The 72,089-nt window shown below is 37.6% G+C and overlaps 4 protein-coding genes and 2 non-coding genes across 9 annotated transcripts in view; 3 read left to right on the top strand and 3 right to left on the bottom strand.

Annotated features, from left to right (window-relative positions):
• The window catches only part of LOC116116295 (V-type proton ATPase catalytic subunit A), a 7,594-nt gene extending 6,199 nt beyond the window's left edge, over positions 1-1,395 (top strand). Inside the window, exons 17-20 of the mRNA XM_031402393.1 lie at positions 34-131; positions 276-354; positions 743-831; positions 941-1,395. Coding sequence (XP_031258253.1) covers positions 34-131; positions 276-354; positions 743-831; positions 941-1,055 — 381 coding nt within the window. The 3' untranslated portion in view covers positions 1,056-1,395. The remainder of the gene's footprint in view (positions 1-33; positions 132-275; positions 355-742; positions 832-940) is intronic.
• Positions 1,396-3,239: 1,844 nt separating this feature from the next.
• LOC116116376 (AAA-ATPase At3g50940-like) lies at positions 3,240-4,881 on the bottom strand. The gene is made up of 2 exons (XM_031402460.1): positions 3,879-4,881; positions 3,240-3,772 (listed from the first exon to the last, which is right to left on the bottom strand). The coding sequence occupies exons 1-2, from the start codon at positions 4,857-4,859 to the stop codon at positions 3,383-3,385; spliced, it is 1,371 nt and encodes a 456-aa protein (XP_031258320.1). The 5' UTR covers positions 4,860-4,881; the 3' UTR covers positions 3,240-3,382.
• A 1,822-nt stretch (positions 4,882-6,703) lies between these two features.
• On the bottom strand, positions 6,704-9,973 carry LOC116116358 (AAA-ATPase At3g50940-like). Of its 4 annotated transcripts, none has more exons than XM_031402446.1 (3): positions 9,113-9,973; positions 7,484-7,717; positions 6,704-7,371 (listed from the first exon to the last, which is right to left on the bottom strand). In XM_031402446.1, the coding sequence occupies exons 1-3, from the start codon at positions 9,863-9,865 to the stop codon at positions 6,994-6,996; spliced, it is 1,365 nt and encodes a 454-aa protein (XP_031258306.1). In that variant the 5' UTR covers positions 9,866-9,973; the 3' UTR covers positions 6,704-6,993. The 4 variants fall into 4 exon arrangements, with proteins under 4 accessions (XP_031258306.1, XP_031258304.1, XP_031258305.1 ...); XM_031402444.1 differs by having other exon boundaries at positions 6,704-7,374; XM_031402445.1 differs by lacking the exons at positions 6,704-7,371; positions 7,484-7,717 and adding an exon at positions 8,383-8,766 and having other exon boundaries at positions 8,879-9,973.
• Positions 9,974-10,657: 684 nt separating this feature from the next.
• On the bottom strand, positions 10,658-14,234 carry LOC116116309 (protein FAM32A). Its single transcript, XM_031402404.1, has 3 exons — positions 14,120-14,234; positions 13,624-13,791; positions 10,658-11,242 (listed from the first exon to the last, which is right to left on the bottom strand). The coding sequence occupies exons 1-3, from the start codon at positions 14,169-14,171 to the stop codon at positions 10,980-10,982; spliced, it is 483 nt and encodes a 160-aa protein (XP_031258264.1). The 5' UTR covers positions 14,172-14,234; the 3' UTR covers positions 10,658-10,979.
• A 17,036-nt stretch (positions 14,235-31,270) lies between these two features.
• Positions 31,271-31,377, top strand: LOC116116388. The gene has a single exon (XR_004125804.1). It is a non-coding gene; the product is annotated as a small nucleolar RNA R71 (small nucleolar RNA).
• A 29,331-nt stretch (positions 31,378-60,708) lies between these two features.
• LOC116116386 lies at positions 60,709-60,813 on the top strand. The gene has a single exon (XR_004125802.1). It is a non-coding gene; the product is annotated as a small nucleolar RNA R71 (small nucleolar RNA).
• The last annotated feature ends 11,276 nt before the right edge of the window (positions 60,814-72,089 follow it).

The following is a 72,089-nucleotide window of genomic DNA, read 5'->3' on the forward strand; positions in this document are numbered from 1 at the left end:
CTCTGATATCAATTGATGTTTTGATTGCTGCAGCTTGTAGGAAAGGATGCTTTGGCTGAAGGAGATAAAATTACCCTAGAGACTGCTAAGCTTTTGAGGGAGGATTATCTTGCTCAAAATGCATTTACTCCGTAAGTCCTGCAGTATTTAAGCTTTGTAGATCTGTCCTGGTGATCATTTCATTGTTACTAACATGTTGGTGTTAACTGATTATAATAACTCTTGCATATAATCTTATTCTTTTCTTTTCTTCTTTTCCTTTTTGACTGCAACAGATATGATAAATTCTGCCCTTTCTACAAGTCTGTTTGGATGATGCGCAACATAATCCATTTCTATAATTTGGCCAATCAGGTAGAGTATCCACGTGCTGTTTCTTAACTTCTGATCTACTGTTTTTCCTTCATGGATCTCGATCCTCCATGTAATCCTGATAGATTGGATTTTTAGCGGATTGAAATTTCTTTTTCCTGGTTCATTATCACCCTTTTGGTCATTCGAAGGAATTTAGTGAGAGGACGGAAATGTGAATGCTCCTTAATCTATTAAGCGTACTGTTTATTTCTCTTTTTGTGCTTGTATTTAATGGAATGAGATGAATAGGTTGAGTGTTCTCCATTCTTTTTCATTAGGTTCAGTAGCTTTAGCTAATCTTTGATGCAATAGCTGTCAAACTGATTGACAAAGAGCTTTTTAACTTGGTCATGGCTTTTTATGTTGTTGAAATTGAATTTATTTATAGGCTGTAGAGAAAGGAGCTGGTATGGATGGTCAGAAGATAACTTACAGCCTTATCAAGCACCGGCTGGGGGATCTATTTTACCGATTAGTGTAAGTAATTCGTACTGATAATAGTGTAAATATAAATACATGAAAAAACATTATTCGATGCTGGTTTAAGGATAATATGTCTTAATCTGCGGAAATATTGAAATTGCAGGTCCCAGAAGTTTGAGGACCCAGCAGAAGGAGAAGCAGCCCTTGTGGAAAAATTCAGCAAGCTGCATGAGGATCTGACTGCTGGTTTCCGTGCCCTAGAGGATGAAACTCGATGATTTGATGTTTCAAATTCAATTTTTCATAATCCCAGTGGCAGCTCCGACCCTGCAACTACAATACTTGGTTTCCCGAAATTTCACCATACACCAAACCAAAATTTGGCAAGTCCAGGTCTGGGTCTGGGTCCATATATGTCACTTTCCGGTACTTGTTTGGTCTTTTAGTTGCAGTGTGGCTACCTTTGATTTAGTATGTATTCCTGTCATTCCCGTTAGTTCTTTTTTTGACAACCAATTAAATCAAATCGTTATTTATGTATTTATACAATAAGGTGTCTATTGAGTTGTGCTCATCTGTATGGTTTTTGGTTTTACCGATGCTTGGGAAAATTGCTTTCTTATTCCCTCACTTCATCTCCTTTTCCCGAATGGAATAAAAGCAGAATAGACAGAAGCTGCAAATTGTTTCATAGAAATATAAGGTGTATCTTGTCATTGCTTTCAGTGCTGAGTTTGCTCACAACAATTTTTGCTTTCTGGCCCTTTCCATACCATTCAATTGATGCATTTACCTGTCTAATTGCTGCCATTGGTGGTTTAGAAATTCGAAAATATTGATGTGCATGTACAAGACCTGCTCCTTTCTTTTGTTTGTGTTGTAAATATTAAAAAACCAAACTGCGAAATTTCCTTGCCAAATGGGTCCTCCATTACACACCTTCTAGCTTTGATTTTATCCTTTCATGTCACGGCAAAATGCAAATTATGGAATGTTTGCTCTTCTTCTTCAAGATTTGTAAGGCTCTTAATTATGCACCTCCCACCACCCACCCACTCAACACCCCCTCCCCGTCTCAAAGGCAACTATAGGTGGCCATAGGCAATGTTTTAATAACCAATCCGAGGATTGAAACTCCGCGACCGGGACCTGACAATTTTTTAAATCAAGCAAGTACACTCTTGAAAATCACAATGTAGTCTATATAAGTTTGAAATTTAGCAAATATACGCCAAATACAAATTGACCGGTGACTGGTTGGTGGCAACGACTACAACACCCCAAATGCAATCTAGTCATCCCTTGAGTCCATTCCCCAGAAAATCTATTCAAGATCTGGCTGAAATCGGTTGGCTAGATCTCATTGACGCTAACATCTACATTCCAGGCTGGATTTCATCGACGTCGACAACCCTCCCTATCACCCTGAAAATACTTATCTCTTCCTCCTAACCAAAACCCATTTCACCCCACCCTCGTTAGCCTAGCCAATCACCGGCAAAAGCCGGCTGTTCTCATCGCAAGTTTTTTCAATTTTCGGTTAATTTACTCACCGGATATCAACTTCGGCACCACCATTGTACTTACTGACACTCTTTCTTTAAAAGCCTCAACATCCCGACATTCAATTGTTTGCCGATCATCATCCCAAATTTTAGAGTTTTGGATGAATGGGGAAAATGTTAATCCGGCCTGGTGAAGCTCCCGAGTCCCGGTTAAACTGGCTGAGCCGGGCTAGGTTTTAAAACAATGGCCATAGAATTTTAGAAGGTGACACTAAAGTATTGTATTTGAAAATTAATATGAAAATAAGAAATAAAAAAATTGATTTTGTATTCTTAAAATGTAGAAATGGGTTCATATTAGAAATTAACGTAAAAGCTTATGTGAGTTCCAAATTGTGATATTAATATTTGTAATTGTGAGTCTGCCCAATTAGGACTCCTGTGATCTTTGAACATCTCCTAATTGTGGGATTAATGCAAAGTGCTGTTTTAATTTTGACTTTTTACAGTATAGAAATAAAATTCCCACTTAATGAAGAGCCGTGAGATGAGATCTGTTGGCAAATTGGAGTCTTTATCAAACTGTTCAGTGTGACATTTGATAGTATGAACCATAATGCATGGTAAGTGTCATGAAATCATTTTTCAGAAACCCATAATTTTCATTATTTTTTTATTCTTATAATTTTAATAAATTTTTGACTTGATTATATTAGAGAAAATAAAAAGATCTTTAAAAATTCACTTGTTATTAAATTTTTTGACTTGATTATATTACAAATTGATGGGATAACATAACATATTTAAGTACGGCGTTGGTTAAGCAAAGGGTATATATTTTCATAGAAAATTACACACGATGAGCTACTGGATGAAGTTTCTTGTGTTGATAAAGCTTTACCCAATTGAAATTGATGATGTGAATTTTTTATTGGTGAGTTCAGGAGAAAAAGTCCTCCATTGATTGTGCATCAGCAAACAGGAGTGTGATGGGAATGAAACCTGGTTGATTGAGTCCTCAACATAGGGTGGTAATTGTATTGTTTGTTTCAGATCCTCTACATAATATTGTGTTTTTCATAACTTCATTGTTGTCTAGTCTAAAGTTCTATTTTATTTTGGGTTTTTGCTTTTTCTTGTTCGGCCATCTTCGCATGAAAAAACTTGACAAGGGCTTGAAGGGAGATGTCAGCGTCAGTACTCTTCATCAGCTCCCCTGCTACTTCTGCAGGCGTAACCTCCACCTCCATTATCAGCTCTTCAATTTGCTCAAAAAGATGATGGTGGCTTATTCCCAGATAACTAAAGGCAAGTTGCTTGAATACTGAAGCAGTGCAGTATGACATGTTGATATGCATGTCCATGCGACCGGGTCTCAGCAATGCAGGGTCTAGTCTTTCTTTATGATTCGTTGTGAAAATAATGATGCGCTCATCGCCACAGCATGACCATAGGCCGTCAATAAAATTGAGAAGTCCTGAGAGTGTAACCTGTCAAAAATGTCAAGACCAAATACTAGTCCTCAAATTGGTTTATGAATATAACAAAAGGTTATTATAACATTTATGCTTTGAATATTATTTTAATGCTACTAACCTTATTCTCTCCTTGATTTCCGGATAGATCCTCTGATTCACGATTTTTCAGATTGATAGAGCAGTCAATGTCCTCTATGACAAGTATAGATCTGCTTGGCATGCTAAGCAACAAAAATCGAAGACTTGAATTGCATTGGACATCTGTTAAATCCAAGTCATAGATGTCAAATTTCAAGTGATTAGCCATGGCTGCTATCAAGCTTGACTTGCCTGTGCCTGGAGGTCCATATAGTAAGTATCCACGTTTCCAGGTTTTTCCAATTCTTCTGTAGTATTCCTTCCCATTCGTGAAGTTGTCCAGATCTTCTATGAGAGTCTTCTTCAGCTCTGGATCCAGAGCAAGCGTCTTGAAGGTCATTGGGTGTTTAAGCACGACCTGATTTACATCCCAACGATTATAAACAACTGTGTGAAGCTTAACCATATTGCTTTCCTTTTTTATTGCCTTTGCCTTCTCTAAAACGTGAGGCAAGTACAAATTCAATACCATATCTTTGTGTTTCTTGTGAAAACTTAACTCGTATTGTCTAACTTCTGATCGCAGAGAGGTGTTATAGTCCCCCAGTTTTGGATTCCGATAATCTGATGATGATGCCGGAGGAACTTGTGTACAGGCTAATCTCCATTTCAGCTTTACATTTTCATAAAAATCCAAAATCTCTTCATTTCTGTCCAGGGTTATTTCTATAGTGTTGTCTTTCTCAGTTTTGCCCACCCTTAGTCTCTTAGTTGAGGTAGTTGTTGTTCTGACACCCAAGTACAAATGAGCAGCCTCAAACAGTTGGTTGGTTGAGAGCCCTTGGAATTCTTCAATAACAATGGTGAGTTGAGAAGACATATAATGAGAGACACTATGTAGGCTTGAATAGAAGTAGTGTTGAACTTCAATGGGTAAAAAATCATTAGCAATGCTCCGAACAAGCATTGCCGATGCAGCAAGCGAGGCTGCTGTCGACAAAACTTTCTCAGCTTGGGACATTTTATTTTGATTTTGATCTGTGGATTTGGTGTACAAGTTTTGGATGTTTGCTTTTTTCTTTTTCTAGGATGCCTAATGAGATTTATAGTTGGTTATGAAGAATAAAATATAGGGCGTTTGGAAGAAGTCATTGTAAAAAAATTTGACACCATGACTATTCTTTTCCTTCTTCACCGAGGGCTTGCCTGACCTGACTTTTCTGAACACCTTTAAAGAATGGGGTAAGTAAACTTTAGATGGCGGCTTTTGTCATATTACTAGCCCAATACTAAAACTAATATAAAAAATTATAATATAAAACGTTATATATTTTAGGTTTAGAATTTAGGGTAATGTTATATGTTCTAATTGTTATAAGTAAAAAGTATTCAACTAATCTTCAGGTCTTAAAATTGACAACCGGATAAATTTGTGACCACCTTTATTAGCAATTTAGGTGAATCGAACTCAATACTTCTTGAGTAATAGTTGACCGCTGAGCCACCTAATGGTGGTTGATGTTCAATGTCATTGTTATATTATTTAATTTAATTTTTTATTTTCTCTAACACCTTTCTTGTTAAGTCAATTTGTAAAATGTAAGGGGAATTTCAGTTATATAATATTATTTATATATTACACTAGAAAGACTCAGCACATAATTGTCAAGCCATGAATTTCGAGGAAGCTCCTTTTGTCTCTGTGGGTTCAAAGTCAGAAATTAGGTTCTGGACAGCAATAAATAATTGAAGTCTAGGAGGAAATTCGTTGGAAGCTCCCGAAAAGCAGAAGACATAAATGACATTTTCTTTTCCATATTTGCACAGTTCTTACAAATACTTTGTGCCTATTTTTGTAATTTACTTACAGAACGAATACAAATAAACATTCATGTTATTGAATGAGTAGTTTCAAATATTTGTTACTAAATTTGAGTTCATCTTAGTCAGGAATTTGAATTTTTACGTACTGAGCAGCATATTTTTAAATCTATATTATTAGATAAAATAGATCATAGTTACCTCTCTCCTTGTGACTGGATGAAAAACCTTTTAGTCACTAAGATTAGTTATATCTAACAAATCGGGTTTGTAGGGTGTTCTGTGGCCCTGAGGACCTTGCTGTCCATTGGGTTCAATTTTCACTTTTTCTAACTTAAATTGAATTAGCTCAATTATTAGATTCTGTTAATGGTTAATTTATTGTTTACTTTTATTTATTGGCCTATCCTTGTCAAATCTATATATAATTCAATTCAAGGTTTTGATGATATACTATTAAGTTTCATTTAAAGTGTTATTCTCTGTCAATAATCAGATAAAACTATCGACCCAGAAATTTTGGCAAGTTTCAAGCAATGCAATGATTTTCTATTTATCTTTTTCACAGACATTGCTCAATTTCTTTAACCGGCTCAAGTTAGGACCAAATTTTTTATGATTATATAAAGGTTATTTTTATATAAAGTATCACTATAGAGAAGTTCTATTGTATTTCATTCACCTTCCAATTTATTTTTATTTCCTTCATAGAATATTATTTTATTGTTGTATTATTTGTCTCTTTTCTTATACTAGTTCCCAAATTCAGTAGCAACCCTGCCTTCCCTCTCCTTAAAGCTCTGCTTTGTTGTTATGGAAGTGGATGTAGGAATTGAGATGCTCCTGGATGTCTTGTTGCTTCTCATTTATAAAGTGTTTTTATTAAGCAGGAGTCGATTTCTGCTCGTAGAGATAGTAGATGATGATGATGATTCACATGTGAATCCAGTGATTTCAGAACAAGAACCCCTTTTTGCATCACATTAAAACAGAAGACATGCCTCAATTCAAGAAGTTAATAATGTTGAACGGTGAATGGTTCTGATTGTCAATGGAGAATGAGAAACAATACAATATAGGGTTGTTTTAAGTTACAGTCAAGTGATATGCATTCTGGGAGTAGCTAAATATAATGCAAATTCGAAGAAGCTAAATATTGCGCATGGTTGAGAAGCTAAATCTCAGAAGAAGCTCCATTCTTTACATATTCTTTATGCTTAGACATCATATTTGATCTAAACCTTATACCTTTCATTCATGTTGTTATATAACTTTATTGTCAGTAATCTTGTGAATTTTTCTTCTATTGCGCTGCTAAACTCATCCATTTCATGTTAGTTTTTCGCTTTATCTTTTTCAGTCTTCTTTGCTTGAAGAAACTTGCTAAGGCCTTGGAGGGAAATGTCAGCACCACCGCACTTCCTCTTCATCAACTCCCCTGCTACTTCTGCTGGTGTAACCTCTACCTCCATAATGAGCTCTTGAATTTGCTCCAAAAGATGATGATGGCTAATCCCTAGATAGTTGAAGACAAGTTGCTCGAATACAGAAGTGTTGCAGTATGACATTGGAATATGCATGTCCATGCGTCCAGGTCTCAACAGTGCGGGGTCTAGTTTCTCTTTGTGATTGGTTGTGAAAATAATTATACGTTTTTCACCGCAACATGACCACAGCCCATCAATAAAATTGAGGAGGCCTGAGAGTGTAACCTGCTAAAAATGCCAAGACAAAATGTTCATCAGCAAACTAGTTCACAACTAGAACACATCATATGCACACTTTTGAGTTTCTTTCTATCTTTGTGACTCGAATAGCACTAACCTTGTCATCTCGTTGATTCTCTGATTGATTTTTTGATGAATCCTCTGATTCCCGATTTTGTAGCTTGATAGAGCAGTCGATATCCTCTATGACAAGTATTGATTGGCTCGGCATGCTAAGCAGCAAAACTCGAAGATCTGAATTGGATTGGATGTCTGTTAAATCCAAGTCATAGATGTCAAACTTTAAGTGATTAGCCATGGCTGCAATCAAGCTTGACTTCCCCGTGCCCGGNTGTATTTCATTCACCTTCCAATTTATTTTTATTTCCTTCATAGAATATTATTTTATTGTTGTATTATTTGTCTCTTTTCTTATACTAGTTCCCAAATTCAGTAGCAACCCTGCCTTCCCTCTCCTTATAAGGAGCTCTGCTTTGTTGTTACGGAAGTGGATGTAGGAATTGAGTTACTCCTGGATGTCTTGTTGCTTCTCATTTATAAAGTGTTTTTATTAAGCAGGAGTCGATTTCTGCTCGTAGAGATAGTAGATGATGATGATGATTCACATGTGAATCCAGTGATTTCAGAACAAGAACCCCTTTTTGCATCACATTAAAACAGAAGACATGCCTCAATTCAAGAAGTTAATAATGTTGAACGGTGAATGGTTCTGATTGTCAATGGAGAATGAGAAACAATACAATATAGGGTTGTTTTAAGTTACAGTCAAGTGATATGCATTCTGGGAGTAGCTAAATATAATGCAAATTCGAAGAAGCTAAATATTGCGCATGGTTGAGAAGCTAAATCTCAGAAGAAGCTCCATTCTTTACATATTCTTTATGCTTAGACATCATATTTGATCTAAACCTTATACCCTTCATTCATGTTGTTATGTAACTTTGTTGTCAGTAATCTTGTGAATTTTTCTTCTATTGCGCTGCTAAATTCATCCATTTCATGTTAGTTTTTCGCTTTATCTTTTTCAGTCTTCTTTGCTTGAAGAAACTTGCTAAGGCCTTGGAGGGAAATGTCAGCACCACCGCACTTCCTCTTCATCAACTCCCCTGCTACTTCTGCTGGTGTAACCTCTACCTCCATAATGAGCTCTTGAATTTGCTCCAAAAGATGATGATGGCTAATCCCTAGATAGTTGAAGACAAGTTGCTCGAATACAGAAGTGTTGCAGTATGACATTGGAATATGCATGTCCATGCGTCCAGGTCTCAACAGTGCGGGGTCTAGTTTCTCTTTGTGATTGGTTGTGAAAATAATTATACGTTTTTCACCGCAACATGACCACAGCCCATCAATAAAATTGAGGAGGCCTGAGAGTGTAACCTGCTAAAAATGCCAAGACAAAATGTTCATCAGCAAACTAGTTCACAACTAGAACACATCATATGCACACTTTTGAGTTTCTTTCTATCTTTGTGACTCAAATAGCACTAACCTTGTCATCTCGTTGATTCTCTGATTGATTTTTTGATGAATCCTCTGATTCCCGATTTTGTAGCTTGATAGAGCAGTCGATATCCTCTATGACAAGTATTGATTGGCTCGGCATGCTAAGCAGCAAAACTCGAAGATCTGAATTGGATTGGATGTCTGTTAAATCCAAGTCATAGATGTCAAACTTTAAGTGATTAGCCATGGCTGCAATCAAGCTTGACTTCCCCGTGCCTGGAGGTCCATATAGTAAGTATCCACGTTTCCAGGATCTCCCAATTCTTTCATAGTATTCCTTCCCATTCATGAAGTTGTCTAGATCCTCTATGAGGTCCTTCTTCAGCTCTGCATCCAGAGCAAGGCTCTTGAAGGTCATTGGGTGCTTAAAAATGGTGTCATTTGCATCCCATCGATCATAGTTAACTGTGTGAAGCTTAATCACATTGCCCTCTTTCTTTATTGCATTAGCCTTCTCTAAAATGTGTGGCAAGTACACATTTAGCACCGTATCTTTGTGTTTCTTGTGAAAACTTAACTCATATTGTCTAACTTCTGATCGCAGGGACGCATTATAATCCCCCATGTTTCCATTTCTAAACGCTGCAGGTGCTTGAACTTGTAAACAGACAAATCGCCATTTCAGCTTTACATTTTCATAAACATCGAAAAATTCTTCGTTTCTGTCTAGGGTGATCTCTAAGGTCTTCTCATTCTCAGTCTTGCCGACTCTAAGTCTCTGAGTTGAAGTGGCGTTCGTTCTCACACCCAAGTACAAATGAGCTGCCTCAAATACTTGGTTAATGGAGAGTCCTTTGAACTCCTCTATAACAATGGTGAGTTGCGAAGACATACAGCGCGAAACCCTGTGCAGGCCGGAACAGAAGTAGTCTTGAATTCCCGAGGGTAAAATCTCATTCGCAATACTCCGAATTAGCATTGCAGATGCAGCAATTGAGGCTGCTGTTGACAAAGCTATCTTCGCTTTAGACATTTTCTGATAAGCAGCAGCGGAAGGCTTGGCTCTAACCTTACGACTCCGACTCAAAGATTTTTATTAAAAAACCCTAAGCATAACATCCCTATTTAATAAAATCCTAATATTACTAAACCAATGAAATATAAAATAAGAAATCAAGTTTCGTTTAGGAAAAGAGATATTCCAGACTCCCTCTCTTAAAAGTAACTCATCCTCGAGTATTCTGAATGTTTGAGGATAAAAAGATGTACAGTCTCTGTGTGAATATCTGACTCTACTTTTCTTTTGCTTCTTCTCCAAGGGTCAAGGCAGTGGTAAACTGATGACTTTTTCTAGCATGTGAAAGTGAAAGAGAGAAGAATCTGGATCAACCCAATCAAATTTTTTTAATAGTTTTTTTCACAATATAAAAAGATTAATTAAGTATGCTTTTACGAAGGGCTGGGACTTTTAACTTAAATATTCAACTATTGACTTGTTAATATCAAGGACTGCCAATAATATGATGTGACTTTTTTACTTCTAATTTTAACCATTCGATTATCTGTATAAATTATTTAATTAAAAGATTTAATTGTTTAACTAAATATTGAACAAGATGATAAATTCTTTATACAATTATTTTTTATTTTACATTACAAACAATTGATATTACATTATAAACCAATCTACTTAGTATTAGTAATGTGAAATTCCAATAAAATCCACCTTCTTGCTCACTTTTGCCCTATAATTTCATCACTCTTGGTTCAACAAGAAACCAATAAGTGAAAAAATTGACATAATAATTGGTATAATAAGGTCTACTGAGAATAAATACAAATTCTTACCCCATAAATTGGTTTTGCATCATTTCAACTGCAGCTATCAGAGTTATTTTCTTCAGATCTCATAGAGGCTATATCAAGGAGATTTCCAAGCTCACCGAAACATTAACAAAGAGCAGAAATTTTCAATTAAACATAACAAACAAATTGCATCATCTGCAATATGCCAACAAACAAACAATCCAGAGATATTACACCTGCAGTATACCAATACATCTACATTCATATAATGCTAAAACTTCAATTAGAAAAAAGTGCAGAAGGTTGATACTTTGCACATAGTACTCCAACTCTGGTCTGAATTAACCGGGGCCAACTTTAGGGATGTCGTAATGCTCACTCATGTTTGCCAAATACTGGTTGAAATCTTGGATTCTATCACGATGAGATTTGTTAGCTTCCCTTGCCAACCTATTAATGTCGAGTCTCTCTCTCTGCTCAATGTATCGTCTCTCTGCAGGTGTGAGATGGTCATCATAAGGAGCAGCTTTCTCTTCACCAGTCAGTTTGTTAGGATCATCTATCTCTTTCTCACCAGGATCAGTTGATACTTCTGTGCTTCCACCTACAGTAAATAGCACATCAATAAATTCATAGAATAGTCATGAGGAGTTACAATAATGATAGGAAGATCCTACAAATGTGCAATACTAACCAAAACGCATATATTAGGCCAATGAAGTTGCCAAGAGTTTGGTCTTCAATACTTTTATACGTCTATTATAACTGCCACAGACATAAAATATTAATGAAAAGTCACTTATATCAACCACAGTGCCAATTATTGTTTTGACAGTACTGAATGGACAGCTATAAAATTCAAGTAACAAAGCCCAATTTATAAAATAGGTTCTATAGAAAAATTGCATATCTAGTATTCTTGGTGTCTGGTTCTTGTTGATTTCTCATGTGCACTAATTATCTTTGCACAATATCCTACACTTTCAAAGAATCGAACTCACATTCACCGATATATCCCTTAATAAAAAACATAACATCTGCTACTAAATCCTTTTATTTTTTTGCGTTTTATTAAGTGTTCCATTATTTACTTCTTTAATTGGGAATCTACCACCTACCCCAATCCACCTCACACTCATACCATTTGAGCCAAAGCATAAGGATGAAGTGTTGATCTAACTTATCAAACTTCAGCAATTCCATCTTGCCACTGACATAGCAAAAATACAGACTATCCAGATTATGGAACAAGACAAAAGAGGAGTTTAACCGTAATAAGTTCAGTAAAGCCAAAATTTCAGCAAATTCTAGTCATTCACACAGTTTCAAAACTGTACATTAACAAAGAGAAGAGAAAACTGCATCAATCTGTCTAAAGATAGTAGAGTCCTTTTATACCAAAATCAGATATTATAACTTACCAACAGAGAGTCAGATGTTATGATCATGTGGTTGTTTAACACTATTACTTAATCAAGGGTCTACCAACCACAATGGTGATTGCCTGATTGGAATTGTTCTAGTTATTGGTTGCAAGGAGAATGCTGCATTACTACAAGGTTTGGTGAACACGTATCACTTGGTTTAAGGTGAACAGAGGGAAATTAGAGACAAGAATCAGATGATAACATTGCTTAATTCATTTAATAGTGTTGCTTAATTAAATTTAAAGCAGCTAAGCAACCCCAGTGATTCTTAGGGCAACTGACATCATTCTAATAGGACCGTTAGGGATCTTATGGGCGGCAGGACAGAATTCCATATGCTTTGCACAAGAAGGGCCGTGTTGGGGGAAAGAGTGATACTGCAGATAAATAAACCATTGGTATCAAGGATGAAATAGCAGGGCAATTCTCTGTCACAACAAGATGTATTATTGCTTAATCAAGGGTCTTATAACTGTATAAACAGTGATTGGGAATAGGTTTAGTTTCCTCCACCCAATTAATTAAATAAGATCTTGGCTGCAAGAAGAAGACTACATCACTTCACTTCAAAGAGTAGGAGAATGCTATATCAACCTTTTCCTAGCGTTCACAGTAAGCAGAAAGTGCTTTGATAGAAGAATCAGAAATTATGATTTTGTGGTCATTGCCACAATGCTTGATCAAATCAAAGGTCTACTGACCCCAACGCTGAATGGAACTGCTATAGTTCCATCCGGCCCATTGCAGCTAAATATTCTACTGGTTGTAGGAGACCATTACATTAACTTCACTACAAAAGGTATGTGAGCAATCACTCTGTCTAAAGCCAGCAGAAAGAGGTTTCATACAAGAATAAGACCTATGATTATGCGGAGCTTATGCTAAGAATTAGAGCAGCTTCCACTCTTATATTTTACAAGCTACATCTATCTGCAACTAAAATAACATTGGCTGCAAAAGGGGATTGTGGCACAAACACTTGCAAGCAGAATAACCATCAATTGCAACAGCACTAGAAACACTGATGCTTTCAGATTTTTTATACATTGTCTTTTATGTGATAAACAAAAAAGATTACTTGCTGCAGGAAGCATCCCACTTGTCAACTAGACCATCTACGCCATTAGATGAGCTACAAAAGACATCTTTCATATTGATGCTGGCCCAGAAAAGAAAAAATATTCAAGTAAAATGAGTTATTAATTTCTTCTCCTACAGACGGGACAAAAATCTATCCTATACCCCTTATTACCCATGAACAAAAGGGGCATCAGGGCAAGATAATCAACACAACTTGAAAAATATACAACGTGAAACTCTCTCATGGATTTTACAATCATTAAACTAGAAAATCATGCCTTCTCTACCACCTAGGTTGGCATGCGCGCAGAGAAATAGGGATACAAACCTCCTTATGAAATGAATTAGACCAATTTTGAGAGAAAGCAAAAACTCAATTTTCACAGCTTATACACAAACAATAGTACATTAAGACTTGTATTTATTGAACTACTCCCTACACAAATTACATGCCATGATAAGGGAAAAGATAACAAACCTGCTCCGACATCACCTGCTTCGATGTCATCATCTACAACTTTAGTAATTTCATCATTATTCTTCTTATGTTTCTTTTTCTTCTTCGCCCCAGCAGCCTTCACACCCAAGGCTTTTCCTTTAAGCTTCAGTTTCCCAGTTACAACATTATCATATGATGACATTTTCCCTGTCAAATTACAAAAAAAAAAAAAAAAAAATCTGATCAATCTCTAAACCTCCCAATTTTATGTCTACAATTCTCAAACTTTGCACTAAAACCCCCAATTTGACTACAAATTCAGACGATTTCTACTCAACAAATTTAAATTCAAAACCCTTTGAGCATGGACACATATCTTTTCAATTAAATCACAAACCTAGATTGAGATAATCACAAATACACAAACTTAACATAAAACAACAGCCCCAGAAAAAAAATTATCTCCAATGAATGATAACACAATCAAATCAAAACAAAACCCTAAACTGGAACGAAAAATTTCGAAACTTTGTACCTGAAACAGCGAAGACTCTCCTCGCTTCAGTTTCATGAAAACCCAAGAACATAACAGGAAATTTAACTCGCCAACCTCCCAAGTTAATTTAAAAAAATAACCTTGAAAATTTTTTATAATTTTTTTTAAAGTTAGAAAAGCTTGCGTGGCACATTTAGGATTCATTAACCATATAAAAGGGGTTAAACTAAAAAGTTTTAAACATATGTGAGTAATATTATAATTAACGGAAGTTTGTTTAAATTTTAAAAATTAAAAACGACCCCTCCCTTCAAAATCGCTTAATTGAGTAGCATACCCAAAAAACAATCGACGAAACACCTTCGATTGCTCTACGATTTCTCTACGATTTCCGGCGATACAAGTTCCCTATTTCTAACCAATATTCGATTCTAAAGCTTCGTTACACAAAATCATTACTGATATTCACAAAGAGGAGGAAAACCTAACCCCACTTCAAATCCTAGATTTCGACGGTGGTAACTGTTCAAAGGTTGTTGAAGAAGACGCTCCGGTGGATTATCTGATGAGTGAAGGTGGTCCAGAGGTAGAGGCGACAACGGCGGCACAAGAACAGAGAGAAGAATCGAAAAATGGTTCTGAAGAGGAGGATGCCGATGAGAATTCAGGCGAGGAGGAGGACGCTAGTGAAGAAAGGGTACATTTTTTGCTGGTGGTTTTGAATTTAATGAAAAATTCGATTGGTTTGTGCGAATTTGGGGGATATGTAGTTAGTTTCATTGTTACATTGGTTGTGGTGTTTTGTCGAGTAGTTGATGGGTATCGAGGGAGTGGCTTTGCTTGGGTTCCAGAGGATGGGGGAAGGCAAGGGAGGCCGTAGGGAGGTTGTTTGTGGGAGGTTAGAGGGCTGGGGATGATAGCCACCTCCTGCCATCATCTAGTCATAGAAACTACCACAACAACCTCTGCAGGGCCTGTATTCTCGGGTCATCTCGAAGCCAAAAACACCCACTCTTCGATGCCCTCAAAGCCCATATCCCCCAAATTGGCAGCCTATTGGTTCTTTTGATTTTTTTTTTTTTTTTTGATGATATTTAGTTTATATCGATTTGCAATTTTCTGAAGCATAAATTATAAAGACTATGGGTTGGACGTTGTAAGTGATAAGGTACCGTACTTCCCCGTAAGGATGACAGTTAGGTCGAGCTGGCAAGTTTTTATGAGAATAATTGAGATTTTAGAGGAACAAAAGAAGGGTATGGACTAATTCAAAGAGAGTTGTTTCGGTCATTTTGCGGACATCGGAGAAAATTGGAAAAAAGGCGTTCTGGGGGCAGGCAGTGCATTATATGTTGCTGCATTTAGTTAAAAAAAAAAAAATGAAATGTGGTTCATGGTGGATGGGAAGCCACTACGTTTTGGGATGATGAAATATGCCCCGATGACAGGCTTAAGATGTGAGGCATTTCTAGGTGCGAAAGAGCAAGAGAGAATAATGAAGAGTAGGGTGGCTGATAACTTGGCTAAAAAGGTTTTTTTGTGGGGGAAAGACGTCTATTACAGTACACGATTTAGAGGAGAGGTTAGGAGAAGGTAGGTATACCTCTTCAGAGAAGTTCAAGATGTGCTTGGTATGGTTTGTGCATTCAATCCTAAGGGCTATTGACTCAACAAAAGTCGTTAATATGGATTAGGTGAAGTTTGCAAGCAACATGAACTTCTTTAATGCTTATCCGTGGGGACGAGTATCATTTCATCTTACCATTGACTCCCTGCGTGGAAAGAACATGGCGATAAAGCATCGCCAAGCTGTCAAGATGGATAGACCGAGCACGTATAATTTCTTCGGCTTCCCATAGGCAATTCAGGTAAATATTAATAGCTTTTTGTTATATTTTTTGTATTATATGTGTTTTAATTATGATATGGACTGTTTTTTTACAATGTAGGCTTTGATGTATGAGGTTGTCCCTGTCCTGGCTAAGGTGGGGGGAGAGGGGGGGAGGGGGGGGTATGGAAGAAGACTTCAGATGAGTGATCACAATTTCTTAGGATGTTGCGGTGGCACATCGATAAGTGTACCCATTGGGATTATGAAAAAATATAAATGGAAATTCAAGCGGCTTGAGTAAGATTAAATGATTAATCTTTTGAATATACACATGCTTTTAAATGTGGCTTAAATTTGGTTTATTTTTTTCTTATTGCAGGGAGTCGTCCGTCCCTTCCTCACCCCTACTAGGGGTGAAGTGGGAGAGGAGTATGTTACATCACTCGGAGCACTGGACGATGTAGCAGATGAAGGGATAGATCGCGTAATGCAGGACCTAGAAGGGGTCATGCATGTGAGTGCAGTTGTACGACCATTGCTTGAGAATGTTGTTGAGACCGAAGATGATAAAGGTCCAATCTGCAGGAGGGAGGAGAAGGAGGAGGATGAGGAGGATGAAGAGGTTTGTATGCCTCAACCCAATTGGCAAACTAGTACAACAAGTACAACTTTGCCTAGGCGTCGGGGTTGGGAGGAGAATGAGGTGGTTGACCTCATAAACGGTCTGTTTGGTAGTTTTACAACAACAGTTTATAAGAAGTTTGAGAAGATGGAAGAGCAGATGAAAAGGGTTGAGGAGAAAATTGACAAGGTGGAGGAGAAAGTTGATAAGGTGGCAGAGAAGGTTGGTAGGGTGGAGGAGGAAGTTGGTGGGGTATTGAAAGTAGTTGAAATGCAACCTGAGCATAAAAGAGGGAGCTGAAAGAGTAAGCACATAAAATCTCCTTACATGATAGTAACGTGTGGAAAGAAGAGGAAAACGAATAAAAAAAATGAGGAAGTCCGTGAAAGTGGAAGCAAAAATGAAGGAGGGTAAGGAGGAAGGCGAAGGAAGTGGGAAAGTGAAAATGGACGAGGGTGAGATGGGACGCGAAGAAAGTGGGGAAGTGAAAATGGAGGAGGGTGAGTAGAAAGGTGGAGGAAGTGGGCAAGTGAAAATGGAGGAGAATGAGGTGGTTTGAAAAGATGTTGACAATGGGCAGGTGGCTCGACGACTCAGTGAGTTATTTTCCCTTATTTTTGCTTATGTTTTCCATGAGGTGTTGTATACTTATCGTGTTGTTTTTATTTGATACAGCACATTGATGAGGTATTGGTACTTATGAGGCTACGATAGAGCAATAATGGTGATATTTTGTATCCGTATTGTGCCATCACTGATGTGGCCTTTGGCCAAAGGCTAGTAACTACATATGACACTTTAATGAAAAAGACCAATGGTTGAGGTGCAACAAGGGGAGGCAAGTGGAAAATATTCACCATAGATGACTTTGACAGTGTCCTTGATGATTTTAAGTTTGATGAGATGATGGTGCAGTATGTATAGGGGGAAAGGCCCAAATATCGCAACAGTTGGGCAAACGTTAAAAGAGTGTATTGCATCATGAACATCAAGGATTTGCATTGGATAACCGTCGTTTGGCTACTAGAGGAGGGCTTGCTGTAGATCCTTGATTTCAACCTGAGTATTTGTCGAGAGAGGCAGTTGGAGACAGAGTTGCAGCTACTGTGTATATTGTTCCCACGGCTATTACGTAACAGCGGGATGTTTCAGCACTTGGGTGATGAACTACTGACAGGAAAGTAGCCACGCAAGCGCCTTCCCATCCCGATAAATGACTCGAGGTAAATTTTGTATAAAACTTATATAATACAATTCTTCTATAAGTTGATTCTAATGCTAATGTCTTCCTTCTATTGTAGTGCTTGCAGGGCATATGCACTAAAATTTATTGCGTTAGACATGACCAACACCTTAATGGATAGGTTGAATGACGAAACAATGAGAAACTTTTGGGAGTGCTTAGCTGTTGAGTGCTTCCATCGGCATATGGATCTCTTTTAATTGACCAGAATCCAATCCAAGTCATTGTTGATGCTGTCATCAAAGGTTATGCAAGTTGGACTTAGAGTTCTGTAGTTTATGTGAAATGCATTTCTTATTGGGTTATCTTGAATAATTGGATTGTCTTGAATTGGATCAGCTGGTGTTGTTAGGCCAAGGGTGGATAATGTTGAAAGGGGTGTTGTAGAAGAAGATGAAAAGGTTGCTAATGCTGAAGCTGTGCTGGAAAATTTTGGAGGATAGGGAAGTTGCTGAAGAGAATGATGAAGAGGGAGGATGGAGGCTTCCAGCCCTGCTTTTATTTTAGGTGTATATATGGCATTTATTTGTTGTATATTTTGTTGTAATTTAATATAATTGACACATTTTAGATTTGTACAAAAGCAATTCAGTATTTCTTCTCGTCTTTTGAGTTTGAGTTTATTTAGTATTCTTATTAAATGACATTGATGTGTTGATGCAATTAGGTTGTCAAATTCAGGAGAAAAGATGGAATTAATATGTGTTGGTGATTTTAGTTTTTCAAAATTCAGGAGAAAAGCTAGAAAAAATATGTGTTGCCTATGATCGCTTAAGTGACTATATATATCGCTTAAGTGATCAAGGGTTTTCCATACATGATTGCTTAAGTGAGACATTAAATTGCTTAAGCGATCGTGCACTTGGGATGATCGTCATTCTACCTTAAACTTGATCGCTTAGATCGCTTAAGCGATCTGAAATCGCTTAAGCGACTAATGGTAAAAGTGAAGAATCGTTTAAGCGAGACCATAAATCACTAAAGCAATCGTGTATCTGAGATGATCTTGATTCTGCCTTGCTCTTGATCGCTTAAGCAATCCTAAATCATTTAAGCGACATTGCTTAAGCGATCCTAAATCACTTAAGTGACATCGCTTAAGTGACCAAGGTTAAAAGTGAAGAATCGCTTAAGCGATACATAAATCGCTTAAGAGAACGTGCATTTGGGATGATCTTGATTCTGCCTTGCACTTGATTGCTTAAGCGATCTCAAATCGCTTAGGCAACCAAGGCTAAAAGTGAAGAATCACTTCAGCGATACGTAAATCGCTTAATCGATCGTGCATTTGTGATGATCTTGATTCTGCCTTGCACTTGATTGCTTAAGCGACCAAGGCTAAAAGTGAAAAATCACTTAAGCAATACGTAAATCGCTTAAGCAATCGTGCATCTAGGATGATCTTGATTCTGCCTTGCACTTGATCACTTAAGCAATCCTAAATCACTTAAGCGACCAAGGCTAAAAGTGAAGAATCGCTTAAGCGATATGTAAATCACTTAAGCGATCAAGCTTTTGGGATGATCTTGATTCTAACTTGCACTTGATCACTTAAGCGATCATGAATCGCTTAAGCGACCAAGGTTAAAAGTGAAGTATCGCTTAAGTGATCTTGATTTTGCCTTAGACTTGATTGCTTAAGCGACCAAGGATAAAAGTAAAGAATCGCTTAAGTGATATTGATTTTGCCTTGGACTTGATTGCTTAAGCGACTAGACGTGATCGCTTAAGCGACTAAGGGTAACTATACTGGATCGTTTAAGCGAGACCTAAAATCGCTTAAGCGATCTAGTATATTCGAATGATCTTTATTATGCCTTTCACAAGATTGCTTAAACGATTTATATTATCGCTTAAGTGATGAAGGCTTATAAACATTGGATCGCTTAAGCGATAAACCAATTACTTAAGCGTCCCCCTTTTTTTTTTGGGATATTAAGTGACATTAATGTGAACTTCGGACGTTCACAACATCACATGATTATTAATGTTAATGTTAAGGGACATTGGTTATTAACACATATTAAGGCCAATTAAGAAGGATTATTTGCAACCTAATTCCATCAACACATATTAAGGTTACAATCGTACGATATATGGATGAATGTCATAGCGCACTAGTGTGCACGTTAGTAGAAACGTACCTCATTTCACAAATATGGATGGTGTATTTGAGAATGATTAGATTGAAATAAGCTTGAATTTTGACTGTATGATTACTTCAGTGGACCATGATCTGTCTTCTGTCAATTGATTTGATTATTTATATCACTTAATCGATTTTTTTTTTAAAATTATATTTTAATTAAACTAATTTTTTTACGTGTGTATATAAACATGGAAAAATAAAATAAAATTAAAGTATAGAATGATTCTATATAATACAAATTTTAATGTTTTTTAAGTACCAAAGTAAGTTAGCCTTGATCGCTTAAGCGATATATGATTTCGCTTAAGCGATCCTGTATATTTAGCCTTAGTCGCTTAAGCGATGTATGTTATCGCTTAAGCGGTCTTATTAAAGGCATAATAAAGATCATCCGAATATACTGGATCGCTTAAGCGATTTCAGTTCTCACTTAAAGTGATCCAGTATATTTAGCCTTAGTTGCTTAAGCGATCACATACATGTTGGAGTAGGTGCCTTAGGGCCAATCAATTATTGTGGAATTGATTCTTTGTAACAAAGTTTATTAATCAATAAAAGACATTACCTACTATATCATGTAAACCATAGTTGTATGTACTGATAGATGTCCTTAGAATGGTAGAACCGTGACAAAGGTATCAAGTAATCTTGATAGTGAGAACCCTATGAGCACATATGGTGGCCATTCTAGAAATGTCAATAGCCCCAGTATTGTTCTGACCAAGGACATAGATAATATGGTAAGGCTATCACAGTGTTGAACGACCCTGTCAAAAGGTAGCGATAGATCTCACTTGTTAAGGTTGTTTGTTGACAACCTGGTGCAACACATGGGTGCTTGTTGTAGGCCAGTTCACTGGACTGACCCACTAGAGGATTCCATATAGATGGTAACCCTAGTGTTTATGGAACAAATCCTCTAACGAATGGTTGTGCATGTGATCCTTAGACTTGAGATCATCGGAGTGTCTTGTGCATCGATACGTATAGTTTGACACTAGTCCAGTGCAGTTCTATTCAGAGTTGTCAATATGGTAGTGATTGGTTGCATCAAGGAGTGTATCAAGACTATGGTGGATTGATAGAGGATTCATCACTCCCGGGTACGGGAGAAGTTATCTCACGATGCAATTTAGTTAATGACAATGATAATAAATCTAGGATCATAGTGGGATTGAGTTGTTGCTCAATCCAATTCATTATTCCGGTCATTCGTCCAGTAATTGAGTACAAATATATCGAGAGTAACTGAGGATGACACTATTTCTATGCCACAGTCTCGATGAGATAACAAATGATGAAAGGATTAGATTGTATAGTAACCATATCGTTGACAGGTAGCTGCTTCGCTGAATCCGAATCTATCGGGTGGCCATGATGCCCTGCTAGGGGCCAATTGATGCGTGTTTACTACAACATGCAATATGTAACAAGTATACTAGTCGCACAAGTAATAAAATGATGAGTGAATATCGTTCCCACGAGGATTGGTGGCTAAGCACTAAGTTTTTCTACTGTTTAAAAATAGAAAAAATGGATTTGTTTGGTTGGAAGGAGGACAATTAAACCTTAAAAATAAAACAAAATTTCTAAATGTTCAAAACTAAATGATGAAAGCAAAATTTAAGACACGGATAAAATCAATTCAAAACAAACGGGTAGGGTTTTGACTTCATTCGGACTCTCTGGGTTAACCCTAAGGATTATACTAATTCCATATTCACATGCATTGATTGTAAATCAAACTCTCTAAAGTATAAAATATACCTTCTCAGGCTATATTTCCTTACTCTTCCCTATTAAACTTCCACACCCAACAAAATGAAGACTAAAAGTTCAAAGTTCATTAAGCACAAGAATCCTAGATTGATTTCATTGATTCTTAAATCTATCTCTAGCATTTAATACTACAATGGTGATTACCCAAGAAGCTTAACATGAATTATTTCTCAATCTCATCATGTTCATCACATAAAAACAATAAATATAGAATAGTCACACAATCTAAGCAAAATCATATGAAAATAATAATCATCAATTACTTAACCCATTAGAGTCCGAACTTCATCAAAACCCTAACCCAAAATAGGTTAGGTCATGGCTAAATCAACAATACCAATAAAAGAAATGAAAAATCCGAAGTTCAACATAATGAAAAGAAGAGAAAAGACAAGAAAATCTCCCCAAATGAAGAATCCACTGGTTTAATCTCGTATCTTCACCCTTTGCAAGCAAAGTTTGCCAAAACTACTCTAAGAAAATGTAAAAAGCCGCTCTCTCTGAGAAAAAACGAACCCCCTACAAAAATGACTAAGTTCCTCTTTTATACTCAGCCAAAAACCTAAAAACAAATGCCTAAATGAAATTGTGCGTTTTTGAAATTCCCAGACTTCGCCGCGACAACGAAGTGAAATAAACCCACGTGCGCAACTCTCTTCGCCGCGGCGAACCTTCATGTGGATTTGCACTCCACTTGCTCCTTTGCTTGAATCTTCGATCTTTGACACTTTTCTCATGGAACAAGCTTCATCGTGCATCCATTTTGCTTCAGAACTTTCCCAACTTCTGAGATCCGCTCACTTCTGAATCCAAAAACTCCAATTCGCTCCTTAATTTCATTAAATGTCCATTTTAGCCTGAAACACAAAATATAAAGAATTAAGTAGCACTTCAGGTCAAAATGAACTAAAAAGTATCTGAAATCCGACTAAAAAGTCTAATCAAAACAGTATAATCCACGGATTATCAAATACCTCCAAACTGAAGACATGCTCGTCCCCGAGCATAAAGACTCAATGAAAGAAAAACAATAAACAACCAAAAACACAAAATATAGAACACAACACAACAAAACTGAAAAATGAACCAACACAACTTAGACTCAACTCAACATACTAATTGCCTCGAAATTTCATAAGTCTCAAAGGTTGTTGAAAAATTATTATCAGAAAATATTCAACACTCCAAGAAGTTATAAGCTACATCGACAGTCTTTCTCAATCGGTCCACTGAGTAGGTGATCCCCATTTCAATCCACATTTCAACTTCCCGGATTATTTTATGCAGAAATGAAAAGTTTATCAAATGGTGGCGGACTCCATAAGCCTAAATATCGAACTACTCTCCACTAATGTGGATTAGACATCGCTAAGGATTAAAAAGGTCTTTTCAAGCTTGTAACGTTAGGCTCGGGTAGTGGGTTTCAAGAAAAAAGATAGGATAAACAAAGTAAGAGAACTCGGTTTTCCTCATGCAAACACTACAAACCACATCAAACTCCACTTCTTCTCAACCACCAGTCAAAGTATCAACCATTTTACACCCCTCAAACTTATGCATTCCTTATTTTTTTGATTTTGAATCGAACTAAAGAATTTTTTTTTTTTTTTTTTTTACATCAAATTGAGGTTAGTTAACTCTCTTATTCTTATCGCCCTTCTCACAACCCCCAAACTATTCTTTTAATGATTCGCACCACTCTTCACTTTCTTTGTGTTTGCATTAGGCCCAAGATTCTCTTAAGGGTACGATAATGTGTTTAGAGTAGTTGGATTGGGAAATTTTTGGTTTGTAAGAAAATAAGACACAATGATAATCTCATACGACTCAAATGGGTGACTAGAGAAAGATTCATTCATGGGTCGGCTAGGAAGGCTCAAACGTTCCGAAAAAAAAAAATGCCTAAATCATTTCCTCAACAATGTCTAATCCTAGAATTTCGCCTCAAGCACTTCTCTACTAGGTTCTAGAGTCCACCAACATTATCAAACTTTACCTAACCACATAAGATGAATCTAAGCATGCCAAAATAAATGAAAATGGTGGATAAACCACTCAACAAACATCAATCAAAATTCAGTCAATAAACATAAACTTGAAGCAATGCTTAACATTTTTCAATAATAACATCCCAACAATCCTAGTCTCATCATGGACTTATGCAATTCATCATTGGCAACCACAATAAAAACACAACTTAACTGAAACAAAATCAAAATTTTTCAAATTTTCCTACCCCCAAACTAAAGATGACATTGTCCCCAATGTCACATTATGCATAAATTAGGAATGGAAAACAAAATAGGAAAAGGTGCGAGATAGTTCCCTGATTAATCCGTGAAGTTGAAATTCCGCTCAACATTGTGCACACTCGGTCCTTAGCTTTTTCATCACCCACATTCTGTAAAACAATTGAAAATTGTGGCTTCCACTATGTTAGAAAATTCATGGACTAATATGAAAGTATTACAACCCTAATCTCGTCTTTACATCAACTAGAATTTAAAACAAAAATGAAACAACTAAAACAACTCACACAATCCCAAACAAAAATGTCAACGGAGTTCAATGTTCAAAATAAAAGAAAAAGAAAAACAACTAAACAAATAAAAATAACGAAACTAAAACAGGTGCTCAGGTGCTCATTCTTCTGCCTCCTCTTCTTCCTCAGCGTCATCCTCTTCTGAATCGAAGCCCATCCACTCATCTGAATCCCAGTCTTCCCACTGGTGTTCTGAAGTATCAATCCCGACGTTCTCGCAGCAGCGAATTTGTAGCTCAAACGTCTTCCTGGCTTGCTCTGCCAGCCACCCATGACGTCGCTCCATTTTTTTCATCATACCCATCATTTTCTGCATCATTTCTCTTATTGGAGCTGTTGAACCAGATGCGGTGGCCGCTGCTGTGGTTCTCCTTCTCTTGGTGCCTGATCTGGGCCTTGCTTCTGTTTGAGGTGCAAGATGTTTTTGGAAGTAGGATGTGTCGAGGACTAGGGCAGCATGGATCTGTGGCTCATCGGCCTATACCTCGACCCCCGCCTTAGTGCATAAAGCTGTAATGAGTTGTGGGAACGGAAATCTGCCTCGCCGTGGTTTGGCTACAAGTTGGATACTCATCAGGATGAGGTGCCCCATGTCTATTCTATTTCCTGTGGCAATAAAATACAACAAGATTGCCTTATCATACGTCACTGTACTGTAGTGCGTCTCCGACATCATCCTAGCTGAAACAAAATACTGCCACAACCGAGCCACTGGTGTTAAACTAGTACCCTTAATGGTTTTTTTGCCCTTCTTTGAAATATCCCAAGAGGCATCTGGTTTCGCTATGGTCCTAAGAATCACCTCATCATTTTTCGGTGTCCTCCTAAACTCCTCATATTCATCTTGGGCAATCTGAGGTATGCCATAGAAATCATTGATGGCCTTTGCCGTGAAAACCACATCAGTACCCCTCACAAAGACAACCCCCTCATCACATTCAGGGAGGTTGGCATAAAACTCTCTCACCAGTGGTTCCATAGCTGTAGGTTCGGGTTCATCCAGAAAATTCTCCCATTTCCTACCTTGACTCCACTCATCAACCTCGGTTGTAGTTAGTCCATGTTCAGGGATAAATCCCTTGTCTTTCCTTTTGACTGCTAACTCATAATTTTTCCGAGCCTTTTCATTCATAAATCGCTCATCTACTTTCTTTCCTTTTCCCTTGCCCTTGGATGATACGTTGACTTTGAGCGGCATTTTCTCCTAAACTACACTTCAACTCAAAAAAATGCAACTCAACAATTCAAACCTAAGTGTCCTACAACACCCAATTCAATCCTGCAAAGACTTCCAACACTTCCAAAAATTTTCACCTCAACCCCCAAACTGCAATTTTTCCAATTTCAACCAAACACTTCAAAATTCAAAACCCACACTCCTCAATATCACACAACGCACAATCAACCCTTCCTCAAACAAAATCAACACTTATAAGCACAAAATTTCCACAACTCAACCAACAATCAAAATTTCAGATCTACAAATTAAAACTCGAAATTTTTGAGATAAAAGCTTAGAAAACGTGAAATCTTACCAACACTAAGGAGTATTCGCCACCAATTGAACAAAATAAGCCTAGATTGCAAACCCCCAAATTTCCTTGAACTCAAAAGTTTCGTGAATTTTCGCGAAATTTGTTGTTGAAATGAGTTGTTTTGGTGTTTAGGAGGGTTAAGGAGTGAGGAGATTGGTTGGAAAATCACTGGGAAGGCTCTGGATTGAAGTTTGAAATTTTTTTTTTCTGAAATGGGTTTGAAGAATCACGTGAAAAATGAAGAAGGAAAGTGAGAATTTATAGAAAGCAGACTTCGCCGCGGTGAAGTTCATCATTCGAATCTAGGGCGCGGCGAAAAAATACAAGGAGTTCTTCGCCTCGGTGAAGATCCCTTGTTCAATTTCGCTTACACTTCCCTCGTTGTGGCAAAATTTTACCGAGAGAATGGCGCCGCGGCGAGGTTTGGAACCTTTGCCTACCAAATATTTTCAAAGAAAATTCTTCGCCACGGCGAAAACTAGAAAATTCAGTTTTCTCCTTTGATTCACAATTTCACCTGAAACATCCAAAAATACACAAATTAAACTTCATAAACACAATCAAACCAAAAACTAAACAACTACAAAACAATGACAAAGATAAAGAAATGAAAACACTTCTTGGGTTGCCTCCCAAGAAGCGCTTGTTTATAGTCGAAGCTTGACTCTCTCAATTGCTCAGGTCGGAATGTCAAGCCGGATTAGGATGGACTTGCAACTCATCACCCCATAAATGTATGGCTTCAATCTCTGTTCATTGACTGTAAAAGTGCCCTTTTCTTCATGTGTAACTTCTACCGCTCCGGATGAGTGAATTCTTGTAACTGTGAATGGTCCGGACCATCGAGACTTGAGTTTTCCAGGAAAGAGCCTAAGTCTAGAGTTGAACAACAAAACTTTCTAACCCACTTCAAAGTTCTTCTTCTGGATATGCTTGTCATGCCACCTTTTTGTCTTCTCTTTGTAAATTCGAGCATTTTCATATGCTTCGAGATGGAACTCATCGAGTTCATTCAAGGTCAGCATCCTTTCTTCCCCAGCAGCTCTTAAGTCCATGTTTAGCTGCTTGACTACCCAGTATGCCTTATGCTCGAGTTCTACCAGCAAGTGACATGCTTTCCCATAGACCATTCTAAACGGAGACATACCAATTGGAGTCTTAAATGCAGTTCGGTAGGCCCATAATGCGTCATCCAATTTCCGTGACCAATCCTCCCTAGATGCATTAACTGTCTTTTCTAAAATTCCCTTAAGCTCTCTATTAGACAGTTCCACTTGTCCTCTCGTCTGTGGATGGTAAGGTGTTGCAACTCTATGCTTCACTCCATACTTTCCCAAAAGTGCATCCAATTGCCTATTATAAAAATGGGATCCTCCATCACTAATGATCGCCCGTGGTACCCCAAATCTTGAGAAAATATTATTTCTCACAAAATTAATCACTACCCTGGCATCATTAGATGACAATGCAACTGCTTCCACCCACTTCGATACGTAGTCCACCACCACCAAGATATATATTTTCCAAAAAGAATTTGGGAAGGGACCCATGAAGTCAATCCCCCACACATCAAACAGCTCAACCACAAGGACGTTGTTCAAAGACATCTCATCCCTTTTTGAAATATTACCACTCCGTTGGCATTGGTCGAACTCATGAACCATCCGGAAGGAATCCTTAAAAAGGGTTAGCCAATAAAACCCAGATTGAAGAACCTTGGCTGCTGTCCTAGCTCCTCCAAAATGGCCACCCACTTCCCTCTTGTGACAATGCCGTAGAATGCTTTCCATTTCCTCATTCGGGACACATCTACGTATCATTTGATCAGTACATTGTCTGTACAAAAATGGCTCTTCCCAAAAGTAATACTTCAAATCTGAGAAGAATTTCCTCTTTTGTTGGAAAGTCATTCCAATTGGGAGCACCCTTGATGACAAATAATTCGCAAAATCTACATACCATGGTGCTTCATCCACTCTCATCAATTTCTCATCCGGAAATGTTTCTCTAATTGGAATTTCCTCTTCATTTCCCTGGATTGGTCTCTCAATTCTTGACAAGTGATCTGCCACCGCATTTTCCGACCCCTTCTTATCTCTAATTTCTAACTCAAACTCTTGAAGCAATATGATCCATCTTATCAACCGAGGTTTCGCTTCTTGCTTTGCCAATAAGTGCTTGAGTGCTGAATGGTCTGTATAGACGATCACCTTTGCACCTAACAAATATGAACGAAATTTGTTAAAAGCAAAAACCATAGCCAACAATTCTTTTTCAGTGGTGATGTAATTCAATTGTGCATCAGTGAGTGTTTTGCTAGCATACTGAATTACATGCAACACTTTGTTTTTCCTCTATCCTAACACTACTCCTAGAGCAAAATCACTAGCATCGCACATCAATTCAAATGGTAGTCCCCAATCGGGAACTGCAATAATAGGTGCAGATACTAACAATTTTTTAAGAGTTAGAAAGGCGTGCATGCATTCATCATTAAAATCAAAAGCAACATCTTTAATTAACAAATTGCAAAGGGGTTTAGAAATCTTAGAAAAGTCCTTGATGAATCGTCTGTAAAACCCCGCATGCCCCAAGAAACTTTGAATTGCTTTAACATTCGATGGTGGTGGCAGCTTCTCAATCACTTCTGTCTTTGCTCGATCTACTTCTATTCCGTCTTTTGAAATTCTGTGACCAAGCACTATTCCCTTCTAGACCATGAAGTGACACTTCTCCCAATTGAGCACCAAGTTCGTCTCCTTACATTGCTGCAAAACAAGAGAAAGATTAGATAAGCAGTTGTCAAAAGATGAACCAAAAATTGAGAAGTCATCCATGAAGACTTGTATAAACCGTTCTACCATATCTCCAAAGATCGACATCATGCATCTTTGGAATGTGGCTAGTGCATTGCATAACCCAAAGGGCATCCTTCGATAAGCAAAGGTGCCATATGGACAAGTGAAGGTCATCTTCTCTTGATCCTCAGGAGCAATGGCAATTTGATTATATCTTGAATACCCATCCAGGAAACAGTAATAGGCATGCCCTGCCAACCTCTCCAACATCTGATCAATGAAGGGAAGTGGAAAATGATCCTTCCTTGTCGCCTCATTTAACTTCCGGTAATCAATGCACACTCTCTAGCCCGTGACCGTCCTAGTTGGTATCAATTCATTACTCTCATTCTTTATCACCGTGATACCTCCCTTCTTCGGAACCATTTGTACCAGGCTAACCCATGGACTATCGAAAATAGGATAAATTATCCCTACATCTAGGAGTTTCACCACCTCCTTTCTCACTAATTCCTTCATCGAAGGATTCAATCTTCACTGTGGTTGCACTCTAGGCTTGATATCATCCTCCATGAGTATCTTATGCATGCAGAATGATGGTGAAATGCCTCTAATGTCTGAAATAGTCCATCCAATTGCTAATCTGTGTTCTCTCAACACCCTTATCAACCGCTCTTCTTCCAATTTGCTCAAACTTGAACTAATGATTACTGGGAAGGTCTCTGATTCCCCAAGATACATATATTTGAGGTGGGAAGGTAAAGGTTTCAACTCAAGTTATGGAGGTTCTTCATTTTTTTCCTTTTCCCTTTCTTTTTCAAAATCAAATTCTTCAAATTCTCGATCTTGGCTCTCATCAATCGGTTGAAGTTCTTCCAACAATCTAGCACATTCATTACTCGCCGACTCATCTACCTCTACTGTTTTTGATTTGGCAATATAGGCTTCTAGAGGTAATTGCAGGGTGTTCTCTTCAATAGATTCTACTACTAGTTTATCCACCACATCAACACTAAAACATGAATCCAATTCGGATGGAAACTTCATAGCCTCAAAGACATTGAAAGTTACTGTTTCATCTTGAACTCTCAATAGTAACTTCCCTTCCTGCACATCTATCAGCGCTCTTCCCGTGACCAAAAATGGTCGGCCCAAAATAAGAGGAATTTCCTTATCCTCTTCCATGTCCAAAACAACAAAATCTAAAAGAAAGATTATATTATCAAATTTCACCAACACATCTTCCACTATCCCCCTCGGATGTTTTATGGACCTATCTGCAAGTTGCAACGACATGGTCGTTGGCTTCACTTCACCAATTCCCAATCTCCTGAAAACAGAAAAGTGCATTGGATTAATACTAGCACCTAAGTCACATAGAACACGATCAAAAGTAATATCTCCTATAATGCAGGGAATAGTGAAACTCCCTGGATCTTTGAGTTTCGGAGGTAGCTTCTTTTGGAGAATGGCGCTGCACTCCTCTGTGAGCATTACCGTTTCCTCATCTTCTAACTTCCTTTTGTTCGATAAAATTTCCTTAAGAAATTTCACGTAGCTCGGCATCTGTTGTAATGCATCTGCAAAAGGAATGTTAATATGCAGTTTTTTAAATATTTCAATAAATTTGGAAAACTGCTTATCCTGATTCTTTTTCTTCAATCTCTGAGGAAAAGGCACGGGTAGAGTGTGATGTGCCAACTCCGGTGGTATCTCGGGAAATGGCAATTTCTCTTTCCTTTTCTTTTTCCCCTCTTCCCGTTTCTGTTCTTTTTCCCTAGAAATAAATGGTTTCTCTTCCGCAACTATTTCTTCATCTACTTCCTCATCAGATTCTTCCTTTTCCGTTGGTGGGTTTTCTTCCTCTCTTGATTTTTCCACCTCTTCCAAAACTGTCCCACTTCTCAAAATTATTGCATTCGCTTGCTCACGTGGGTTAGTCACTGTGTTGCTTGGTAGAGCACCCTATGGTCTCTCATTTAGCTTTTTAGCCAATTGCCCCATCTGTACCTCAAGATTCCGAATGGATGCCCCTTGATTTCTGAAATTTGTCCTCGTCTCATTCATAAAACCTGTGGTTTCTTGCATGAACTTCCCAAACATGTCCTCCAATTTTGTCACTCTTAGGTCCCCTTGTTGGTTGTTCACCCCTGTTTGGTTATTTGGCAATGACCTTTGATTCCATTGACTGTTTTGCTGATTCTATTGGTTTTGATTACCCCAAGACAGGTTCGGGTGATTCCTCCAACCAGGATTAAATGTGTTGGAGTACAGATTGTTTGGTTGCCTTGGATTTCTAGCCAAGTAGTTAACCTGCTCTGATGTTGACGATGCTGAGGTAAATGTGTTCCCTACTTGACATTTGCTACTCACATGATTACCTGCACAAAAATCACAAGTTAGTTGAGGAGCTTGAATGGAATTTACCTGCATACTTCCCAACTATTTTTGAAGTGCTGTCAGTTGGGCTGAAATGGCTATATAGGCATCAACTTCATGAAGACCATAGATTTCTTCGGTAGCACCCTCTCATCAGGTCTTTGATAGTTGTTGCTTGCCAGAACCTCAAGCAACTCATGAGCTTTTTTCGGAGTCTTATTCAGTAATGCTCCTCTCGAGGCTGCATCCACTATAGTTTGCACATTTACTGTTAATCCATTATAAAATGCTTGGACTTGCATCCAAACTGGCAACCCATGATGTGGACACCTTCTTAGTAATTCTTTGTATCTCTCCCAAGCCTCATACAAAGATTCTGACTCTTCTTGAATGAATGACGTGATGTCATTTCTCAACTTTGCCAACTTTGCTGGAGGAAAGAACTTGGTCAGAAACTTCTGTGCTAAATCATTTCATGTGGTGATTGTTCCGGTTGGTAGTGCTAGTAACCATCCCTTAGCTTTATCTTTAAATGAAAATGGGAATAGTCTCAATCTGATTACATCATCTGACACTCCGTTAGACTTGAAAGTATCACAAATCTCTAAGAAATTTGCAATGTGTAGATTTGGATCTTTCTTAAAATCCCCCCTGAACTGAACCGACTGCTGGATCATCTGGATGATTGCCGGCTTTATCTCAAAAGTGTTGGCTTGGACAGTTTGTCTTGTAATGCTCGACCCATTGCCTTCAACTGATGGAACAGAGAATTCCCTCAGTGTTCTATTCTCTACCATCTCTACAACTATTACTTCTAGTTCAACTGGAGCTTCTCTTTCTCTTCTTTCTCTGTTTAGTCTTCGAGTGGTTCTTTCAATCTCAGGATCAATAGGAACCACTGGCTGACGTCTTGCTCTTTGCATAAACTGCACAGAAAATTAGCAAGAGCAAAATCACACCAAACAAAGAAAAGTAACAAAAATAAAACAAAAAACAATTAAGTAAAAATAGCACTCCAATCTAGCTGACACAAGAAAATTTTAATGTTAACTCAAAACTCAATCCCCGGCAACGGCGCCAAAAACTTGATGCGTGTTTACTACAACATGCAATATGTAGCAAGTATACTAGTCGCACAAGTAATAAAATGATGAGTGAATATCGTTCCCACGAGGATTGGTGGCTAAGCACTAAGTTTTTCTACTGTTTCAAGTTGGAGCAATCGAGTCGTTTGGATTGAAGGGAGACAAATTAAACTTAAAAACTAAAACAAAATTTCTAAATGTTCAAAACTAAATGATGAAAGCAAAATTTAAGACACGGATAAAATCAATTCAAAACAAACGGGTAGGGTTTTGACTTCATTCGGACTCTCTGGGTTAACCCTAAGGATTATACTAATTCCATATTCACATGCATTGATTGTAAATCGAACTCTCTAAAGTATAAAATATACCTTCTCAGGCTATATTTCCTTACTCTTCCCTATTAAACTTTCGCACCCAACAAAATGAAGACTAAAAGTTCAAAGTTCATTAAGCACAAGAATCCTAGATTGATTTCATTGATTCTTAAATCTATCTCTAGCATTTAATACTACAATGGTGATTACCCAAGAAGCTTAACATGAATTATTTCTCAATCTCATCATGTTCATCACATAAAAACAATAAATATAGAATAATCACACAATCTAAGCAAAATCATATGAAAATAATAATCATCAATTACTTAACCCATTAGAGTCTGAACTACATCAAAACCCTAACCCAAAATAGGTTAGGTCATGGCTAAATCAACAATACCAATAAAAGAAATGAAAAATCCGAAGTTCAACATAATGAAAAGAAGAGAAAAGACAAGAAAATCTCCCCAAATGAAGAATCCACTGGTTTAATCTCGTATCTTCACCCTTTGCAAGCAAAGTTTGCCAAAACTACTCTAAGAAAATGTAAAAAGCTGCTCTCTCTAAGAAAAAACGAACCCCCTACAAAAATGACTAAGTTCCTTTTTTATACTCAGCCAAAAACCTAAAAACAAATGCCTAAATGAAATTGTGCGTTTTTGAAATTCCCAGACTTCGCCGCGACAACGAAGTGAAATAAACCCACGTGCGCAACTCTCTTCACCGCGGCGAACCTTCATGTGGAATTCTGAAATTACAGAATTGCACTCCACTTGTCCTTTGCTTGAATCTTCGATTTTCTCATGGAACAAGCTTCATCGTGCATCCATTCTGCTTCAAAACTTTCCCAACTTCTGAGATCCGCTCACTTTTGAATCCAAAAGCTCCAATTCGCTCCTTAATTACATTAAATGTCCATTTTAGCTTGAAACCCAAAATATAAAGAATTAAGTAGCAATTTAGGTCAAAATGAACTAAAAAGTATCTGAAATCCGACTAAAAAGTCTAATCAAAGCAGTATAATCCACGGATTATCACCAATCTTGCTCTTTGTGTAGTGAGACGATTAATTGGTGTTAATCGCGATACTACACATTGTCGGTATGATGAGAAGCCTAGGGGTCACACACATAGAAGATAATTTAAGAATTAGTTTGTGCAAGGGGCGTTTTCATTTTTAGGGTGAAAAGGTATTTTGGCAATCTCATAGTGCAATTAAAATTTCTGAGGTTGTTGCCTATAGTTAATTTGATATTAAATTAAATAAGTGAGATTTTATTTAAATATATGTACACATATATTTAAAGGGATTATTATTATAAATTAAATGTTAATGTATTTCTATAAATACATTAATTGAGTTTAATTGAAAATAATAATAAGTATAATTAAAATATCATTATTGGGAGTGTTTGGACATAGGGGTTGTTTGGGTTGAAGACCAAGCCTATTCCTTAATAAAATAGGGTTTTGTGAGCACTATATAAGTGCAAGGTTTTGTGAATTAAAATGAGAGATTCATTCATTCAATATTATTGATTGAAAGGAAAAAGAAAACACATAGCCCATTCTCTCCATCTCACATCAGGCTTGTTTTCATTGAATCAAAATTTCTTGATTCTTGAAGCTAAAGAGGATCTAACAAATCCCTCTTTAGCTTTTCGGGTTATCTTTGTGTGGATTACCATTGGTTCGATCGTACTCTTGGATCGGTAGAGAACTCAGTCAGAGACAAGTTTGAAGGAGCCTCCAAACATACATATGAACTCTAAACTCTACTTTGATTGTTCATATTACTCCAGATTTTGATTTAACATATAAACTATATAATTTGTGCCATGATCTTGGCTTAAATGGATTCGATCTATGTGCTTTAATTTTTTTTTCCGCTGCCATAAGTTTGATCATTTCCTAACAGTGGTATCAGAGCCTAGGGTACCAGATTTTATAGTTTGATGTATGGTTGATTACATGTATTTGATTGATAACATGTTGCCTTGTTGAATCTGTATAAAATTTGCCTTCAAAGCACATTTTAAGAAATCAATATAATTGATTACTTTAATTTGTTGATGATCTACAAGATTGGTATATGGAGATATGGGTTTTTGTTGAGATCAGATGTTGAGATTGATTGCAAAATCCGATTGGTATTTTGTTGTTTGCTGGTTGAATTGATCTGTTACAGATTAGTGTACGCTCGCCGCGGTGATAGAACCCATCGCCACGATGATCGTTGTTTGGCGTACTCATTGATTGAAAAATCAGCGCTCACCACAGCGAATGACCTATCACTACGGCGATCATTCTTAGCGCGATCGCTGATTGAATATCAGTGCTCGCCACGGTGATATAACTCATCGCCGCAGGGATCGTAGTCTAAGGTACGTGCTGACGATAATCAGTTCTCGCTGTGGTGATATAACCCATCATCGTAGCGATCACACGTGGTGCATGTACACGACGGCTGCGGCGATCTAATCTATCACTGTAGTGAGCATACTTTCCAGTGCACAGGGGTCAAAGTGAAATGTTTCAAAACTTTTAGATCAAATGTAGATCTATAAATTGTCAGGGGGTAGTTGTAATTCACCCATCCGATTCAAAAATTGATTGTTTTTGAATGAATGCAATGTAGTTGATTGAATATTGCATGGTGCCTGGTATATGAGCCTTAGACATGTGGTGAATGTTTTAAAATATTTTTGGGTATGTATGGTTGTAAATTTTCAAAATAGGGCCTACGTGTCCTGCCTTTCTTCTCTCCTCAATGTACATTCTTTTTTCATCTCATTCCCCTCAAATGTAAATAGAGGTTTCTAAATTTATTGATGTAAAATTAGTTTGAGATTCATTTTATTGTAAATTTAGAATGATGTATTTTGTAATGTACTTGAAGACAGAGCAAGGATGAGGCAATCATACTTGAAGACTCAAGATATTTATTACAGGACCCGTAGGTGAACACCGATTCCTATAGGCTCAAGGAAATTGATTTTAGTTAGGCCATGTACCGGCACGTTAACATTTTGCTTAGATTGCATGCTAAGGTTGAATGTTCATTAACATGCCAAACAATGTCATTCTAACAAAGATAATAAAACTGGTGAGACGTAAAATAAAAACCCTCAATTAAAGTACATTAAGTCATATGTATGCCTTCCATCAACATGGGTTTAATCAAACCACTGTTCGTCGAAACCTTGTTCGCCAAAGCGACGGGTACACTTCTACCAGTGGGAGGTTAAATTTAATTGGAGTTTTCCTTAATGGTGATAGGTTGACTTAAAATGACAGTTTTGCTTGTTTGCCAAAGCGAAGGTTGATAAACACGTCATAGGCATAGTAGAGACATATTGTGTGTACGTGCCGACATGTAGTGTCCACTCTACTAATATTGAGAATCACACTTGAGGACAATGGCTAGGCCATTGAATTGTGTGATTGGCTTGCTTCACATTTGAGACTGATAGTAGGAGCTATCAACTGGTGTTGATTAAGTTTGTTGGCCTACCTAATCAACCCATTTTGGCTTGCTCGCCAAAGCGAAGGTTTGAAATGGGCTAGATGGGATCTTACTCCGCTAGGAAAGCCAATGAACTTTCCTTAGTTAATGGTGAGGGCTATTGACTTAAGGAAAATAGTGAGAGCATTTGTTTGATAAAAGGCCTTATTAAATAACAATAATAAACATTGCAATAACGGTTACTTATTCTGCACTTGTAGATTCACTTAAAATTCAGTAAAATGATCCCAACATCATTGTTACAAATCATCGAACTGGGAGAGAAATGGAATGGTGAGAATTTTGTTGACTGGTATAGAAGCATAAACAATATACTTCAGTCAAGCGATAGATTATACACCATTGAATGGGCTTTGTCACCAGAGCCTGTTGATAGTTCTATCCATGAGACTGGGTATGTATATGTGAAGCATGCACATGATGTGAAAGCAGAAATGACTAGATACATTGTGCTTGCATCAATGACACCATTACTGCAATAACAGTGCTAGAAAATGGACTTTGCTTCTATTCTTCATTTTCTTCAGAGAAATGAGAAGTATTTGGTGTCTTGATCGTTATTCAGATGTAGGATGGAAAAGGGTACCAAAATTGGTGATCATATACTCAAGTTGATTGAGTATTTGAACATGCTTGAGATTTTGGGATGTAGACTAAATGAAGGTTTAGCGATAAACCTAATATTATAGTTTTTGCCAGATTACTCTCAATTTGTCTATGACTTCATTGAGGATTATAAGAAAAATACCCTTTCCGAGCTTTTGGATATGTTGAAGGCTACTGAGTTAGGCATGAAAATGTCAGAAATGTTAACATTGGTTGAGGCCAGCTCAAGTGAAAAGGAAAGGGCTCAGAAGTCATTGGAAAGAACTATTGCAGAAAGGAAAGGCGTTTGTCCTCAATGTGGGAATCCCAACCACTGGAAGAAACATTGCAAGGCCTTCCCAGAAAAAAAGAAGAAGAATATTACTTCTTTGTCAGGTATGTTCTTGAGATTAACTTCTCCCGTCAACATCTTGGGTTATTGACATAAGATGTGGTACTCACATTTGATTGATGTGTAGGGACTATGGTAGAGTAGATTCCTCGCCGAGGGAGAGGTGGACCTACCAGTTGGAAATGAAGCACGTGGTGCTGTATTTCCTGTAGGATTTGATCATCTAATTTTGCTGATGGGCTTGTTTCTTTGAACTTGTGGATTATTATGATCTTTCTTCAGTTTCTAGAAATCATATTTTTGTGTCCACTTAGGACAAATGAGAATATTACTTTACTAATGGATTATTGTCCTTGAGTATAAATAATATTCTTCATGGAATTGTTTCTTAATAATATGTTCTTAAGATAGACAATAAGGATAATCTCAAAATGACAACTATGCTAACTGTGGCAAGTTGAGCTAAACATACTTGAAGATATGTGGGATAGTATTAAAACTTGCATCTCCGTGTACACCTAGCAAATGATGTATCTGAAAGGAGGAATAAAACCTTACTTGATATGGTTGGGTCCATGATGAGTTTTTACCCACATATAATTCTAGGGTTATGCCCTACAGATTGTGACTCATGTACCAAATCGTGTGTTGTCAAGGTCTATAGATAAGACTCCATATGATCAATGGAGTGGGTGAAGGCCCAACTCGTCTTATCTAAGGATTTGAGTTTGTGAAGCTTATGTCAAGAAATTGACTTCGAACAAGCTGGGCCCAAAATCCTATATATGTGTATTTGTGGGGTATTCTAAGAAAACCAAAGGATACTATTTCTACCATCCAGAATAGCGTAAAATTTTTGTTGCTCGTACTGGTGTCTTCTTAAAAAAATAATTTTTCTATGAAGTACTAATGGGAGAAAGGTAGAACTCGTTGAAGTTCTAGTACCACAAGATACATTAGACAAGGGAGGGGAAAATGTGCCACAAGAGGTGGTAGAACATCGTGAGGAGGTTACTCCATAATTTGTGGATCAAAGTCAACCACCTCAGGTAGCACAAGAGCTATGTAGATCTGGGAGAGTATGTCGTGAGCCCGATAGATATGGTTTTCTCATTACTCAACGTGGTGACGTACTGGTCTACCAAGACAATGAACCCAAAACCTATGATGAAGCTGTATCGGATCCAGATTCTGTTAAATGGTTTAAAGCCATAAAATTTGAGATGGACTCCATGTACCAGAACCAATCATGGTTTTTGGTGGATTCACCTGAGGGTAAAACCCGTAGGGTGTAAATGAGTTTTCAAGAAGAAGACTAACATAGATGGCAAGGTGCATACATATATAGCATGACTGGTTGCCACAAACAAATTCATGGTATTGACTATGAAGAAACCTTTTGCCGGTTGCCATGATTAGATCCATCTAGATTATGCTTACGATTGTTGCGTATTATGACTGTGAAATTTGGCAAGTGGATGTCATAACTGCTTTCCTGAATGGAAACCTTGAAGAGGATGTGTATATGACACAACCCGATGGTTTCATTCTCGATGGACAAGCTAATGACGATGAGATTTGGAAAATGAATGTCATAGCTGCTTTCCTGAATAAAAACCTTGTAGAGGATATGTATATGACACAACCCAATGGTTTCATTCTTGATGGAAGGGCTAATAAGATATGCAAGTTGCAAAGGTCCATATATGTACTCAAGCAAGCTTCAAGGAGCTGGAACATTCGTTTTGATGAAGCCATAAAAAAATTCGGTTTTATCAATAACGAAGATGAGGCATGTGTTTACAAGAAGGTAAGTGGGAGCGTAGTGCCATTCCTAGTGTTGCATGTCGATGATATACTTCTGATTGAGAATGATATACCGAATTTGCAGTTGGTAAAGACTTGGTTATCCAAGTGCTTCTCCAAGAAAGACTTAGGAAAAACAGCCTACATTTTCTGAATAAAAATCTATCCTGATAGATCGGGTTAGTTACTTAACCTAAGTCAGAGTACATAGACAAGGTACTTAACAGATTCAGTATAGAAGAATCCAAGAAGGGATTTCTTCCGATGGCACATGGTGTCTATCTCTCTAAAGATATGTGTCCTTAGTCACACAATGAGAGAGATAGAAAGAAAAGGATCCCACATGCTTTAGCAAGTGGATCTATCTTGTATGCTCAGATTGATATCTAATGTGCATCAAGCACTTATAGTGGATATCAATCAAACATAAGTGAGTAATGCCTTATTGTATGCTCGGATTGATGGCTCATGTGCACCAACCACTTGTAAGGGATATCAATAGGATCCAAGTGAGCAATGTTGTGATTGCATGCTCGGAATGATATCTTATGTACATTAAGCATTTGTGGAAGATATCAATAGGATTTAAGTGAGCAATATTTTATGTACGTAGATTGATGTCTTATGTGCATTCAGCACTTGTAGAACATTCAATCAAATCCAAGTGAGTGACACTAGATGAGTGTCAATGGATATCCTTAAGTACTTGAAAACGCTTAAGAATATGTTCTTGGATTATGGAGGGGAAGATGAGCTTATTGTAAGAGGATATAGTGATGCTATTTTCAAACAGATAAAGATGATTATAGTTTGCAATTTGGGATTGTATATTTTGTCTCAATAGAGCTACAGTGAGCTGGAAGGGCTCGAATCAGAGTACTGAGTGGATTCTACAACTGATGCTAAGTATATCGCATTATTTAATGCAGCCATGTAGGTGATTCGGATAAAAAAGTTCATTATTGAACTTGATGTGGTTCCAAGCATTGCTGATCTAGTAAAGTTCTATTGCAATAACAATGGAGTCATTGTTGTGGCTGAGGAATCACAGTCTCACCAATAATCCAAACACAGACTTAGTTGATTCAATATGATCTAAGAGATCGATTAGAAAGAGAATGTGCAGATTTACAAAATACCTAGTAACCTACTGTTGAAGTTTTTGTTGTAGCAGAAACATGATGGGCACTTGGGTCATTCGATGTTGGTTGCATGGATAATTGACTATAGTGTAAGTGGGAGATTGTTGGAGTAGATGCCCTAGAGCCAATCAATTATTGTGGAATTGACTCTTTGTAATAATGTTTATTAATCAATAAAAGGCATTATCTACTATATCATGTAAACCATAGTTGTATGTATTGATATATGTCTTTAGAATGGTAGAACCATGACGAGGGTATTAACGGTTTCAAATCTTGATAGTGAGAACCCTATGAGCACATATGGTGGCCATTCTAGAAACGTTCGTAGCCCTAATAGTGTTCTGACCAAGGACACATATAATATGGTAAGGCTATCATAGTGTTGAACGACCCTGTCAAAAGGTAGTGACAGATCTCACTTATTAAGGTTGTTTGCTGACAACCTAGTGCAACACATGGGTGCTTGCCATAGGCAAGTTTATTGGATTGGCCCGTTAGAGGATTCCGTATAGATGGGAACCCTAGCGTCTATGGAACAAATCCTCTAACGAATGGTTAAGCATGTGATCCTTAGACTTGAGATCACTGGAGCGCCTTGGGCACTGATCCGTGTAGTTTGACACTAGCCCAAAGCAGTTCTATTCAGAGTTGTCAGTACGATAGTGATTGGCTGCATCAAAGAGTGTATCAAGACTATGGTGGATCGATAGATGATTCATCACTTCCGGATATGAGAAGTTATCTCATGACGTAATTCAGTTAATGATAATGACAATAAATATGTGATTATAGTGGGATTGAGTTATTGCTCAATCCAATTCATTATTGTAGTCATTGGTCCAGTAACTGAATACAAATATATCGAGAGTAACTGAGGTTGACACTATTTCTATGCCACAATCTTGATGAGATAACAAATGATGAAATGATTAGATTGTACAGTAACTATATCATTGACAGGTAGCTGCTTCACTGAATCCGAATCTATCAGGTGGCCATGATGCCTTGCTAGGGGCCAATCTTAGTCTGTGTGTAGTGAGACAATTAATTGGTGTTAATCGCGATACTACACACTTCCAGTATGATGAGGAGCCTACGGGTCACACATATAGAAGATAATTTAAGAATCAGTTTGTGCAAGGGGCGTTTTTGTTTTTAGGGCAAAAGGGTATTTTGGTAATTTCACAATGCAATTAAATTTGTTGAGGTTGTTGCCTATATTTAATTTGATATTAAATTAAATAAGTGAGATTTTATTTAAATATATGTACACATATATTTAAAGGGATTATTATTATAAATTAAATGTTAATGTATTTCTATAAATACATTAATTGAGTTTAATTGAAAATAATAATAATTATAATTAAAATATCATGATTGGGAGTGTTTGGACATAGGGGTTGTTTGGGTTGAAGCCCAAGCCTATTCCTTAATGGAATAGGGTTTTGTGAGCACTATATAAGTGCAAGGTTTTGTGAATTAAAATGAGAGATTCATTCATTCAATATTATTGATTGAAAGGAAAAAGAAAACACATAGCCTATTCTCTCCATCTCACATCAGGCTTGTTTTCATTGAATCAAAATTTCTTGATTCTTGAAGCTAAAGAGGATCTAACAAATCCCTCTTTAGCTGTTCGGGTTATCTTCGTGTGGATTACCACTGGTTCGATCCTAGAGATCGATCCTACTCTTGGATCGGTAGTGAACCTAGTCAGAGACAAGTTTGAGGGAGCCTCCAAACGTGTGTATGGACTCTAAACTCCACTTTGATTGTTCATATTATTGCAAATTTTGATTTAACATATAAACTATATAATTTGTGCCCTGATCTTGGCTTAAATGGATTCGATCTATGTGCTTTAAATTTTTGTTTCCACTGCCATAAGTTTGGTCGTTTCCTAACAACACAATCGTTTAAGCAATCACGTACAAACCAGAATCAAGATCACTTAAGTGATTCTTTACTTTTACCCTTGGTTGCTTAAGTGATCATGTCCAAGGCAGAATCAAGGCACCCTAGGTGCACAATCACTTCAACGATTTAAGATCTCACTTAAGTGATTCTTCAGTTTTTTTACCCTTGGTCGCTTAAGCGATCATGTCCAAGGCATAATCAAGATCACTCAAGCGATTCTTCACTTTTACCCTTTGATCACTTAAGCGATCATGTCCAAAGTAGAATCAAGCCATGTCAGGTGCACGATTGCTTAAGCAATTCATCACTTTTAACCTTGGTTACTTAAGCCATCATGTCCAAGGCAGAATCAAAATCACTTAAGTGATTCTTCACTTTTAGCCTTGGTCGCTTAAGCAACTCATGATCACTTAAGCGATCAAGGCCATTTTGCTTCTTATCTCCTTGATCTTTTGATATTGTGCACACTTGAGTGAGAAATTATATTTCGTATTGTGGGTCAGCTCTATATTCAATCATAACCATCAATATTTGTGAAATAAGGTACGTTTCTACTAATGTGTCACACTCATGACTAATTTAGTAAATTGATTGATTGATTGACCTGACATGACAATTATGTTGATAATATTTATTTTGCTTGTCTTACTTCTTTGGGTGGCAATCAGTGTCGTACAGAGGTAATATGTAAAATTTTACTTACTTAAACCCTTTTTAAAATGGATGAAAATGAAAAATAATTTATTTTATTTGATATGATATAAAGGATGATTTATTCAAGGTAAATTTAAAACATAAAAAATTGAAAACAACAAGTCTTTAATGGTTGGCCTTGGCAACTCTCTTCATTTCATCCTTCTTCTTGATGACATAGCTGGAAATATAGGGACATAAAATCAGTTTAATGCACCATAAAAGAGAAACATAATAACTTTATCAGATCACTTAAGCGATCTTCGGTCACTTAAGCGATATGTTGGTTAAATCTGCATATAAGAGAAGATCGCTTAAACGACCTTCTATCACTTAAGCGATCTGGTGTTCACCAAATCTGATTTGAGCAATAGATTACTTAAGTGATCTTAGGTCACTTAAGCAATCTTCTATTCAGAGCTACAGATAAGAGCAGATCACTTAAGAGACCAATTATCACTTAAGCAATCTGCTCTTATCTACAGATCTGAAGAGCAGATTGCTTAAGCGACCTAAGATCACTTAAACGATCTGCCGTTCATATCTGTAGATAATAGTCGATCACTTAAGCGATCTTCTGTCGCTTAAGCAATATGATCTTATCTGTAGACTGTTTGCTTCCTTGCTTTTGATTGATTTAAACCTAATTTTCTAGATTTGCATGTGATCTATTCTAGTAACTGCTTCTCTTGTGGCCATGTTACTTGCAAATTGAGTACTTATTCATCCTCTGAGGAACCTCACAGGCTGATGGAATGCGTTTAACTTTTTTTCTCCCATTTTCTATCTTCTTGAATGGCAGATGGATGATAATGTCAACCAACTCTGGCGGCACCACCCACCACTCTTTTGGAGGAACTGAATATATTGTTTTCAAATAAGCCAGCATGTAAATCCTTGTTTGCCATATAGAGAGGGGAGCAAAGTTCCACGTAAATTCTTGAACCAAAATTCGTCTTTTGTTGGTGTTTCAGTGTAGTTAGTGCATGAGGACAAGGTAAGTGTTGAATGTCAATCAATTTACAGATGCAAGTTTTATTATGAAGGTTAACTAGGGCATCTGGACCATAGCCACACACGGTGAACTCTTGAGCATTGAAAGGATAGACAAATAGTGCATTTGACAGTTTAATACGTTCTCGCGATAATTTTTCAGTTGACAGAAAAAGGGTTATGGTAAAATTATCTGACTACGTATGATGCTCATGGAACCACCATGACAATGTCCCCTGGATTGCATAAAAAAGGGCAACAATTGGAAACTCTCTTTCTATTAACAACTTCAAATTTATAGACTCGGCTATGTTTGTGGTCATGACATCGAACCTTCTTCCAAGAAAGTAAGCTCTGCTCTATCGCTCGAAACCAACATCATGGTCAAGATACTTAGCAATTCTATCATCCTTAATTAGGATTTGCCGGAAGTGCTTCTCAAACTCATCAACTCGATAAGCTTTTGCTACCATGTAGTATGTCTAAAGGAGGCCAGCACACTTAAACTTTTCTTTTATGTTTTTGCCAAGGTGTCTCATACATAATCTGTGATGTGATTGAAGGTAAATAGTCGCAATCCCTTTCTTTATAGAGTTGTGCCTATCGAATATTATGCATAACTTGTCACTATCAGGCACTATCGTAAGTAATTGTTAAAAAAACCAAGTCCATGACTTGTCGTTCTTAGAGTCAGCCACACACCATGCAAAGGGATATTTGTGATTCTCGCTGTCCTATGTAGTGGCCACCAATAATGTACCTCTATACTTTCCCGTTAAAAAGCAACCATCAACAGCCAACACCTTTCTCATGTTTACAAAACCCCTTATGGTAGCATCGTAAGCAACAATAAAATATTTAAACCTCATATTCTTGTCCCACTTCAAAGGCGTCTTGCTACCTTGGTTTGTCAACTCAAGCATATAACGGTACGCTTCTAATACTACATACTCGTGCTTTGGCATGCCCCTCACAAAAGTTTGTGCATATTGTCTCCCTTTCCAGCATTTCCAGTAACTAACATCGCATCACAACTCTGTGCGTACAAGTCTCTGAATGTCCTTAGGAGATGGACCTTTCCCTTCAACAAATTGACATTTGACAAATTGTCTAATAACATCAGTGGAGGCTTGTCGATGCTCGCCTGAAATATGTCCCAACCCACATGTGTGCTCATGGGTATATGTGCAAACAATAAATTTTTCAGACTCTGCCAATCTTCTACAATAAACCCGCCGCTTGCACTTTCGGTCACGACATGCAACCGTCACTACTGATGAATTAGACTTTTTGGTGATGAACTCAAAATTACCTCTCATGGCAACAAGTTTTAGCTTCCTCACCACTTTCTCTTTGCTATCAAATAAATAACCTACATGTAATCCTATCCATAAGTAAAAACGTGAGCTAATTCACTACTACCCGCAATTGCCACCTCTGAACCTGTATAGATAACCATAGTGTTCTCTTCCTCACAAACTACACCTTTTGCATAATCTGTATCTATAGGAATCTCTACATCTATGAAAACATGTACGGGGTCCTCCTCGTCCACATATTCATTCTGCCCCACATGACCAACCTCTCATACAGTGTCTTTCTCACCACTCGAATCACCGCCCAATCTGGATTTTTCAGCAAAAAAATCAATGCCCTCGTAGTTATAATTAAAACCAACATTCTCCCCACCTAAATCACCGCTTATTTCCAAAGCTTTATCCACAATCGAAACTGCTAAATTCGGCCTCAAATCATTATCGCCCACATCAAGCATAAATTGTTAGGAAACGATCAAGTTATGGCAGTGGAAACAAAAACATAAACAACATGATCGTTCCTTAGAACCAAGATTAGGGCACAAATTTACAATTTATACAACATATTAGAATCTGCAGAAAAATCAGTTTAAAGTTAAGAAACCATACCCACGTTTGGATAACTCTGAATGGGTTTTGCTACTGATCCAAGGGTAGGATCGAACCAGCAGTAGTCCACACGAAGATAATCCCAACGAACTAAAGAGGAATTTCCTAGATCCTCTTTAGTCTTAAGAACCAAGAACAAAAACTCAAAATGAAACTTTGATTCAATCAAGTGTGAAGTCGCGTGGATGAGAGAAAGGGGGCTGGAATTTTTCAATCAATGAATATAAAAGACTTTGTGAAAAGTTATTTAATTCATGGAGCACATGCATTTATATAGTGCTTGTGAAACCCTATTCCACTTAGGAATAGGCTTAGGCACCAACCCAAACAGCCCCTATGTCCAAACAACTCCAATTAGATATTGTTTTACTATATATATATATATATATGTGTGTGTGTGTGTGTGTGTGTGTGTGTGTATTAACATTTAACAATAACAATAATTCATTTAAATATATGCGAACACATATTTAAATTTAATTTCACTTATTTAATTTTATTAACAAATTAAATAAAGGCTACGACCTTAGCAAATTTAATTGCACTGTGAAATTACCAAAATACCTTTTTGCCTAAAAAGACGAAAACGCCCTTCTTATAAACAGGTTCTTAAATTATCTTCTATGTGTGTGACCCGTAGGCTCTTTATCATACTGGCAGTGTGTAGTATCACGATTAACATCAATTAATCGTCTCACTACACATAGACCAAGATTGGCTCCTAGCAAGGCATCATGGCCATCTGATAGATTCAAATTCAGCGAAGCAGCTATCTATCAACGATATGGTTACCGTACAATACAATCATTTTATCATCCGTTATCTCGACGAGACTGAGGCATATAAATAGTGTCAACCTCAGTTACTCTCGATATTATGTATTCAGTTACTGGACCAATGACCTGAATTATAAACTGGATAGAGCAACAACTCAATCCCTGTGGCTAATGTGGTTTATTTTTTTCTTATGCAGGGTTCGTCCGTCCCTTCCTCACCCCCTACTAGGGGTGAAGTTGGAGAGGAGTAGTGTACATCCTCGGAGCACTGAACGATGTAGAGCAGATGAAGGATAAGATCGGTAATGCAGACCTAGAAGGGGTCATGCATGTGAGTGCAGTTGTACGACCATGCTTGAAATGGTTGTTTGAACGAAGATTATAAAGGTCCAATCTGCGGAGGAAGGAGAAGGAGGGAGTGAGGGATGATAGGTTTGTATGCCCAACCCAATTGCAAACGTAGTACAAACAAGTAAACTTGGCCTAGGCTCGGGGTTGGGAGGGAAATGAGGTGGTTGACCTCATAAACGGTTGTTTGGTAGTTTTACAACAACGTTTAAGAAGTTTGAGAAGATGGAAGAGCAGATGAAAGGTTTTGAGAGAAAATTGACAAGTGGAGGAGAAAGTTGATAAGGTGGCAAGAAGGTTAGGTGTGGAGGAGTTGGTGGGTATTGAAAGTGTTGAAATGCAACCTGAGCATAAAAGAGAGCTGAAGAGTAAGCACATAAATCTCCTTACATGATAGTAACGTGTGAACGAAGAGAAACGAATAAAAAAGAGAAGTCCGTGAAGTGGAAGCAAAATGAAGGAGGTAAGGAGGAAGGCGAAGGAAGTGGGAAAGTAAAATGGACGAGGGTAGATGGGACGCAAGAAATGGGGGAGTGAAATGAGAGGGTGAGTAGAAAGGGAGGAAGTGGGCAAGTGAAAATGGAGGAGAATGATGGTTTGAAAAGATGTTGACAATGGGAGGTGGCTCGATGACTCAATTTTTATTTTCCCTATTTTTGCTTATTTTTCCATGAGGTGTTGTATCCTTATCGTGTTGTTTTTATTTGATACAGCACATTGATGAGGTATTGGTACTTATGAGGCTACGATAGAGCAATAATGGTGATATTTTGTATCCGTATTGTGCCATCACTGATGTGGCCTTTGGCCAAAGGCTAGTAACTACATATGACACTTTATGAAAAAGACCAATGGTTGAGGTGCAACAAGGGGAGGCAAGCGTGAAAAGTATTCCCATAGATGACTTTGACAGTGTCCTTGATATTTTAGTTTGATGAGATGATGGTGCAGTATTGTAGGGGAAAGGCCCAAATATCGCAACAGTTGGGCAAACGTTTAAAGAGTGTATTGCATCATAACATCAAGGATTTGCATTGGATAACCGTTCGTTGAGGCTACTAGAGGAGGCTTGCTGTAGATCCTGATTTCACTTGAGTATTTGTCGAGAGAGGCAGTTGAGACAGAGTTGCAGCTACTGTGTTATTGTTCCCACGGCTATTCGTAACAGCGGATGTTTCAGCACTTGGGTGATAACTACTGACAGGAAGTAGCCACGCAACGCCTTCCCTCCCATAAATGACTCGAGGTAATTTTGTATAAACTTATATAATACAATTCTTCTATAAGTTATTCTAATGCTAATGTCTTCCTTCTATTGTAGTGCTTGCGGCATATGCACTAAATTTATTGCGTTAGACATGACCACACTTAATGGAGATGTTGAATGACAAACAATGAGAAACTTTGGAGTGCTTATGTTGATGCTTCCATCGGCATATGGATCTCTTTTAATTGACCAGAATCCAATCCAAGTCATTGTTGATGCTGTCATCAAAGGTTATGCAAGTTTGGACTTAGGTTCGTAGTTTATGTGAAATGCATTTCTATTGGGTTTCTGAATAATTGGATTGTCTTGAATTGGATCAGCTGTTGTTGTTAGGCCCAGGGTGGATAATGTTGGAAGGTTTTGTAAGAAGATGAAAGGTTGCTAATGCCTGAAGCTGTGCTGGAAAATTTTGGAGGATAGGGAAGTTGCTGAAGAGAATGATGAAGAGGAGGATGGAGGCTTCCAGCCCTGCTTTTATTTTAGGGTATATGGCATTTATTTTTTGTATATTTGTGTAATTTAAATATATTGCACATTTTAGATTTGTACAAAAGCAATTCAGTATTTTCTGCGTCTTTTGAGTTTGAGTTTATTATATTCTTATTAAATGACATTGATGTGTTGATGCAATTAGGTTGTCAATTCAGGAGAAAAGATGGAATTAATATTGTTGTATTTTAGTTTGTCAAAATTCAGGAGAAAGCTAGAAAAATATGTTTGTTCCTATGATCGCTTATGACTATATATATCGCTTAGTGATCAAGTTTTTCCATACTGATTGCTTAATGAGACATTAAATTGCTTAATCGATCGTGCACTTGGGATATCTCTCTACTTAAACTTGATCGCTTAACGCAACATCTGAATCGCTTAACGACTAAGTGTAAAAGTGAAGAATCGTTTAAGCGAGACCATAAATCACTAAAGCAATCGTTATCTGAGATGATCTTGATTCTAGCCTTGCTCTTGATCGCTTAGCATCCTAAATCATTAAGCGACATTGCTTAACGATCCTAAATCACTGAGACATCGCTTAAGTGACCGGGTTAAAATGAAGAATCGCTTAAGCGATACAATAAACGCTTAGAGAACGTGCATTTGGGATGATCTTGATTCTGCCTTGCACTTGATTGCTTAAGCGATCTCAATCGCTTAGGCACCAAGGCTAAAAGTGAAGAATCACTTCAGCGATACGTAAATCGCTTATCGATCGTGTCATTTGGATGATCTTGATTCTGCCTTGCACTTATGCTTAAGCGACCAAGGCTAAAAGTGAAAAATCACTTAGCAATACGTAAATCGCTTAAGCAATCGTGCATCTAGGATGATCTTGATTCTGCCTTGCACTTGATCACTTAAGCAATCCTAAATCACTTAAGCGACCAAGGCTAAAAGTGAAGAATCGCTTAAGCGATATGTAAATCACTTAAGCGATCAAGCTTTTGGGATGATCTTGATTCTAACTTGCACTTGACACTTAAGCGATCATGAATCGCTTAAGCGACCAAGGTTAAAAGTGAAGTATCGCTTAAGATCTTGATTTTGCCTTAGACTTGATGCTTAAGCGACCAAGGATAAAAGTAAGATCGCTTAAGTGATATGATTTTGCCTGGACTTGATGCTTACGATAGACTACGCTTAAGCGACTAAGGTAACTATACTGATCGTTTAGCGGACCTAAAATCGCTTAGCGATCTAGTATTTCGAATGATCTTTATTATGCCTTTCCACAAGATGCTTAAACGATTTATATTATCGCTTAAGTGATGAAGCTTATAAACTTGGATCGCTTAAGCGATAAACCAATTACTTGCGTCCCCCTTTTTTTTTTTGGATATTAAGTAGCATTATGTGAACTTCGGACGTTCACAACATCACATGATTAATGTTAATGTTAAGGGACATGGTTATTAACACATATTAAGGCCATTAAAGAAGGATTTTGCAACCTAATTCCATCAACACTATTAAGGTTACAATCGTACGATATATGGATGAATGTCATAGCGCACTAGTGGCACGTTAGTAGAAACGTACTCATTCACAAATATGGATGGTGTATTTGAGAATGATTAGATTAATAAGCTTGAATTTTGACTGTATGATTACTTCAGTGGACCATGATCTGTCTTCTGTCATTGATTTGATATTTTTATCACTTAATCGTTTTTTTTTTTAAATTATATTTTAATTAAACTAATTTTTTTACTGTGTATATAAACATGGAAAAATAAAATAAATTAAAGTAGAATGATTCTATATAATACAAATTTTAATGTTTTTTAAGTACCAAAGTAATTAGCCTTGATCGCTTAAGCGATATATGATTTCGCTTAGCGATCCTGTATATTAGCCTTAGTCGCTTAAGCGATGTATGTTATCGCTAAGCGTCTTATTAAAGGCAATAAAGATCATCCGAATATACTGGATCGCTAAGCGATTTCAGTTCTCACTTAAAGTGATCCAGTATATTTAGCCTTAGTTGCTTAAGCGTCACATACTGTGTATTAGGTGCCTTAGGCCAATCAATTATGTGGAATTGATCTTTGTAACAAAGTTTATTAATCAATAAGACATTACCTACTATATCATGTAAACCATAGTTGTATGTACTGATAGATGTCCTTAGAATGGTAGAACCTTGACAAAGGTATCAAGTATCTTGATAGTGAGAGACCCTATGAGCACATATGGGGCCATCTAGAAATGTCAAAGCCCCAGTATTGTTTCTTACCAAGGACATAGATAATATGGTAAGGCTATCACAGTGTTGAACGCCCTGTCAAAAGGTAGCGATAGATCTCACTTGTTAAGGTTGTTTGTTGACAACCTGGTGCACATGGGTGCTTGTTGTAGGCCAGTTCCCTGGACTGACCCACTAGGGATTCCATATAGATGGTAACCTAGTGTTTATGGAACAAATCCTCTAACGAATGGTGTGCATGTATCCTTAGACTGAGATCATCGGAGTGGTCTGTGCATCGATACGTATAGTTTGACACTAGTCCAGTGCAGTTCTATTCAAGTTGTCAATATGGTAGTGATTGGTTGCATCAAGGAGTGATCAAGACATGGTGGATTGATAGAGGATTCATCACTCCCGGTACGGAGAAGTTATCTCACATGCAATTTAGTTAATGACAAGATAATAAATCTAGGATCATAGTGGGATGAGTGTTGCTCAATCCAATTCATTATTCCGGTCATTCGTCCAGTAATTGAGTACAAATATATCGAGAGTAACTGAGGATGACACATTTCTATGCCACAGTCTCGATGAGATAACAAATGAGAAAGGATTAGATTGTATAGTAACCATATCGTTGACAGGTAGCTCTTCGCTGATCCGAATCTATCGGGGGCCTGATGCCCTGCTAGGGGCCAATTGATGCGGTTACTACAACATGCAATATGTAACAAGTATACTATGCCACAAGTAATAATGATGATTGAATATCGTTCCACGAGGATTGTGTACTAAGCACTAATTTTTTCTACTGTTTCAATTTGGAGCAATCGAGTTGTTTGGATTGAAGGGAGACAAATTAACTTAAAAAACTAAAACAAATTTCTAAATGTTTCAAACTAAATGATGAAAGCAAAATTTAAGACACGATAAAATCAATTCAAACAACGGGTAGGGTTTGACTTCATTCGGACTCTCTGGGTTAACCCTAAGTTATACAATTCCATATTCACATCATGATTGTAAATCAAACTTCTAAAGTATAAAATATACCTTCCAGGCTATATTTCCTTACTCTTCCCTATTAAACTTCCACACCCAACAAAATGAAACTAAAAGTTCAAGTTCATTAAGCACAGAATCCTAGATTGATTTCATTGATCTTAAATCTATCTCTAGCATTTAATACTACAATGGTGATTACCCAAGACGTAACATGAATTATTTCTCATCCTCATGTTCAACACAAAACCTAAATATAGAATAGTCACACAATCTAAGCAAAATCATATAAATCATAATCAATCCAATTACTTAACCCATTAGAGTCCGAACTTCATCAAAACCCAACCCAAAATAGGTTAGGTCATGGCTAATCAACAATACCAATAAGAAATGAAAATCCGAAGTTCAACATAATGAAAAGAAGAGAAAAGCCAAGAAAATCTCCCCCAAATGAAGATCCACTGGTTTAATCTCGTATCTTCACCCTTTGCAGCAAAGTTTGCCAAACTACCTAAAAAATGTAAAAGCCGCTCTCTCTGAGAAAAAACGAACCCCCTACAAAAATGACTAAGTTCCTCTTTTATACTCAGCCAAAACCTAAAAACACATGCCTAAATGAAATTGTGCGTTTTTGAATTCCAACTTCGCCGCGACAACGAAGTGAAAAAACCCCACGTGCGAACTCTCTTCGCCGCGCGAACCTTCATGTGGATTTGCACTCCACTTGCTCCTTTGCTTGAATCTTCGATCTTTGACACTTTTCTCATGGAACAAGCTCATCGTGCTTCCATTTTGCTTCAGACCTTTCCCAACTTCTGAGATCCGCTCACTTCTGAATCCAAAAACTCAATTCGCTCCTTAATTTCATTAAATGTCCATTTTGCCTGAAACACAAAATATAAGAATTAAGTAGCACTTCAGGTCAAATGAACTAAAAGTATCTGAAATCCGACTAAAAAGTCTAATCACAGTATAATCCACGGATTATCATACCTCCAAACTGAAGACATCTCGTCCCCGAGCATAAAGACTCAATGAAAGAAAAACAATAACACCCAAAACAACAAAATATAGAACACAACACAACAAAACTGAAATGAACCAACACAACTTAGACTCACCAACATACTAATTGCCCTCGAAATTCATAAGTCTCAAAGGTTGTTGAAAAATTATTATCAGAAAATATTCACACTCCAAGAAGTTATAAGCTACATCGACAGTCTTTCTCAATCGGTCCACTGAGTAGGTGATCCCCATTTCATCCACATTTCAACTTCCCGGATTATTTTAGTGCAGAAATGAAAGTTTATCAAATGGTGGCGGACTCCATAAGCCTAATATCGAACTACTCTCCACTAATGTGGATTAGACATCGCTAAGGATTAAAAAGGTCTTTTAAGCTTGTAACGTAGGCTCGGGTAGTGGGGTTTCAAGAAAAAAGATAGGAAAACAAAGTAAGGAACTCGGTTTTCCTCATGCACACACTACAAACCACATCAAACTCCACTTCTTCTCAACCACCAGTCAGTATCAACCTTTACACCCCTCAACTTATGCATCTCCTTATTTTTTTGATTTTGAATCGAACTAAAGAATTTTTTTTTTTTTTTTTTTACATCAAATTGAGGTTAGTTACTCTCTTATTCTTATCGCCCTTCTCACAACCCCCAAACTATCTTTTAATGATTCGCACCACTCTTCACTTTCTTGTGTTTGCATTAGGCCCAAGATTCTCTTAAGGGTACGATAATGTGTTTAGATTAGTTGGATTGGGAATTTTGGTTTGTAAAAAATAGACACAATGATAATCTCATACGACTCATGGGTCTAGAGAAATTCATTCATGGGTCGCTAGAAGCTCAAACGTTCCGAAAAAAAAAATGCCTAAATCATTTCCTCAACAATGTCTAATCCTAAATTTCGCCTCAAGCACTTCTCTACTAGGTTCTAGAGTCCACCAACATTATCAAACTTTACCTAACCACATAAGATGAATCTAAGCATGCCGAAATAAATAAATGTGGTTGAACCACTCACAAACCTCAATCAAAATTCAGTCAATAACATAAACTGAAGCAATGCTTAACATTTTTCAATAATACTCACCAACAATCCTAGTCTCATCATGGACTTATGCATTCATCATTTGGCAACCACAATAAAAACACACTTAACTGAAACAAATCAAAATTTTTCAAATTTTCCTACCCCCAAACTAAAGATGACATTGTCCCCAATGTCACATTATGCATAAATTAGGAATGGAAAACAAAATAGGAAAGTGCGAGATAGTTCCCTGTTATCCGTGAAGTTGAAATTCGCTCAACATTGTGCACACTCGGTCCTTAGCTTTTTCATCACCCAAATTCTGTAAAACAATTGAAAATTGTGGCTTCCACTATGTTAGAAAATTCATGGACTAATATGAAAGTATTCAACCCTAATCTCGTCTTTACAATCAAAATTTAAAACAAAAATGAACAACTAAACAACTCACACATCCCAAACAAAAAATGTCAACGGAGTTCAATGTTCAAAATAAAGAAAAAGAAAAACACTAAACAAATAAAATAACGAAACTAAAACAGGGCTCAGGTGCTCATTCTTCTGCCTCCTCTTCTTCCTCAGCGTCATCCTCTCTGAATCGAGCCCATCCACTCATCTGAACCCAGTCTTCCCACTGGTGTTCTGAAGTATCAATCCCGACGTTCTCGCAGCAGCGAATTTGTAGCTCAAACGTCTTCCTGGCTTGCTCTGCCAGCCACCCATGACGTCGCTCCATTTTTTCATCATACCCTCATTTTCTGCATCATTTCTCTTTATTGATCTGTTGAACCAGATGGGGGGCGGGCCTCTGCTGTGGTCTCCTTCTCTTGGTGCCTGATCTGGCCTTGCTTCGTTTGAGGTGCAAGATTTTTTGGAAGTAGGATGTGTCGAGGACTAGGGCAGCATGGTCTGTGGCTCATCGGCCTATACCTCGACCCCGCCTTAGTGCATAAAGCTGTAATGATGTTGTGGGAACGAAATCTGCCTCGCCGGGGTTTGCTACAAGTTGGATACTCATCAGGATGAGGTGCCCCATGTCTATTCTATTTCCGTGGCAATAAAATACAACAAGATTGCCTTATCATACGTCACTGTACTGTAGTGCTGCTCCGACAATCATCCTAGCTAAACAAAATACGCCACACAACCGACCACTGGTGTTAAACTAGTACCCTTAATGGTTTTTTTGCCCTTCTTTGAAATATCCCAAGAGGCATCTGGTTTCGCTATGGTCCTAAGAATCACCTCATCATTTTTCGGTGTCCTCCTAAACTCCTCATATTCATCTGGGCAATCTGGGTATTGCCATAGAAATCATTGATGGCCTTTGCGTGAAAACCACATCATACCCCTCAAACAGACACCCCCTCATCACATTCAGGAGGTTGGCATAAAACTCTCTCACCAGTGTTCCATAGCTGTAGGTTCGGTTCATCCAGAAAATTCTCCCATTTTCCTACTTGACTCCACTCATCAACCTCGTTGTAGTTAGTCCATGTTCAGGGAAATCCCTTGTCTTTCTTTTGACGCTAACTCATATTTTTCCGAGCCTTTTCATTCATAAATCGCTCATCTACTTTCTTTCCTTTTCCCTTGCCCTGGATGATACGTTGACTTTGAGCGGCATTTTCTCCTAAACTACACTTCAACTCAAAAAATGCAACTCAACAATTCAAACCTAAGTGTCCTACAACCCCAATTCAATCCTGCAAAGACTTCCAACACTTCCAAAATTTTCACCTCAACCCCCAAACTGCAATTTTTCCAATTTCAACCAACCAACACTTCAAATTCAAAACCCACACTCCTCAATTCACACAACGCACAATCAACCCTCCGCCTCAACAAAATCAACACTTATAAGCACAAATTTCCACAACTCAACCAACAATCAATTTCAGATCTACAATTAACCCCGAAATTTTGAGATAAAAGCTTAGAAAACGTGAATCTTACCAACACTAAGGAGTTTCGCCACCAATTGAACAAATAAGCCAGATTGCAAACCCCCAAATTTCCTTGAACTCAAAAGTTTCGTGAATTTTCGCGAAATTTGTTGTTGAATGAGTTGTTTGGTGTTTAGGAGGGTTAAGGAGTGAGGAGATTGGTTGGAAAATCACTGGGAAGGCTCTGGATTGAATTTGAAATTTTTTTTTTCTGACTGGGTTTGAAGAATCACGTGAAAAATGAAGAAGGAAAGTGAGAATTTATAGAAAGCAGACTTCGCCGCGTGAAGTTCATCATTCGAATCTAGGGCGCGGCAAAAAATCCAAGGAGTTCTTCGCCTCGGTGAAGATCCCTTGTTCCATTCGCTTACCTTCCCTCGTTGTGGCAAAATTTACCGGAGAATGGCGCCGCGGCGAGGTTTGGAACCTTTGCCTACCAAATATTTTCAAAGAATTCTTCGCCACGGCGAAAACTAGAATTCAGTTTTCCTCCTTTGATTCACAATTTCACCTGAAACATCCAAAAATACACAAATTAAACTTCATAAACCACATCAAACCAAAACTAAACAACTACAAAACATGACAAAGATAAAGAATGAAAACACTCTTGGGTTGCCTCCCAAGAACGCTTGTTTATAGTCAAGCTTGACTCTCCCATTGCTCAGGTCGGAATGTCAAGCCGATTAGATGGACTTGCAACTCATCACCCCAAAATTGTATGGCTTCAATCTCTGTTCTGACTGTAAGTGCCCTTTTCTCTTTGTAACTTCTACCGCTCCGGAAGTGAATTCTTGTAACTGTGAATGGTCCGACCATCGAGACTTGAGTTTTCCAGAAAGACCAATCTAGAGTGAACAACAAACTTTCTAACCCCCTTCAAAGTTCTTCTTCGGGATATGCTGGTCATGCCACCTTTTTGTCTCTCTTTGTAATTCGAGCATTTCATATGCTTCGAGATGGAACTCATCGAGTTCATTCAGGTCAGCATCCTTTCTTCCCCAGCAGCTCTTAAGTCCATGTTTAGCTGCTTGACTACCCATATGCCTTATGCTCGAGTTCTACCAGCAAGTGACATGCTTCCATAGACCATTCTAAACGAGACATACCAATTGGAGTCTTAAATGCAGTTCGAGGCCTAATGCGTCATCCAATTTCCGTGACCAATCCTCCCTAGATGCATAACTGTCTTTTCTAAATTCCTTAAGCTCTCTATTAACATTCCACTTGTCCCTCTCGTCGTGGATGGTAAGGTGTTGCAACTCTATGCTTCACTCCATACTTTCCCAAAGTGCATCCAATTGCCTATATAAAAGGGGATCCCCCATCACTAATGATCGCCCGTGGTACCCCAAATCTTGAGAAATATTATTTCTCCAAAATTAATCACTACCCTGGCACATTAGATGACAATGCAACTGCTTCCCCCCACTTCATACGTATCCACCACCACCAAGATATATATTTCCAAAAAGAATTTGGGAAGGACCCATGAAGTCAATCCCCCACCAAATCACAGCTCAACCACAAGAGCGTTGTTCAAGACATCTCATCCCTTTTGGAAATATTACCACTCCGTTGGCATTGGTCGAATCATGAACCATCCGAAGGAATCCTTAAAAGGGTTGCCAATAAAAACCCAGATTGAAGAACCTTGGCTCTGTCCTAGCTCCTCCAAAATGGCCACCCACTTCCCTCTTGTGACAATGCCGTAGAATGCTTTCCATTTCCTCATTCGGACACATCTACGTATCATTGATCAGTACATTTCTGTACAAAAATGGCTCTTCCCAAAAGTAATACTCAAATCTGAGAAGAATTTCCTCTTTTGTTGGAAAGTCATCCAATTGGGAGCACCCTTGATGACAATAATTCGCAAAATCTACATACCATGGTGCTTCATCCACTCTCATCAATTTCTCATCCGGAAATGTTTCTCTAATTGGAATTTCCCTCTTTCCTCCCTGGATTGGTCTCTCAATCTTGACAAGTGATCTGCCACCAGCATTTTCCGACCCCTTCTTATCTCTAATTTCTAACTCAAACTCTTGAAGCATATGATCCATCTTATCAACCGAGGTTTCGCTTCTTGCTTTGCCAATAAGTGCTTGAGTGCTGAATGGTCTGTATAGACGATCACCTTTGCACCTAACAAATATGAACGAAATTTGTTAAAAGCAAAAACCATAGCCACAATTCTTTTTCAGTGGGATGTAATTCAATTGTGCACAGTGATTGTTGCTAGCATACTGAATTACATGCAACACTTTGTTTTTCCTCTACCTAACACTACTCCTAGAGCAAAATCACTAGCATCGCACATCAATTCAAATGGTAGCCCCAATCGGGAACTGCAATAATAGGTGCAGATACTAACAATTTTTTAAGAGTAGAAAGGCGTGCATCATTCATCATTAAAATCAAACAACATCTTTTTAACAAATTGCAAAGGGGTTTAGAAATCTTGAAAAGTCCTTGATGAATCGTCTGTAAACCCCGCATGCCCAAAACTTTGAATTGCTTTAACATTCGATGGTGGTGGCAGCTTCTCAATCACACTTCTGTCTTGCTCGATCTACTTCATTCCGTCTTTTGAAATTCGGTGACCAAGCACTATTCCCTCTAGACCATGAAGTGACACTTCTCCCAATTGAGCACCAAGTTCGTCTCCTTACATGGCTGCAAAACAAAGAGATTTAAGCGTTGTCAAAAGATGAACCAAAATTGAGAAGTCTCCATGAAGACTTGTAAAACCGTTCTACCATATCTCCAAAGATCGACATCATGCATCTTTGGAATGTGGCTAGTGCATTGCATACCCAAGGGCATCCTTCGATAAGCAAAGGTGCCATATGGACAAGTGAGGTCATCTTCTCTTGATCCTCAGGAGCAATGGCATTTGTATTTATCTTGAATACCCATCCAGGAAACAGTATGCATGCCCTGCCAACCTCTCAACATCTGATCAATGAAGGGAAGTGAAATGATCCTTCCTTGTCGCCTCATTTAACTTCCGGTAATCAATGCACACTCTCTAGCCCTGACCGTCCTAGTTGGTATCAATTCATTACTCTCATTCTTTATCACCTGTACCTCCCTTCTTCGGACCATTTGTACCAGGCTAACCCATGGACTATCGAAAATAGGATAAATTATCCCTACATCTAGGAGTTTCACCACCTCCTTTCTCACTAATTCCTCACTAAGGATTCAATCTTCACTGTGGTTGCACTCTAGGCTTGATATCATCCTCCATGAGTATCTTATGCATGCAGAATGATGGTGAATTGCCTCTATGTCTGAAATAGTCCATCCAATTGCTAATCTGTTTCTCTCCAACACCCTTATCAACCGCCTTCTTCCAATTGCTCAAACTTGAACTAATGATTACTGGGAAGGTCTCTGATTCCCCAAGATACAATATTTGAGTGGGAAGGTAAAGGTTTCAACTCAGTTATGGAGGTTCTTCATTTTTTCCTTTTCCTTTCTTTTCAAAATCAAATTCTTCAAATTCTCGTCTTGGCTCTCATCAATCGGTTGAATTCTTCCAACAATCTAGCACATTCATTACTCGCCGACTCATCTACCTCTACTGTTTTTGATTTGGCAATATAGGCTTCTAGAGGTAATTGCAGGGTTGTTCTCTTCAATAGATTCTACTACTAGTTTATCCACCACATCAACACTAAAACATGAATCCAATTCGGATGGAAACTTCATAGCCTCAAGACATTGAAAGTTACTGTTTCATCTTGAACTCTCAATAGTAACTTCCCTCCTCCTGCACCTATCAGCGCTCTTCCCGTGACCAAAAATGGTCGGCCCAATAAGAGAATTTCCTTATCCTCTTCCTGTCCAAACAACAAAATCTATATCGGGAAGATTATTTATCTAGTTTCACCAACACATCTTCCACTATCCCCCTCATGTTTTGGGACCTATCTGCAAGTTGCAACGACATGGTCGTTGGCTTCACTTCACCAATTCCCAATCTCCTGAAACAGAAAAGTGCATTGGATTAATACTAGCACCTAAGTCACATAGAACACGATCAAAAGTAATATCTCCTATAATGCAGGAGATTGAAACTCCCTGGATCTTGAGTTTCGGAGGTAGCTTTCTTTGAGAATGGCGCTGCACTCCTCTGTGAGCATTACCGTTTCCTCATCTTCTACTTCTTTTCCTTTTGTTCGATAAATTTCCTAAGAAATTTCACGTAGCTCGGCATCTTTGTAATCATCTGCAGGATGTTAATATGCAGTTTTTTTTAAATATTTCAATAAATTTGGAAAACTCTTATCCTGATCTTTTTCTTCAATCTCTGAGGAAAAGGCACGGGTAGAGTGTGATGTGCCAACTCCGGTGGTATCTCGGGAAATGGCAATTTCTCTTTCCTTTTCTTTTTCCCCCTCTTCCCGTTTCTGTTCTTTTTCCCTAGAATAATGGTTTCCTTCCGCAACTATTTCTTCATCTACTTCCTCATCAATTCTTCCTTTTCCGTTGGTGGGTTTTCTTCCTCTCTTGATTTTTCCACCTCTTCCAAAACTGTCCCACTTCTCAATTATTGCATTCGCTTGCTCACGTGGGTTAGTCACTGGTTTGCTTGGTAGAGCACCCTATGGTCTCTCATTTAGCTTTTTAGCCAATTGCCCCTCTGTACCTCAAGATTCCGAATGGATGCCCCTGATTTCTGAAATTGTCCTCGTCTCATTCATACACCTGTGGTTTCTTGCATGAACTTCCCAAACATGTCCTCCAATTTTGTCACTCTTAGGTCCCCTTGTTGGTTGTTCACCCCTTTTTGGTTATTTGGCAATGACCTTTATTCCATTGACTGTTTTGCTTTCTATTGGTTTTGATTACCCCAGACAGGTTCGGTGATTCCTCCAACCAGGATTAAATGTGTTGGAGTACAGATTGTTTGGTTGCCTTGGATTTCTAGCCAGTAGTTAACCTGCTCTGATGTTGACGATGCTGAGGTATGTGTTCCCTACTTGACATTTGCTACTCACATGATTACCTGCACAAAATCACAAGTTAGTTGAGGAGCTTGAATGGAATTTACCTGCATACTTCCCAATTTTTTGAAGTGCTGTCATTGGGCTGAAATGGCTAATAGGCATCAACTTCATGAAGACCATAGATTTCTTCGGTAGCACCCTCTCATCAGGTCTTTGATAGTTGTTGCTTGCCAGAACCTCAAGCAACTCATGAGCTTTTTTCGGAGTCTTATTCAGTAATGCTCCTCTCGAGGCTGCATCCACTATAGTTTGCACATTTACTGTTATCCATTATAAATGCTTGGACTTGCATCCAAACTGGCAACCCATGATGTGGACACTTCTTAGTAATTCTTTGTATCTCTCCCAAGCCTCATACAAAATTCTGACTCTTCTTGAATGAATGACGTGATGTCATTTCTCAACTTTGCCACTTTGCTGGAGGAAAGAACTTGGTCAGAAACTTTGTGCTAATCATTTCATGTGGTGATTGTTCCGGTTGGTTGCTAGTAACCATCCCTTAGCTTTATCTTAAATGAAAATGGGAATAGTCTCAATCTGATTACATCATCTGACACTCCGTACTGAAATATTCACATCTCTAAGAAATTTGCAATGTTAGATTTGGATCTTTCTTAAAACCCCCCTGAACTGAACCGACTGCTGGATCATCTGGATGATTGCCGGCTTTATCTCAAAAGTGTGGCTTGACAGTTTGTCTTGTAATGCCGACCCATTGCCTTCAACTAGTGGAACAAGAGTTCCCTCAGTGTTCTATTCTCTACCATCTCTACAACTATTACTTCTAGTTCACTGAGCTTCTCTTTCTCTTCTTTCTCTGTTTAGTCTTCGAGTGGTTCTTTCAATCTCAGGATCAATAGGAACCACTGGCTGACGTCTTGCTCTTTGCATAAACTGCACAGAAAATTAGCAAGAGCAAAATCACACCAACAACAAAGAAAAGTAACAAAATAAAACAAAAACAATTAAGTAAAAATAGCACTCCAATCTAGCTGACACGAAAATTTTAATGTTACTCAAAACTCAATCCCCGCACAGCGCCAAAACTTGATGCGTTTTTACTACAACATGCAATATGTAGCAAGTATACTAGTCGCCACAAGTAATAAAATGATGAGTGAATATCGTTCCCACGAGGATTGGTGGCTAAGCACTAAGTTTTTCTACTGTTTCAAGTTGGAGCAATCGAGTCGTTTGGATTGAAGGAGACAAATTAAACTTAAAAACTAAAACAAAATTTCTAATTCAAACTAAATGATGAAAGCAAAATTTAAGACACGGATAAAATCAATTCAAAAAAACGGGTAGGGTTTTGACTTCATTCGACTCTCTGGTTAACCCTAAGGATTATACTAATTCCATATTCACATGCATTGATTGTAAATCGAACTCTCTAAAGTAAAATATACCTTCTCAGGCTATATTTCCTTACTCTTCCCCTATACTTTCGCACCCAACAAAATGAAGACTAAAAGTTCAAAGTTCATTAAGCACAAGAATCCTAGATTGATTCATTGATTCTTAAATCTATCTCTAGCATTTAATACTACAATGGTGTTACCCAAGAAGCTTAACATGAATTATTTCTCAATCTCATCAGTTCTCACATAAAACAATAATATAGAATAATCCACACAATCTAAGCAAAATCATATGAAAATAATAATCATCATTACTTAACCCATTAGAGTCTGAACTACATCAAAACCCTAACCCAAAATAGGTAGGTCTGTGCTAAATCAACAATACCAATAAAAGAAATGAAAATCCGAAGTTCAACATAATGAAAAGAGAGAAAAGACAAGAAATCTCCCCAAATGAAGAATCCACTGGTTTAATCTCGTATCTTCACCCTTTGCAAGAAAAGTTTGCCAAAACTACTCTAAGAAAATGTAAAAGCTGCTCTCTCTAAAAAAAACCACCCCTACAAAATGACTAAGTTCCTTTTTTATACTCAGCCAAAAACCTAAAAACAAATGCCTAAATGAAATTGTGCGTTTTTGAAATTCCCAGACTTCCCGCGACAACGAAGTAAATAAACCCACGTGCCAACTCTCTCACCGCGCGAACCTTCATGTGGAATTCTGAAATTACAGAATTGCACTCCACTTGTCCTTTGCTTGAATCTTCGATTTTCTCATGGAACAATCTCATCGTGCATCCATCTGCTTCAAAACTTTCCCAACTTCTGAGATCCGCTCACTTTTGAATCCAAAAGCTCCAATTCGCTCCTTAATTACATTAAATGTCCATTTTAGCTTGAAACCCAAAATATAAAGATAAGTGCAATTGGTCAAAATGAACTAAAAAGTATCTGAAATCCGACTAAAAAGTCTAATCAAGCAGTATATCCACGGATTATCACCATCTTGCTCTTTGTGTAGTACGATTTTGTGTAATCGCGATACTAACCATTGTCGGTATGATGAAAGCCTAGGGGTCACACACATAGAATAATTTAAGAATTAGTTTGTGCAAGGGGCGTTTTCATTTTTAGGGTGAAAGGTATTTTGGCAATCTCAGTGCAATTAAAATTTCTGAGGTTGTTGCCTATAGTTATTTGATTATTAATTAAATAAGTGAGATTTATTTAAATATATTACCATATATTTAAAGGGATTATTATTATAAATTAAATGTTAATGTATTTCTATAAATACATTAATTGAGTTTAATTGAAAATAATAATAAGTATAATTAAAATATCATTATTGGGAGTGTTGGACATAGGGGTTGTTTGGGTGAAGCCCAAGCCTATTCCTTAATGGAATAGGGTTTTGTGAGCACTATAAGTGCAAGGTTTTGTGAATTAAAATGAGAATTCTTCATTCAATATTATGATTGAAAGGAAAAAGAAACACCATAGCCCATTCTCTCCATCTCACATCAGGCTTGTTTTCATTGAATCAAAATTTCTGATTCTTGAAGCTAAAGAGATCTAACAAATCCCTCTTAGCTTTTCGGGTTATCTTTGTGTGGATTACCATTGGTTCGATCGTACTCTTGGATCGGTAGAGAACTCAGTCGAGACAAGTTTGAAGGAGCCTCCAAACATACATATGAACTCAAACTCTACTTTGATGTGCATATTACTCCAATTTTGTTTACATATAACTATATAATTTGTGCCATGATCTTGGCTTAAATGGATTCGATCTATGTGCTTAATTAATTTTTTTTCCGCTGCCATAAGTTTGATCATTTCCTACAGTGGTATCAGAGCCTAGGGTACCGAATTTATAGTTTGATGTATGGTTGATTACATGTATTTGATTGATAACGTTGCCTTGTTGAATCTGTATAAAATTTGCCTTCAAAGCACATTTTAAGAAATCAATATAATTGATTACTTTAATTTGTTGATGATCTACAAGATTGGTATATGGAGATATGGGTTTTTGTTGAGATCAGATTGTTGAGATTGTTGCAAAATCCGATTGGTATTTTGTTGTTTGCTGGTTGAATTGATCTGTTACAGATTAGTGTACGCTCGCCGCGGTGATAGAACCCATCGCCACGATGATTCGTTGTTTGGCGTACTCATTGATTGAAAATCAGCGCTCACCACAGCGAATGACCTATCACTACTGGCGATCATTCTTAGCCGATCGCTGATTGAATATCAGTGCTCGCCACGGTGATATACTCATCGCCGCAGGGATCGTAGTCTAAGTACGTGCTGACGATAATCAGTTCTCGCTGTGGTGATATAACCCATCATCGTAGCGATCACACGTGGTGCATGTACACACGGCTGCGGCGATCTAATCTATCACTGTAGTGAGCATACTTTCCAGTGCACAGGGGTCAAGTGAAATGTTTCAAAACTTTTAGATCAAATGTAGATCTATAAATTGTCAGGGGTAGTTTTAATTCACCCATCCGATTCAAAAATTGATTGTTTTTGAATGAATGCAATGTAGTTGATTGAATATTGCATGGTGCCTGGTATATGAGCCTTAGACATGTGGTGATGTTTTAAAATATTTTTGGGTATGTATGGTTGTAAATTTCAAAATAGGCCTACGTGTCCTGCCTTTCTTCTCTCCTCAATGTACATTCTTTTTTCATCTCATTCCCCTCAAATGTAAATAGAGGTTCTAATTTATTGATGTAAAATTAGTTTGAGATTCATTTTATTGTAAATTTAGAATGATATTTTGTAATGTACTTGAAGACAGAGCAAGGATAGGCAATCATACTTGAAGACTCAAGATATTTATTACAGGACCCTAGGTGAACACCGTTCCTATAGCTCAAGGAAATTGATTTTAGTTAGGCCATGTACCGGCACGTTAACATTTTGCTTAGATTGCATGCTAAGGTTGAATGTTCATTAACATGCCAAACAATGTCATTCTAACAAAGATAATAAAACTGGTGAGACGTAAAATAAAAACCCTCAATTAAAGTACATAGTCATATGTATGCCTTCCATCAACATGGGTTTAATCAAACCACTGTTCTCGAACCTTGTTCGCCAAAGCGACGGGTACACTTCTACCAGTGGAGGTTAAATTTAATTGGAGTTTTCCTAATGGTGATAGGTTGACTTAAAATGACAGTTTTGCTTGTTGCCAAAGCAGGTTGATAAACACGTCTGCATAGTAGAACATATGTGTGTACGTGCCGACATTAGTGTCCACTCTAACTAATATTGAGAATCACACTTGAGGACAATGGCTAGGCATTGATTGTGTGTGATTGGCTTGCTTCACATTGGAGACTGATAGTAGGAGCATCAACTGGTGTTGATTAAGTTTGTTGGCCTACCTAATCAACCCATTTTGGCTTGCTCGCCAAAGCGAAGGTTTGAAATGGGCTAGATGGGATCTTACTCTGCTAGGAGCCAATGAACTTTCCTTAGTTAATGGTGAGGGCTATTGACTTAAGGAAAATAGTGAGACATTTGTTGATAAGGCCTTATTAAATAACAATATAAACTTGCAATACGGTTACTTATTCTGCACTTGTAGATTCACTTAAAATTCAGTAAAAGGATCCAACATCATTGTTACAAATCATCGAACTGGGAGAAAATGGAATGGTGAGAATTTTGTTGACTGGTATGAAAGCATAAACAATATACTTCAGTCAAGCGATAGATTATACACCATTGAATGGGCTTTGTCACCAGAGCCTGTTGATAGTTCTATCCATGAGACTGGGTATGTATATGTGAAGCATGCACATGATGTGAAAGCAAAATGACTAGATACATTGTGCTTGCATCAATGACACCATTACTGCAATAACAGTGCTAGAAATGGACTTTGCTTCTATTCTTCATTTTCTTCAGAGAAATGAGAATTATTTGGTGTCTTGATCGTTATTCAGATGTAGGATGGAAAAGGGTACCAAAATTGGTGATCATATACTCAAGTTGATTGAGTATTTGAACATGCTTGAGATTTTGGGATGTAGACTAAATGAAGGTTTAGCGATAAACCTAATATTATAGTTTTTGCCAGATTACTCTCATTTGTCTATGACTTCATTGAGGATTATAAAAAATACCCTTTCCGATCTTTGGATATGTTGAAGGCTACTGAGTTAGGCATGAAAAGTCAGAAATGTTACATTGGTTAGGCCAGCTCAAGTGAAAGGAAAGGGCTCAGAAGTCATTGGAAGAACTATTGCAGAAAGGAAGGCGTTTGTCCTCAATGTGGGAATCCCAACCACTGGAAGAAACATTGCAAGGCCTTCCCGAAAAAAAGAAGAAGAATATTACTTTCTTTGTCAGGTATGTTCTTGAGATTAACTTCTCCCGTCAACATCTTGGGTTTTGACATAAGATGTGGTACTCACATTTGATTGATGTGTAGGGACTATGGTAGAGTAGATTCCTCGCCGAGGGAGAGGTGGACCTACCAGTTGAAATGAAGCACGTGGTGCTGTATTTCCTGTAGGATTTGATCATCTAATTTTGCTGATGCTTGTTTCTTTGAACTTGTGGATTATTATGATCTTTCTTAAGTTTCTAAATCATATTTTTGTGTCCACTTAGGACAAATGAGAATATACTTTACTAATGGATTATTGTCCTTGGTATAAATAATTCTTCATGGAATTGTTTCTAATAATTGTTCTAAGATAGACAATAAGGATAATCTCAAAATGACAACTATGCTAACTGTGGCAAGTTGAGCTAAACATACTTGAAGATATGTGGGATAGTATTAAACTTGCATCTCCGTGTACACCTAGCAATGATGTATCTGAAAGGAGGAATAAAACCTACTTGATATGGTTGGGTCCATGATGAGTTTTTACCCACATATAATTCTAGGGTTATGCCCTACAGATGTTGACTCATGTACCAAATCGTGTTTTGTCAAGGTCTATAATAAGCCTCCATAGGATCAAGGAGTGGGTAAGGCCCCATCGTCTTATCTAAGGTTTGAGTTTGTGAAGCTTATGTCAAGAATTGACTTCGAACAAGCTGGGCCCAAAATCCTATATATGTGTATTTGTGGGGTATTCTAGAAAACCAAAGGATACTATTTCTACCATCCAGAATGCTAAAATTTTTGTTGCTCGTACTGGTGTCTTCTTAAAAAAATAATTTTTCTATGAAGTACTAATGGGAGAAAGTAAACTCGTTGAAGTTCTGTACCACAAGATACATTAGACAAGGGAGGGGAAATGTGCCACAAGAGGTGGTAGAACATCGTGAGGAGGTTACTCCATAATTTGTGGATCAAAGTCACACCACCTCAGGTAGCACAAGAGCTATTAGATCTGGGAGAGTATGTCTGAGCCCGATAGATATGGTTTTCTCATACTCAACGTGTGACGTACTGGTCTACCAAGACAATGACACCAAACCTATGATGAAGCTGTATCGGATCCAATTCTGTTAAATGGTTTAAAGCCATAAAATTTGAGATGACTCCATGTACCAGAACCAATCATGGTTTTTGGTGGATTCACCTAGGGTAAAACCGTAGGGTGTAATGAGTTTTCAAGAAGAAGACTAACAAGATGGCAGGTGCATACATATATGCATGACTGGTTGCCACAAACAAATTCATGGTATTGACTATGAAGAAACCTTTTGCCGGTTGCCATGATTAGATCCATCTAGATTATCTTACGATTGTTGCGATTTGACTGTGAAATTTGGCAAGTGGATGTCATAACTGCTTTCCTGAATGGAAACCTTGAAGAGGTGTGTATATGACACAACCCGATGGTTTTCATTCTCGATGGACAAGCTAATGACGATGAGATTTGGAAAATGAATGTCATAGCTGCTTTCCTGAATAAAAACCTTGTAGAGGATATGTTATATGACAACACCAATGGTTTCATTCTTATGGAAGGGCTAATAAGATATGCAAGTTGCAAGGTCCATATATGTACTCAACAAGCTTCAAGGAGCTGGAACATTCGTTTGGATGAAGCCATAAAAAAATTCGTTTTATCAATAACGAAGATGAGGCATGTGTTTACAAGAAGGTAAGTGGGAGCGTAGTGCCATTCCTAGTGTTGCATGTCGTGATATACTTCTGATTGAGAATGATATACCGAATTTGCAGTTGGTAAGACTTGGTTATCCAGTGCTTCTCCAAGAAAGACTTAGGAAAAACACCTACATTTTCTGATAAAAAAATCTATCCTGATAGATCGGGTTAGTTACTTAACAAGTCAGAGTACATAGACAAGCTTAACAGATTCAGTATAGAAGAATCCAAGAAGGGATTTCTTCCGATGGCACATGGTGTCTATCTCTCTAAAGATATGTTCCTTACACACAATGAGAGAGATAGAAAGAAAGGATCCCACATGCTTTAGCGTGGATCTATCTTGTATGCTCAGATTGATATCTAATGTGCATCAAGCACTTATAGTGGATATCAATCAAACAAGTGAGTAATGCCTTTTGTATGCTCGGATTGATGGCTCATGTGCACCAACCACTTGTAGGGATATCATAGGATCCAAGTGAGCAATGTTGTGATTGCATGCTCGGAATGATATCTTATGTACATTAAGCATTTGTGGAAGATATCAATAGATTTAGTGAGCAATATTTTATGTACGTAGATTGATGTCTTATGTGCATTCAGCACTTGTAGAACATTCAATCAAATCCAGGTGAGTGACACTAGATGAGTGTCAATGGATATCCTTAAGTACTTGAAAACGCTTAAGAATAGTTCTTGGATATGGAGGGGAAGATGAGCTTATTGTAAGAGGAATAGTGATGCTATTTTCAAACAGATAAATGATTAAGTTTGCAATTTGGGATTGTATATTTGTCTCAATAGAGCTACAGTGAGCTGGAAGGCTCGAATCAGAGTACTGATGGATTCTACAACTGATGCTAAGTATATCGCATTATTTAATGCAGCCATGTAGGTGATTCGGATAAAAAAGTTCATATTGAACTTGATGTGGTTCCAGCATTGCTGATCTAGTAAAGTTCTATTGCAATAACAATGGAGTCATTGTTGTGGCTGAGAATCACGTCTCACCAATAATCCAAACACAACTTAGTTGATTCAATATGATCTAAGAGATCGTTAGAAAGAGAATGTCAGATTTACAAAATACCTAGTAACCTACTGTTAAGTTTTTGTTGTGCAGAAACATGATGGGCACTTGGGTCTTCGATGTTGGTTGCATGGATAATTGATCTAGTGTAAGTGGGAGATTGTTGGAGTAGATGCCTCGAGCCAATCAATATTGTGAATTGACTCTTTGTAAAATGTTTATTAATCAATAAAAGGCATATATCTACTATATCATGAAACCATAGTTGTATGTTATTGATATATGTCTTTAGAATGGTAGAACCTGACGAGGGTATTAACGGTTTCAAATCTTGATAGTGAGAACCCTATGAGCACATATGGTGGCCATTCTAGAAACGTTCGTAGCCCTAATAGTGTTCTGCCAAGGACACATATATATGTAAGGCTATCATAGTGTTGAACGACCCTGTCAAAAGGTAGTGACAGATCTCACTTATTAAGGTTGTTTGCTGACAACCTAGTGCAACACATGGGTCTTGCCATAGGCAAGTTTATTGGATTGGCCCGTTAGAGGATTCCGTATAGATGGAACCCATCGTCTATGGAACAAATCCTCTAACGAATGGTTAAGCATGTGATCCTTAGACTTGAGATCACTGGGCGCCTTGGGCACTGATCCGTGTAGTTTGACACTACCCAAAGCAGTTCTATTCAGAGTTGTCATACGATAGTGATTGGCTGCATCAAAGATTGTATCAAGACTATGGTGGATCGATAGATGTTCATCACTTCCGGAATGAGAAGTTATCTCTGACGTAATTCAGTAATGATATGACAATAAATATGTATTTAGTGGGATTGAGTTATTGCTCAATCCAATTCATTATTGTAGTCATTGGTCCAGTAACTGAATACAATATATCGAGAGTAACTGAGGTTGACACTATTTCTATGCCACAATCTTGATGAGATAACAAATATGAAATGATTGATTGTACAGTAACTATATCATTGACAGGTAGCTGCTTCACACGAATCCGAATCTATCAGGTGGCCATGATGCCTTGCTAGGGCCAATCTTAGTCTGTGTGTAGTGAGACAATTAATTGGTGTTAATCGCGATACTACACACTTCCAGTATGATGAGGAGCCTACGGGTCACACATATAGAAGATAATTTAAGAATCAGTTTGTGCAAGGGGCGTTTTTGTTTTTAGGGCAAAAGGGTTTTGGTAATTTCACAATGCAATTAAATTTGTTGAGGTTGTTGCCTATTTAATTTGTATTAAATAAATAGTGAGATTTTATTTAAATATATGTACACATATATTTAAAGGGATTATTATTATAATTAAATGTTAATGTATTTCTATAAATACATTAATTGAGTTTAATTGAAAATAATAATAATTATATTAAAATATCATGATTGGGAGTGTTTGGACATAGGGGTTGTTTGGGTTGAAGCCAAGCCTATTCCTTAATGGAATAGGGTTTTGTGAGCACTATATAGTGCAAGGTTTTGTGAATTAAAATGAAGATTCATTCATTCAATATATTGATTGAAAGGAAAAAGAAAACACATAGCCTATTCTCTCCATCTCACATCAGGCTTGTTTTCATTGAATCAAATTTTCTTGATTCTTGAAGCTAAGAGGATCTAACAAATCCCTCTTTACTGTTCGGTTATCTCGTGTGGATTACCACTGTTCGATCCTAAGATCGATCCTACTCTTGGATCGGTAGTGAACCTAGTCAGAGACAAGTTTGAGGGAGCCTCCAACGTGTGTATGGACTCTAAACTCCATTTGATTGTTCATTTATTGCAATTTTGATTTCATATAAACTATATAATTGTGGCCCTGATCTTGGCTTAAATGGATTCGATCTATGTGCTTTAAATTTTGTTTCCACTGCCATAAGTTTGGTCGTTTCCTAACACACAATCGTTTAGCAATCACGTACAAACCAGAATCAAGATCACTTAGTGATTCTTTACTTTACCCTTGGTTGCTTAAGTGATCATGTCCAAGGCAGAATCAAGGCACCCTAGGTGCACAATCACTTCAACGATTTAAGATCTCACTTAAGTGATTCTTCAGTTTTTTTACCCTTGGTCCTTAAGCGATCATGTCCAAGGCATATCAAGATCACTCACGATTCTTCACTTTTACCCTTTGATCACTTAAGCGATCATGTCCAAAGTAGAATCAAGCCATGTCAGGTGCACGTTCCTTAAGCAATTCATCACTTTTACCTTGGTTACTTAAGTGTGAGAATGCAAAATGTCATATTTACCCCCCTTAATGCCTAGTCTTTTATACCTATTTGCTGCCTAAAATGTACTGTATTTTATTCTATTTTGACTTAGGAAGCAAATGGCGTTAATTGCAACGGAACTAATTAAGTGAATTCGGACAGTTTTGACGTTGTTTCGTATTTTGGGCATAACTCTCTCATCTGAGCTCCGATTGAGATGATTCAAAATGCTGTAAACTCTAAGAAATATCTACAACTTTTGTTTTGTTTTGGAGAGATAATTGCTGCATCAATGTTGTAATTGGGCTTGAAGTTGACGCATCTGCACTGCCGATGTTCTGGAACATTCTGCCTTGTAATGCAGTCCAAGAGGCAGTTTATTATTGGAAGATTTGAAGACATGTGGCACACGAGTTACAGCTGGACACATCACTTCCTATTTTTATTTTTAGACTTTATTGTATTTTCATTATTAGAATCAGATTAGGATAATTGATTTTAGGAGATTGAGTTGGATTCAACACTTGAATTAGATTTTTGGGAGGAGAGATCAGATTAGTTTTTTTTGGTGACACACGCCCTCTCGGGTCTTCTCTGAACTTTTCCTCTGTAATTCGGTGATGGCCATGAAGGCTAATTTTGATAACTTGGTCGAAGTAAACGGAAGCCTCGGAATCGATAAACTTGAGATCTAATATAATTTTCTTTGTGTTCATTTTTCGTGTTTCAGTATTGATGTTTTTCTATGCCTAATTTTTATGATTGTTTCATTTAATTACTAGGGAGGCCTACTAGTTTATTAATGGTCGCAATCTACTGCTAGTTAGATATCAAATCCGTATTGTTGATCCCTCCAACTTGCGAAGCAATTAGGGTTAGTAATTTGCTGCGTCAGGAATTAATAACCTTACAGAACATTCAACTAATTAAATACAACCGCTTGT

The sequence above is a fragment of the Pistacia vera genome, unplaced genomic scaffold, assembly GCF_008641045.1.
Source record: "Pistacia vera cultivar Batoury unplaced genomic scaffold, PisVer_v2 Contig77, whole genome shotgun sequence".
NCBI lineage: Eukaryota > Viridiplantae > Streptophyta > Magnoliopsida > Sapindales > Anacardiaceae > Pistacia > Pistacia vera.

What these genes read in the sequence shown, in the direction of transcription:
- LOC116116376 (XM_031402460.1), bottom strand. Translation starts at nt 4,859, where the DNA reads ATGTCCCAAGCTGAGAAAGTTTTGTCGACAGCAGCCTCGCTTGCTGCA. An exon ending in GAAATCAAGGAGAGAATAAG is followed by an intron (nt 3,773 to 3,878) that starts GTTAGTAGCATT and finishes CATTTTTGACAG; the next exon opens with GTTACACTCTCAGGACTTCT.
- LOC116116358 (XM_031402444.1), bottom strand. Translation starts at nt 9,865, where the DNA reads ATGTCTAAAGCGAAGATAGCTTTGTCAACAGCAGCCTCAATTGCTGCA. An exon ending in AGAATCAACGAGATGACAAG is followed by an intron (nt 7,375 to 7,483) that starts GTTAGTGCTATT and finishes TGGCATTTTTAG; the next exon opens with CAGGTTACACTCTCAGGCCT.
- LOC116116309 (XM_031402404.1), bottom strand. Translation starts at nt 14,171, where the DNA reads ATGTTCTTGGGTTTTCATGAAACTGAAGCGAGGAGAGTCTTCGCTGTT. An exon ending in GAGAGTCTTCGCTGTTTCAG is followed by an intron (nt 13,792 to 14,119) that starts GTACAAAGTTTC and finishes GTAATTTGACAG; the next exon opens with GGAAAATGTCATCATATGAT. An exon ending in AGCAGGTGATGTCGGAGCAG is followed by an intron (nt 11,243 to 13,623) that starts GTTTGTTATCTT and finishes TATTTACTGTAG; the next exon opens with GTGGAAGCACAGAAGTATCA.